The 72,089-nt window shown below is 35.8% G+C and overlaps 6 protein-coding genes across 6 annotated transcripts; all 6 read right to left on the minus strand.

Moving 5' to 3' along the window:
• Positions 1-13,463: 13,463 nt before the first annotated feature.
• Positions 13,464-14,115, minus strand: LOC113291496 (cytochrome P450 71A9-like). Its single transcript, XM_026541022.1, has 2 exons — positions 14,092-14,115; positions 13,464-13,991 (listed from the first exon to the last, which is right to left on the minus strand). Exons 1-2 carry the CDS (start codon positions 14,113-14,115, stop codon positions 13,464-13,466), a joined length of 552 nt encoding a protein of 183 aa, XP_026396807.1.
• Positions 14,116-22,094: 7,979 nt separating this feature from the next.
• On the minus strand, positions 22,095-24,099 carry LOC113289321 (cytochrome P450 71A9-like). Its single transcript, XM_026538553.1, has 2 exons — positions 22,997-24,099; positions 22,095-22,896 (listed from the first exon to the last, which is right to left on the minus strand). The coding sequence occupies exons 1-2, from the start codon at positions 23,915-23,917 to the stop codon at positions 22,291-22,293; spliced, it is 1,527 nt and encodes a 508-aa protein (XP_026394338.1). The 5' UTR covers positions 23,918-24,099; the 3' UTR covers positions 22,095-22,290.
• A 2,630-nt stretch (positions 24,100-26,729) lies between these two features.
• On the minus strand, positions 26,730-27,947 carry LOC113291497 (cytochrome P450 71A9-like). The gene is made up of 2 exons (XM_026541023.1): positions 27,435-27,947; positions 26,730-27,335 (listed from the first exon to the last, which is right to left on the minus strand). Exons 1-2 carry the CDS (start codon positions 27,945-27,947, stop codon positions 26,730-26,732), a joined length of 1,119 nt encoding a protein of 372 aa, XP_026396808.1.
• A 5,112-nt stretch (positions 27,948-33,059) lies between these two features.
• On the minus strand, positions 33,060-33,461 carry LOC113291498 (cytochrome P450 71A9-like). Its single transcript, XM_026541024.1, has one exon. It carries the CDS (start codon positions 33,459-33,461, stop codon positions 33,060-33,062), a length of 402 nt encoding a protein of 133 aa, XP_026396809.1.
• A 302-nt stretch (positions 33,462-33,763) lies between these two features.
• Positions 33,764-35,622, minus strand: LOC113289323 (cold-regulated 413 plasma membrane protein 2-like). The gene is made up of 4 exons (XM_026538556.1): positions 35,130-35,622; positions 34,501-34,608; positions 34,337-34,407; positions 33,764-34,218 (listed from the first exon to the last, which is right to left on the minus strand). Exons 1-4 carry the CDS (start codon positions 35,303-35,305, stop codon positions 33,959-33,961), a joined length of 615 nt encoding a protein of 204 aa, XP_026394341.1. The 5' UTR covers positions 35,306-35,622; the 3' UTR covers positions 33,764-33,958.
• Positions 35,623-36,093: 471 nt separating this feature from the next.
• LOC113289322 (cold-regulated 413 plasma membrane protein 2-like) lies at positions 36,094-37,424 on the minus strand. The gene is made up of 4 exons (XM_026538554.1): positions 37,175-37,424; positions 36,843-36,950; positions 36,686-36,756; positions 36,094-36,582 (listed from the first exon to the last, which is right to left on the minus strand). Exons 1-4 carry the CDS (start codon positions 37,348-37,350, stop codon positions 36,323-36,325), a joined length of 615 nt encoding a protein of 204 aa, XP_026394339.1. The 5' UTR covers positions 37,351-37,424; the 3' UTR covers positions 36,094-36,322.
• Between the last annotated feature and the right edge of the window lie 34,665 nt (positions 37,425-72,089).

The raw sequence follows: 72,089 nt of genomic DNA on the forward strand, positions 1-72,089 counted from the left end.
TATCCTTCCACTCCTGGTAGTCTGACTAAGGCCAATAAAATTTAAAGGGTATTTGACCAGGACTCAGCTAGGATTAGAATTTATATATATTAGGTTACGATAAGAGCCGATAACAAGAAGATTAGATACATTGTAATTTGGAAAGATGGTAAGCCAACTTTCAAATGACGTATCTCTATCATGTCTTTATTCAGTGAGGAGATTACCATCTCTTCTATTGGTCCAAGTGAAAAGGCATTCAATATATCTCATCAGCAAGGTCAACGTCTTAATTTTTTTTTTTTAAAAATAACATCTTTAGTAGACTTAACACGTAACCTACAAAATTTTTTCATGCGGGCCACATTTAGATCTCCCATAATGTGCTAGTGCAAAGTGTTTTTAGAAGCAGTATTTTCAAGCATTTTGCAAGAACTAAGCTTATCTTTAGTAGTATAAGGTCTACTATAGTAACCATTAAACAACCAAGGGTTGCCATTAGTAGGAGTGATAGTTTCACTTTTGTGGTCGTTGGAAAAATTGATAATAAAAACAGATAAATTGGTTTTCCAAGCAAGATTAAGACCCTCAGTAGTACTAATGATACCATTGGGTTCAAAATAATAATAATTGGTAACACCAATACTACCAAGGATGTTGCTAATATTGTGAGACTTTAATTTGTTTGGTTTCGGATGAAAAGAATATGTCTGAAATGACGAGGAGTACCAAGTAGACCATAATATTTTCGGTATCAACCTATGAAAGACAAGAAATGTCAAGGAGATTACTTAAACATGATGTACACAGGTATATAGCATAAGTTCGAACCCGAACTAGTCTATGAGATCAATGCAAGTGTTTGATTAACGTACTAGTGTATATATTTACTTTAATTATAAATGTAGATCAATATAATATAGAAGTAAAGTAAACCACTAGCTGATAAAAAATTTTAGAATGCCCAAACACCATACACATTCACATTGAGAAGGATTCCATTGATATTCTATTGGGAGTTCAAGGGAAATCTTACCCTCTATCACTAGCGGAATAAAATCAGGATATGTGAAATCTAAATCAATTTCAATACAAACTATTGCATATGCTAATCTATCTTGATTCAGAGTACAATCATCTGCATATAAGGTTTTACCTAAATAACTAGCAATCAATCAAAGCCGTCGCTATCCCACATATGTAATAGTACTCCAAAAATCATAACCCATAATGAGACTGATTTGATCATTAAGACAGGGTTCTCCAACATTTGAGTTCAGGGTTTCACTGTAAATAGCTTGTTTGAAATATTGACTGAACCAATATCGAGAATAAGTCGTCTATCTTCATCATCCTTGAAATTAAATATGAAAGCAATATTGTTATAAATTTTAATAGATACCTCTTTCTTGAAATTCCAAAGCTTGCTCACTGCAAGTTTCACAACTTCAAAAGAAGGACGTTTCATGCAAAATATCCCATCACCTTGTTTTCATTTTTTTTTTATCCCTGCTGAGAGGTTATCCGTTTGAGCATCCACATGGAGTTTTACATTTACTTCTATAGGAGGAGTAAACTTCATAGGAGTGATTGAAAAAATAACACCTGGTTTGGGGAATAAACTTCTCCATTTTTGCTTCAAATATTTCTCTGAATAGAAGAAATACGTAGCTTCACCGAAGAATAATCTCCATGTTGGTACAGTTCGGGAGTGGATTTGGTACAACATCTTCCTTCTCTGATCCAACACTAGAGTTTGTTGTCAAACCACCTTTCTTACCATATGATTCTTTTAGAGAAATAAGGTCCAAAATTTGGTGCGAAACGATGATTGTATATGAAGATTAAATGAAGATCCTTTACCGTATAAAGGTTCTTTAACATTTCTGCCATGAGCCTTTTATTTGCTACCAATACTGGGTTGCTGAGTTGTTATTGATGTAGGTCCTTCTTCTATATCAGTTGGAAACCGCTTTCTTTACATGAACTAATACCTTGTTGTATTGTTTTAACTTTTTGTTTTCAGATTTTTTTTGTTTGTTTGTTAAAAGCTTGATCTTTAACCTTCATTCCAGTATCCTATTTCATATCGGTATATCCCTTATAATTTCCAGAAATATATGAGCAAGATGTTTTAACCTGTTAATTCCTCATGATAGCTTTTTATCACCGGGTTTATACCAAACTTTGTGTCTCTCGATGTTCACCCCATTCCCATGCTATATCTTTTCCGTTTTCTGGTAAGGGTACTGTGGTTGATGAGTTGGTTCCATTGGTGAGGAAACAGATCTAGAAAAGTAAGGATAGAGACGAAGAATTGCTTGTGCACAAAGAAGAGAATATGAAGGAAATCTATAATGAAAACCTAGGGTTGGAATGAAGATACTCATATGGTTGGGAAAATAAAAATATTAGACAAGTTTACTTACTGGGCTCAATTAGTGCCAAGTCCCAAACCGATTTTTAATAACTCACCCCAAAAGCATAGCCTAGGCGCTTTTCCGCCTGTGGAAAAAATGCCCAAAAGATTACAGCGGCCATAGACGTCGCGTTTAGCTAGATGCACAGTCAATAATGTACTTAAATTAAGTATTTTTCATAGAAACATATCACATTTTTATTACAAAAGCAAAGGAGTGATGCTTGCCTAAATGCAGGCAACCATATAATTCTACTAAAAATAAGGCGAATCATATAATCCAAAGGACAAATGTGTCATTTAAATTCCATTTCGATGACCGCTAAAGAAGGTTTTAGTTCTCCTCTTAGATTTAAAGTATGGTGTCAAGAATATATAGTACATTCCAGGACAACCAAGTAGAAACACACCAAATTTATATTGGAGTTGGAGATTCCCTTAATAGTAAAACATGGAGTAGAATGCTTAAAAAAATAAACATAATAACTTTCATATTATTCTTAATCTCTTAAATTAAAAGATAACAGTACATCCTAGCTGCATCCAATCACCCACACAGACTTCATAAAACTGATTCATTTTAGAAGGTATATGTACACTGAGTTCTCTTTGTCGACACTGCCTGGCCTTTCAAATCTTACACTAACAATATAAAAACTGCAAAAAATTAACAATATAAAAACTACAAAAAGAACATAGGTCGTAAAAAAACAATAACATGTTTTCGGTAAGAGAAAATTTATGTTCGTCATCTACGGTTACTAGCTATAAGGCAGAGAGGAACCTTCTTATGCATTGTAAGTCCAGAAGCTTCTTTCGTATCAATGTCCTCTGTGTTAGAGCATAGCTCGATTGAACCTACCAAGCGTTGGTATGTTAAGTTTGGTTGTCATATTTTAGTGAATCAAAACTTATGTTAAGAGTCACTTGATTATGTATTAGAGTCAACTTCGTATAGGTTAGCTTGAAAGTATTAGGATATGAGACATTACAAGTATTGCGGAGACTTGAAGATGTGAAGAAGCAAGGAGCTACAACGACAACAATCATCCTTCCACTTGAGGTTAGTGATATTTGACTTGAATTGTTTCATTCCCTAACGTATCTTTCAAGTCGTGCATATTGAAAACAAAAATGCGAAGCATATTTGAACTCTAGATAGACATAGTATTAAGGAATACAATACGAGGTTTATTGTTTAACCATTAAACTTTGTAGATAAGACATCGGAATAATCATTTGAATGATATTGTGATTATGTATGGGTATGAGGTGAGGATTTCATCGTCATAGCAGAAAGGGGAACCGATCCTATGGACATGTTCAACACGTTTTTAGGAAAAGGGGAACCGATCCTATGGAAATGTACAACACATTCAAGTTAGATACCATATATATGTGGGGAACCGATCCTAGTACCTAGTCAAACTAATGTTGGAAAGCTAGTGTGACTATGCACAATACTCACATGGAGGTAGAACCGAAACTTGTTTTGGTAGAACCATTAAACCCATGATTTGTGATTGAATGTTATTTGATAAATCGCATAGTTCTTGAAAGTCAGATGAACCAATTCTAAACTTGTTTGGAAGTATGGCAAATCGGTTTCAAGGTTTCAAGTTAGGATGTCGACATACTTTGAATACGTGCTGTGAATGTTTATTATTAAATTGTTCAACGTTATTCCTTAATAGCTAAGGGAAGAGAATCCCAGGATCGAAACATAAATAATTTAAGAATCTTTTAATTAAGGTTATTAATTTCATTTTGTAGGGAAATAAGAATTAGTAACGTGCATTTACTAATTAGAGATTTTCCGAGAGATTTCGATCATTATTTTTGGACAAGCATTTCCAGGAATTATGGAAACCGAATTTGTGCTTTAATGAATATCTTGAGAATATTTTAGGTTTTGGAAATTCCTTGGTGTCCAAACTTCCTAGTCTATAAATACTGAAGTTTGCATTTCTAGCAAACTAATCCTTCGTAACAGCAAACTACCTCTTGTTGTGCTGCTACTGGTGAAGCCGCCTATTTGGAGAGGAGAGTAACCTAATTCGGCGAAATCTCTTACGACCGCTCAGTTTAAAGTCTTCTTTGGGATTGAGAATCTCTAGTTAGTACCATTGGTGGGAAACTAGATAATTTCGGTTTATCTTTTGTTTCCATTGATTTGATTGACTAATGGTGGTTGAACTTTGATTTCACCTAGTTTGTCTATGCTTGAGAATCTTCTCTTCTGATATAAGATTCACTCAAACTAGTACAGAGTTTCGACAGAGATCTTTAGACTGTTGTTAGTTCTAAAGACGATCTTGTGATAATCCATTGTTAACAGACTCCATTCTGTACGTGATTGATCACAAGAGATTCAAGTGATTGTGTGTAGGTGTTTATTGAAGATCTAATAAGATTTGAAGACGAAGAAGATATTGAAGATTTGTGATTTGTGAGTTCATAATCTTTGGTGTGCACAATACTTGTTTCGGTAAAAAGAGGATCCAATTAATAATCGGTTTTATCCTAGTGATAGAATTGGATTGATTAATTGAGTAGATCGGCATCAACACAATTCTTTTGATTAAGAGTGTTGATTGCAACATCTTAACGATTACTTTGGTAATTGAACATAAGATATATCTAAGGACCTGACGAAGGAGTTTATGTTAAAATAAACAGAAGAACCTTTGACCGACTCATATCACTTGGTTAAAGAGAGTTGATACCAAACAGATTTGTTGTTCCTTTACTGTTTGGAATACGAACCAAAGGAATTGATCCAAGTACGTGACTTATTTATAAGTTGGAGGCATGGGAATACAAACGGAACTAGGTGAACTATAGGTTTAGTTATTTGGTATCAACTATACGAAGTTGGTGTAATTTTGTGTAGTGGCTTAATCCTGAGAGTATTCAATTATGGACTAGGTCCCGAGGTTTTTCTGCATTTGCGTTTTCCTTATTAACAAAATCTTGCTATGTCATTTACTTTTATTTCCGCATTATAATTTTTTTATTGTAATTAAAGTAAATCACACAAACGTTAATTCCTATTTACTTGATAAGTGAATCCTATTGTGTGTTGGTTAAATCCAAACCTTTTTATCAAGTAAACATACTTCGTTGTTGTATTGTATCGATCTCGTATCCATAGACGATTACACGAAGTGTGAACCGATTAGTTGCATTGTCTCGACTCAGTCCATAGACAATCACTTTCGGAGAAAGGACTTATAGGTAGGAAAAGTTTTAGATTGAGTTATATTTGGGAATCCTCGTCTTTTCAATTGGTATCAGAGCAGGCAAACACGTAAAGATCTAACAATCTTTGTTTGGCGCGATCCAAACTATAAGAAATTGAATCCATGATTGATTCGATTAAAGTTTCAAGAGCCTTAAAAGATCTTCAACAAGATTCAGAATATTTCTCAGGCCTTGTCAAGATGTTATATAAAGGGATTGAACAAAACCGGTCAGTTACTGACGAAATCAGTAATATCATAAGTGATAGAAGGCTGGTAAAATTTTTAGATGATTCTAAATCAAAGGATTCTCTAAGTTGTTCAATACCAACATCTAGATATTGTAAACAGACTAAGAAGAGATTGTCCAGGAATTTATTTCAAGAAGGATGGAGTTATTTAAATCAGAAAGTTTGCTTTGCAAAACATCTGATCAATCGTGTTAAGAATCTTTATAAGAACTTAACGATTCATCCTAAACCTGGTAAACAATGTCTGGGAGATTTTGCACTTAAAACAACTTCACCTTTTCAGTGGTTTCTAGATAGTGGATGTAGTAGACATATGACAGGTGATCTCTCTTTGTTCACAAAAATAGAAGACTACAAAGGAGGATCCGTAACATTCGGAGATGGAAGAATTTGTCTTATTAGTAAGAAAGGTACTATCAAAATTCCTGGTATTCCCGAAATTCATGATGTTGTTTATGTTAAAGGAATGAAAGCTAATCTTCTGTCTGTTAGTCAAATTTGTGACAAAGGTAACTAAGTTATCTTCAATATGAAAGGTTGTGATATCGAAGACAAGTCCGGAAAAATAATTTTTCGAGGACGTAGAAGTATGAATAATTGTTATCTTCTTGATATACAATCCAATCCGTACTGTAACTTGACTAAGGTTGAGTCAACCCATTTGTGGCATGAATGGTTTGGTCATATTAACTACCGAATGCTTGGAAAGCTCATTAATCGTGAACTTGTCAAAGGTGTTCCAAAAATCAACACTAAAGTAGAAGGTGTTTCTGGAACATGCCAAAAAGGTAAGCAAGGAAAAATTCCACACAAACTTTCTCGAGATATAGCCACTCGTTCTCCTCTCGATCTTATTCATATGGATCTATTTGGTCCAATCCAACAAGCATCTGTTGGAGGAAATAAGTATGCTTTAGTAATGGTAGATGACTATATACGTTTCACATGGGTTGATTTTCTAAAGAACAAGAATGACACTCTTGAGGAGTTCAAGATTATTGTAAACAGAATACAAAATGAACAAGGTCGCAAGCTTAAGAAGATAAGGAGCGATCGTGGTACAGAACTCAAGGATATGAAAGTATATGAATACTGTAATAGTCTTGGGATAACTCAACAATTCTCTGCTCCTATTACACCTCAATCTAATGGTGTAGCCGAGAGAAAGAATAGAAATATTCAAGAAATGGCAAGAGTAATGCTTCACAATAAAAACCTACCATTAAACTTCTGGGGGGAAGCTGTCTTTACATCATGTTATCTAATAAACAAAGTTTACTTAAGATCCAAAACTCTAAATACTCCATTTGAATTATGGTATGGAAGAAAACCAAATCTGAGTTATTTAAGGGTTTTCGGAAGCAAATGATATATTCTCAAAGATAGAGAACATAGAGGAAAATTTGATTCCAAAAGTGATGAAGGAATCTTTCTTGGCTATGCTTCTGATACTCGTGCCTTCCGGGTATATAACCTCAGAACCAATGTCATGATGGAATCAATTAATGTTGTTATTGATGACATTAGTGACTTTAGTCAAGACAACCACACTGCAGCAGAACTTCCTCCCTCTGAAACTGTTATTAAAGATAAACAAACTGAAGAAGAACCATCTGTGGTTCCTCTAATTAGTGACATAGATGATAAAGATGATAATGAAAGTATTGTTGAACAAACCAATGATACTGAAAGTATTGTCCAAAAACCTGCCAAGTGGGTACATCAAAGACACTCTACTGAAGATATCATTGGAGATACCAATGCCAGAGTTATGACTCGAAGAGAACTTCAGAATGTCTGTCAGTATTCATGTTTTTTATCTTCAATAGAACCAGAAAATATTGAGGAAGCACTCAGTGAACCAGCTTGGGTAAACTCTATGCATGAGGAACTCAACCAGTTTAAAAGGAAAGAAGTGTGGGAGCTTGTTCCAAAACCAGCAGGAGTAAACATTGTTGGAACTAAATGGATCTACAAGAACAATCAGACGAATATAGAAAATTTTTCAGAAACAAAGCCAGGCTTGTTGCTCAAGGATATTCTCAAATTGAAGGTATTGATTTTGATGAAACTTTTGCTCTTGTTGCTCGTTTAGAATCAATTATACTTTTACTCGCTTATGCCTGCTATCTTAAGATAAAACTGTTTCAATTGGATATCAAGCCTGCATTTTTAAATGGGTATCTAAAAGAAGAAGTCTTTGTATCTCAACCAAAAGGATTTGAAGATCCATTGTTCCCAGACTATGTCTTTAAACTTAAAAAGGCCTTGTATGGTCTAAAACAAGCTCCAAGAGCTTGATATGACAAGTTGCCATCCTTTTTACTTCTAAAGGGATTCTCTAGAGGTGGTGCTAATAAAACACTTTTCACCAAGTGGAGTGGTAAAAATGTTCTTATAGCACAAATATATGTAGATGACATCATATATGGATCCACCTCAAAATCTCTAACAGATGAATTCCTAAATCTTATGAGTGGAGAATTCGAAATGAGTAATGTCGGAGAATTGTCATACATTCTTGGTTTGCAAATACAACAACAAAAAGACAATATTATTCTTTCTCAAGAAAAATATGCAAGGAACTTAGTTGAGAAATTCGAATTAAAAGATTCAACACCTATGGCAACTCCAATGCCAACTAATGGGAAACTCCAATCCAATACGGGAGAAAAATATGTCGATCAAAAACTATACATATCCATGATAGGAAGCTTGCTATACTTAACTGCAACAAGACCAAACATTTATTTCAGTGTGGGATGTCGTGCCAGATTTCAAGCAGACCCTAAAGAGTCGCATCTTAAAGTTGTAAAATGAATCATAAGATACGTTAATGGTACCCTAGATTATGGTTTATCATACTCTATGGATACAAACAACAGTCTTGTTGCCTACTCAGATGCTGATTGGGAAGGATGTGTAGAAGATCAGAAAAGAACCTCTGGTGGTTGCTTTTATGTTGGTAAAAATATTGTTGCTTGGCACAGCAAGAAACAGAATTCACAGTCTTTGTCAACCTGTGAAGCAGAATACATTGTTGCTAGTACATGCTGTACCCAACTACTATGGATGAAACAAATGCTCATTGACTATGGAATAAATATTTCAACTATGAACATTCTTTGTGATAACTCAAGTGCTATTCGCTTGACTGAGAATCCTGTTGAACATTCTCGTACTAAACACATAGATATTAGATATCACTTTATTAGAGAATTATATGAGAATGCTATTATCAAATTAGGGTATGTTCCATCCGAACGTCAACTAGCCGATATTCTCACTAACCCCTTAGATAGAGCTACTTTCGAAAATCTAAGGAAATCCATAGGGATTGTCAAGGTACATTAGTACCTTGTGGTTCCAGTTTTCAACTTTTGCTTGCAATTGTTGAAACCAGATTGGTTGTTGTTATTATTTTGTTTTTGCATAAGGATGAACATGATGATATTTCGATATCAATTCTCTCTGGACGAAGATGCAAACTTATTGGAGAATTGGATGCGAAATTTTAGGTAACAATCTTGTTAGTTAATTGTTTTCCTATTTAAGAAAAGTCTGAGTTTATTTCATATATATTTATTGCTTTTGCTTAACAAAATTTCGGTACAATTGATGTTTATTCCATTATGTGTGTATGGATGTATGTGTGATTCAATTGGTTCCGGTTAAGAAAAACTATTGTTATCTTTCTTTATTGTGTGGTATCAATTGTTTAGGCTTACAAAATTTCGGTGCAATTGCGATGCTTTAATGTCTATGTTGTTTCAATTGCTTCCGGTTGAGATGAATAATTATATAAGTTGATTTATTTGGTTTGTATGAATTATTTATGGCTTAACGAAATAAAAGGTTTACGGGATGAGTTGTTTAGTCCAATTCAATTCTAGATAAGAGAAACTAAGTTAATTCTGATCTTAGTTAGACTTATCGAAGTGAGGTTTCGGTTATTCAAGTCTAATCGAATGCCTTAGAAATAAATGCTAGTTAACTAACCTAGTACTTGTCATGTTTAAAAATTGAAAGGTCTAAGTTTATGGATATTTAGAACCTGATGATAAAAATAGAGTTATCTTTATTTTGGTCTAATCGAATAAGCGATTGTTTTTGTACAATCGGTCTAGCAAAGGAACTAAGGTACTTAGTTGATTTTTGGTTTGCTAAACTAAAGTGGAAAAATTGTTTCGGACAATTGTTTCCGTGATAACATATCAAAATAAAACTACTTGTAGTTTCGGTTTTGATATTGTTTATCAGAACATGATGTGTGGAACCCTCGTTCCTAACTCTACAGGTTGCAAGTCTATTTTGAGATTTGTAAGATTCTTTTCGTGTTGTCCTTTGTTTTTTCGTTTCTTTGTCATTTTGTGAAAAATGGGGAGAAGTATATGGAGTAAACAAGTGATACTGGCATTGATTTTATATTGATTGGTATCGCTAAGAAAAAGAACATTGGTGCTTGAACATTTATCTAAACTAAAGAGTGAAAGCACGGACTAAGGGGGAGTAACATGTCATATTAGTGGTATAACAAAGAAGTGCGGATTGAATAACTACCTATCTTCCTTGGGGGAGTATTATCTTTGTTATTATAATGTCAACAACGACATTTTTGAAGATTAAATGTATGCAGTTTATTGTGCTGTTGAATTCGGGAATCGAGCGTATGTGTAATGAATTCTTGTAATTTGTTTATCCATATGATGTAAGAGTTTTGTCACTAAAATTGACAAAGGGGGAGATTGTTAGAGAATAGCTCGGTTGAACCCACCAAGCGTTGGTATGTCAAGTTTGGTTGTCATATTTTAGTGATTCAAAACTCATGTTAAGAGTCGCTTGATTATGTACTAGAGTCAACTTCGTATAGGTTAGCTTGAAAGTATTAGGATATGAGACATTACAAGTATTGCGAAGACTTGAAGATTGAAGAAGCAAGGAGCTACAACGACAACAATCATCCTTCCACTTGAGGTTAGTGATATTTGACTTGAACTGTTTCATTCCCTAACCGTATCTTTCAAGTCGTGCATATTGAAAACAAAACTGCGAAGCATATTTGAACTCTAGATAGACATAGTATTAAGGAATACAATACGAGGTTTATTGCTTAACCATTAAACTTTGTAGGTAAGACATCGCCATAATAATTTGAATGTTATTGTGATTATGTATGGGTATGAGGTGAGGGTTTCATCCTAGGGAACAATGTTTACACGTGTTCTAAGGAAGTAAGTTCATAAACTTGTTTGTGAACCGAAAAGGAAATTGCCAGGTGTTATTGGTTTTGTTATTCATTGATTATCTTATGAACAACCAATACGTGTGATTGAGTATAACCGCTCATAACATGTTTGTTTTCTTGGTAGAACTATCCACAAAGGCCTGACTTACGTATTAGTATGAATTTTATTAGTAAAACCGATCTTAAGTAATCACCTGAGATGGTATGATCGGGTTTGTGATTTTATGTCTGAACAAAACTGGGAAAAGGAGAACCGATCCTAGTAAGAGGTGAAGTACATCACAAAGGGGAACCGATCCTTGTATGAGGTGCAACAAGGTTTATAGCAGAAAGGGGAACCGATCCTATGGACATGTGCAATATGTTTTAGGCAAAGGGGAACCGATCCTATGGACATGTGCAACACATTCAAGTTAGATACCATATATATGTGGGGAACCGGTCCTAGTACCTAGTCAACCGAATTTTGGAAAGATAGTGTGACTATGCACAGTACTCATATGGAGGTAGAACCGAAACTTGTTTTGGTAGAACCATTAAACCCATGATTTGTGATTGAATGTTATTTGATCAATCGCATAGCTCTTGAAAGTCACATGAACCAATTATAAACTTGTTTGAAAGTGTGGCAAATCAATGTCAAGGCTGTAAGTATGAAAGAGAACTTATAAAGTTAGGATGTCGACATACTTTGAACACGTGTTGTGAATGTTTATTATTTAATTGTTCAAAGTTATTCCTTAATAACTAAGGGAAGAGAATCCCAGGATCGAAACATAAATAAGTTAAAAATCTTTTAATTAAGGTTATTAATTTAATTTTGTAGGAAAATAAGAATTAGTAATGTGCATTTACTAATTAGAGATTTTCCGAGAGATTTCGATCATTATTTTTAGACAGAGCATTTCCAGGAATTATGGAAACCTAATTTTTGCTTTAATGAATATCTTGAGAATATTTCCGGTTTTGGAAATTCCTTGGTGTCCAAACTTCCTAGTTTATAAATACTGAAGTTTGCATTTCTAGCAAACTAATCCTTCGTAACAGCAAACTACCTCTTGTTGTGCTGCTACTGGTGAAGCCGCCTATTCAGAGAAGAGAGTAACCTAATTAGGCGAGATCTCTTACGGCCGGTCGGTTTAAAGTCTACTTTGGGATTGAGAAGTTCTAGGGCGAGAAACTAGATAATTACGGTTTATCTTTTGTTTCCATTGATTTGATTGACTAACAGTGGTTGAACTTTGATTGCACCTGGTTTGTTTATGCTGGAGAATATTCTCTTCTGATATAAGATTCACTCAAACTAGTTCAGAGTTTCGACATGGAGCTTTAGACTGTTGTTAGTTCTAAAGACGATCTTGTGATAATCCATTGTTAACAGGCTCCATTCTGTGCATGATTGATCACAAGAGGTTCAAGTGATTGTGTGTAGGTGTTTATTGAAGATCTAATAAGATTTGAAGACGAAGAAGATATTGAAGATTTGTGATTTGTGATTTCATAATCTTTGGTGTGCACAATACTTGTTTCGGTAAAAAGAGGATCCAATTAATAATCGGTTTTATCCTAGTGATAGAATTGGATTGATTAATTGAGTAGATCGGCATCAACACAATTCTTTGGATTAAGAGTGTTGATTGCAAAATCTTAACGATTAATTTGGTAATTGAACATAAGATAGATCTAAGGACCTGACGAAGGAGTTTATGTTAAGATAAACAGAAGAACCTTTGTCAGACTCATATCACTTGGTTGAAGTGAGTTGATACCAAACAGATTTGTTGTTCCTTTACTGTTTGGAATACGAACCAAAGGAATTGATCCAAGTATGTGACTTATTTATAAGTTGGAGGTGTGGGAATACAAACAGAACTAGGTGAACTATAGGTTTAGTTGCTTGGTCTTAACTATACGAAGTTGGTGTAATTTTTTGTAGCGGCTTAATCCTGAGAGTATTCAATTCTGGACTAGGTCCCGGGGTTTTTCTGCATTTGAGGTTTCCTCGTTAACAAAACCTTGCCGTGTCATTTACTTTTATTTTTCGCATTATAATTTTTTTATTGTAATTAAAGTAAATCACACAAACGTTAATTCCTATTTACTTGATAAGTGAATCCTATTGTGTGTTTGTTAAATCCGAACCTTTTTATCAAGTAAACATACTTCCTTGTTGTATTGTCTCGATCTCGTATCCATAGACGATCACACGAAGTGTGAACTGATTAGTTGCATTATCTCGACTCAGTCCATAGACAATCACTTTCGGAGAAAGGACTTATAGGTAGGAAAAGTTTTAGATTGAGGTATATTTGGGTACCCTCGTCTTTTCACTTTGCTTTCATACCATAAGGCAATTTCCAGTCAAAACAAGGAAGTAAATTTGCCAAGACAAGTTCAACGAGAACTTCCGCGAAGTTCATACCGGGGCAGCTTCTTCTTCCACCCTCGAACGGTAGCATCTCGAAGTCATGACCTTTGAAATTATTAATATTCTCTAAAAATCTTTCAGGTCGGAATTCTTCTGGGTTTTCCCAATATTTTGAGTCCATTGAAATAGCATTTCCATTGATGACAACTTTTGTTTTGATTGGAATGTTGTAACCGTTGATCGTAAAGTCCTCGTTGGTTTCCCAAAGTAGTAATGGTGCAGGAGGATGAAGTCTGAATGCTTCCTTGATCACTAACTTCATGTAACTAAGTTTATGAAGATCACTTTCTTCTATTATCTCCTTAGTCCCAATTTTCGTTCGAACCTCTTCTTGTGCTCTTTTCACAACTATTGAGCTCTTAATGACTTCTGTCATAGACCAAACAAGTGTCGCAGCAGCTAGATCAGACCCAACAACAAAGACGTCCTGTAAAAGCAATTGGGATGAACATGTTAAGAATGAAGATAGTTCAAAGGTGAGATTATTGAAAGACCATGATTCAAAACATAAAGGAAACTAAACAAACCATAAGAATTCTTTTAATATGCATGATCTTTAGTGAGGCTGAGGTTGTAGCTAGAATCCGCTTGAGTTTGAAGAAAAACATCAACAAAGATATCTTAGCTTAAACCTAAAGTAACCTACGTTTTGAAGTCTATATAAGAGGAACTCTTGGCAACTGGGATCTTTGATTCCTGAGACTACTTTTTGATATGTCCTAGTTGTATCTAGAGTCGTCCTCTCCAGAAACCTTTTTAGGGTTTAACGACTATCAAAGACTTCACTGGAATTCGTGAACCCATGACTAGTTATATTTTATCTTGATAACTTGAGTATCCTGATCTTGTCCGATTGTTGATTTATCACCTGAATAAGATAGATAGAAATCACAAAGTTTTCTTAGTCTCAAACTTTGTGATTCCACAAGTTTTTATACTTGTGAGGTTAATAATAATCTAGGATGCACTTTGGGTTGCATAAGTCCGGATTTTGAGGATAGCCCGATTTTTTTCAAGTTGCTATCGATTTCCATCACCTGGAACTTACGTTTCATCTGATCATCAGTTTTGATCGTAAATCAAAAAAATCAATTTTATAAGCTTAATCTGTGGGAGGTTGATTTGGTTTAAAGTCTTCAATTGAGTTGAAGCAACTTTTCGTTGGTATGAGATCATCTAAGGGAATCAATTGTGCGGAGTCCTGATGGGATTCAAGAGGCATAAGGAGCGCTAGTATACCTGAATCAGTGGGAGACTGAGTTCGGGCTCAACTACATTATAGATCGAAGTTAATTGGTAGTAGGCTAGTGTCTGTAGCGGCTTAATACAGTTTGGTGTTCAATCTGGAAAAGGTCCCAGGGTTTTTCTGCATTTGCGGTTTCCTCGTTAACAAATTTTTTGGTATCAGTGTTATTTATTTTTCCGCATTATATTGTTTATCATTATAATTGAAATATCACAGGTTGTGCGTTCAATCACAGTAGATAGGTTTGACCTTGTTTGTTGTATATGACTTGATTGATCCTTGGATATTGGTCTTTGGTACCGTACAAGAACTCTCTTTGATATTAGGTTCATGGATTCAATTCTGTAAACGTTCTAATCATAAGAGAGATTGAGATATAACTCTATACACTTTCCTTGATCGAGTTTTAACTCTCGGAGTCGTGTTGAGTTTATCCATACAGATTGCCTACGAAAAAGTTGGTGGTGTACTTTGGTACACCCAGTGTTTTCATCATACACCCGTTTCGGATAATTTATTTCTATTTACGTGTTCATTAAATACTTGTTTATAAAAATTTTCTGCCTACCTAAAGTTCTTCTCTAATGTTGTGTATAGTCCATCAAACATGTGAATCCGAGTCAGGACTAGTAATTAAAGATAACTTTTGTTGCAAGACCAAATCCAAATAAATCCTAGTCCACATAGGCCAAAGGGTCTTTCGCAAGTGATGTACAGGAATGTGAATCACTGGGGCCATTTAGTTCTCAAGTATACATTTTTTAGTTCGGTCCATACAAAATATTGCAACTTTCACCTTTCCTTCGCTCTGGCATTCGGATTCATTCTTGGTTTAGCAACGCAGCATAAACGATATGCCTACGCATTATGGGGATTCTCGAGTAAACAACACGGCAAGATATATGCATTTTCAATTAATGACATTTCTTCAAGTAGAAAAATAAGTGATCGTGGCCATGTAGGAAATACACCTGTTTCGCGAAAACAAGTTACGGATTATGCACCATAATGGTGTAATTTCAGTTCTTGGCCAATGCTCAACTTGCAAATTGTACCATACTGATGCAATTTTGCTTTTGGCTAGCATCCCACCAGCGTACTGCACCATAATGGAACAACTTTTATTCTAGTCCAGCATGCCTTGCACGCGCATCAAAAGCTTGCGATGAAATCATCTTATTCAATGATGCATCTTTGAGCATGCAAGGTTCATGGTGATTTTTAAAATATAGGCTCAAAAGCGTTGCTTAAGCGCTTTTCCGCCTAATGGGAAAAATTCCCAAGAAATTTCGGCGGCCATTGGCACCACGGTTACCTACACAATCCACTTATATACACTAAAAATAAATGCTTTCATTGGAGATATAACTCTCAGATATTTCTTACAAAAAGAAAAGAGTAATGCTTACTTAAATGCTGGCAATCATATTATCATACTAATAAAAACACACCATATTTCCATTGGAGATATCCTTTGTGACTATCATTATTTTGGTAGCACAACCAAATGAATTAAGTAATAAAACAATATGTATATCAAGATAGAGATTAAACCAAGAGCAAAGTTAAGTGCAGTAAAATGAAATAGAAATCAACACAAATATTTAACGTGGTTCGGAAAAGCCAACATCCACTGGAGGGTAAAGGGACAATTTATTATGTATTTGGTTCTTTACATTTGGTAAGAAGAACCCATGAGTTCATCAAGTTCAGAAAGTGAGAAGAGGAAAGAAGTATTGTAAAGTGTCGGTGGGAAGAAGAAAAAAATCCTCCTATGCTAACCTAATAATGTTTTCTTTTTATTGGGAAATATATCTTCTTAATTTGCTAAATTGGCCTTAGCTCCAGATTGACGCATTCTTGTAGTTGATAGGCTGCACTCCGTTGCTTTATGTTATCTTGCTTCAGATATTGATGTTCGCCACATTCCCATACAGATTATGGTATCTACACCCTTAATAGTAAAACACACATTATTATGCTTCAGAAAGCAGGGAAAAAAACATGAAAACTTTCATTTTACTACTAATCTCTTAAAAGGTACATCCTAACCACTTGCAATCACCCAGACGGACAGATCCACGAAAATGCTATATAACCCGCCGAATGACAGCTGAGTAACATCATTTTTTCACGTGGCAACCTATGTGGCGGAAAGTGGTTATTCTAACTTTGACATGTCACTTTAAAATAAAATAGAAATTCTATTTAGCCCGTGGAAATGGACTAAGGTAAAATCGCTTAGACACAACAAAATGTAAATGCGGGACCCCCTGTTATCTCCAGCAGGGCAGGGCCCACTTTCCATGTCTCTAAGAGGTTGTGGCATAGTTTGGTATCTCGGTCTGTAAAGAATCATTCAAAATAAAAATAAAACTGGAAAATACGAAAAGACTTTTCAGTTATTACTCTGTAATTTTTCCCTCTTCGTCTCTTTGTTCTCACTGTTTTATATCCGAGCGGATCTAATTAGATAGCATAGCAGTTTATTGAACAACTGATGGAAATTCTTCTTTCATCTTTTGATAAACCAAGTTTAACATTATGAACAAGCAAGCCTTCTTTCATATTTTGATGAGTTTCTATTCTGTTGCCGGAATCTTCCATCACCATTAATGGCTAACCACATTAACTCATTCATCTTCATTCACATAGCATCATGTGTAAGAATTAACTCAAAATCAGTAAGGAAAAGCTAAGTTCATTAAGCCTGTAATGAAAACAAAATCCCAATCGGAATAACTAATGCTTACAAGATTTGATTTAAGTATTCGTTGCGACTCCATTTGTTTACAAGGGATCGTCAGTTTCTTAATTTCGTTAATAGATTGTGCATTTGTTTTCGACCATGATAATAATTCTATCTCCGAAAAATTAACCTAAGATTTTAAATCAGAAGATGAACAAAGCAGATTACTTCTATTCAAAAAAATATAAGAACAAATTGACGAAAAAAAAAAAGTCTTGCTACGGAGATGAAAAATTAATTTATGTTTTACAGTTTCTAAATCTTGCTACGAAGATAAACGAAAGCAGAAGATTTTTGTTTCAGTCTTTCTGGAGAATTAAACTCTACTTTCCGTTTAAAAAATCAAACCTTAATTATTGTGACGTATTAACATCAACATATTCTCTCTCCTACACACACATTGTCATGTCGATATCGCGGTCAAGCAGTTGTTACACAGATGTTCAAGTAGCACGATTGGACAGATCCAACCGCCTTTTTATTATTTCTTCGTAAGACTGATTCATTTTAGAAGGGAGACTAAGTTTTCTTTGTCCATAAATTCTCAACAGTGTCTGGCCTTCCAAATTTTACATAGATTATAAACAAATTTAGGCCTGTTTTTCAACCCGATAGACAACCATAGGCCTGTTTTTTTCAAAATTGAAAATCTAGGCCTCCATCCATGTTTCCATCCAAATCCGTTACTTTTGTCAATTACTCGGTCAACAAGGTCAATTTCTCATTAGATGAGATGAGTTAATGACGATGAATTACCCATTTTCCTTCTATACACGTGTAAGCTATTAGGTGTAAAGTAGCCACGTGTAACGTAGCCATTTTCCCTTTAAACACGTGTGAGATATTAGGCACGTGGACTCGAAGACACGTGGTGGTCATCCGAGATGGAGGGAAAAATGGATGGCTAAGATTATTTCACTTCGTAATTAACGACATCTTCATGAGATCCGAGTCGTTTATCTTAATTTCATTGGATCTCGATGTATTCGGTCGGCTGAGATGAAATCGAATAGCGGCAAAAGGATAGAGTAGAGAGAAAAGATCTTTCAGTTTCTCCATTTTCCCTTCGTCTCTCCATTTTTCCCCTCTGCAACTTTATTTTCTTTCTCTGCAATTTTCTTTCTTCTTTGCAATTTTCACTTTAGTCGCCTGATCTATCACTGGTTTATGTTACTGTGTATGATGGGTATACCTAATATATCAAAGAAACTACTACGTAAGATAGATTCAGAGACTAAAGAGAAGATGGATAAAAGAAAGAAAACAAAGAAACGGCGAAGTAGAACACGAACATAAAGGTAACAAAGAGACCCTTATTGTATTTTATTCAATTTATTGTTAGAATAGATTTCAATTTCTAGGGTTTATGGAAATTTTCGATTTCTAGGGTTTATGGTTTATGGGTGTTTCGATTTCTTTGGGTTATGGGTATTTTCGATTTCTAGGGTTTATGGGTATTTTCGATTTCTAGGGTTTATGGGTATTTCGATTTCTATGGGTTGTGGGTATTTATGATTCTAGGGTTTATGTGTTTGATTTTTAGATGATTCTCTATGAATTGACCCTTGATTTTTCTAGGGTTTGTGTTAGATTTCTAGGGTTTGTTTGTGTTAGATTTCTAAGGTTTATTTCACTCTGTTTTTCACCTTGTTTATCACTCTGTTTTTAGTTATGCTGAGGATAGTTTCATGTTAGTTAATATGTTTATGTCATATGATTTATGTTCATATGTTGATATGTTGATAGTTGCTGAGATTAGCTAATATGATTTATGTTGTAGGAATGAATCTGCAAGTGTGGAATGATGTTGACAATTGTTGTTGAATTGTTGTTGTTGAATGATGCTAATAATTTGAATTATGTTTCTTGTAGGAATGATGTTGCTGTTAACAGGATTCCTTTCAGAAGCTTTAAGGTAAATGTGATAGGAACTTGCCAGAGTTTGGAGTTCAGGGACTGTGCTAGAGAGGATATGGGACTTGATAGGTTGAAGCACATGATCAGGCCAAAGCTGAGACTGAAGGGTGATGAGAAGATAGACATATTGTGGTCAGATTATCTTTGTACTCCCATGTCACTGGATAAAGAAGAAGAGTTCAAGTCTTTGTGGGATACTGCTGAGATTGATGAGAATGGTTGGAGTCAGGTTTATATGCAAGTGTTGGATGGTGAGGTTGGTACAATTCCTCCACATAATAACTTGACACCAGTAAAGAAGACACCCCAAAGAAGCATGTATCCAAAAGAAATAGCACACCAAAGAAAGCAGCAGTATCTGAAGAAACTCAAGAAGAAACTCAAGCACACGCTCAAGAAGAAACTAAAGCAGTATCCAATGATTCCAGTACACCAACAAGTTCAAGAAGAGGCCCAAGGCTAGCAGCATTGTTTAAGAATAAAATAGGAGGAAAAACTAAGAAGAAGTTGTTTGTTGAAATATCAGATGATGATGAAGTATGTGAAGCAACAAAGTCAAATGTGGTTAATGACATCCCAGAAGTTTATGTTCCTGAATTCTGTGAAGAACCAACACAGGCAAGTGTAGCTGACATTCCAGATGAATGTGGTCCTCAAAGCACAACACAAGCAACTATGGCAGAAGAAGAAGAAGAGTTTAATCATGATTTCTGGGTTGAAGCTACAACACAAGCAAGTGTTCTTGAAGATATTTATAGATTAAGTGAAGAGTATAGGAAAAGTAATGAGTTTGTAGTTCAACTTTCAAATATTGAAGAAGATGAGTGCTATCCTGATGAGGATATCAACAATGTCCCTGGATATGAACAAGAGCTTAAAGATGATATGAAGTACAAGAAGTTTTTGAAGAAGGTTGAGAATGGTTATTTATCTGACAAGGGAAGTGACAGTGAGAATGAAGGTAAAGGTGATTCTGATAGTGTTGATGGGGATCCAGACTTTGGTGAAGTTGAGGTGGAAAATGACAAAGAAGGTAATGATGTTTCTTTACATTTGTTGTTTGTCATTTTTGTTGATTGTTATATTTGCTGTTTATTGCAAATGGGTACTAATGTGTTTGTTTTCTTACTTTAATTGCAAAAGACCATTATGGGGACTTACTGGATTCTGAGTCTGAAAAGGAACAAGAAGGTAATGTTGTTTGTTTACACATAGGATTAACTCAATTGCTTAGAAATATGGTGGAAAATTAGGTATTTATGTGATTTGTTTTCCTTTATCAGATCAAGATGATGTTGTTGGGGTGGAGAAGGCTTCAGTTGAGTCTAGTGGTGTTACACATGACAATTCAGAGTTTGAGAAGGAATATGCAGATCACCTTAAGGAAGAAGATGATCAGGATATGTTCCCAGCTGAAGATGAAGAGTCATTGGATCCAAATGACCTCATAGTTGGAAGTAAGTTTATGAGTAAAGAATCTTTCTACAACCATGTGAATAACTACTGTATCATGAACAAACATCAGACTTATGCTACTAAGAGTTCTATAATTAAGATGAGGGTCAAGTGCATTCATTGGAGGACTCAATATTGTCCAATGTTCATTTATGGCATGGTCAAGAAAGGTGAAGGTAAAACTTTTAACTTAGAGGCTTTAATGGCACTCACACCTGCAATGATGACAAAGATGACTTGAACAAGCTTGCAACCCCAAAGTGTGTAGCTGACTGGTACTATGAGAAGATGAAGACTGAGCTTGGAATTAATGAAGGCTTCAATTACAACTTCTGATTTCATTACATTTTCAGATTTTTCTTAAATTCATTACATATTTCTAGTACTTTCCTTTTCAATGTTTCTTTTGTTTCAATTACAAGTGCATCTGATGCCCATCTGAAAGCATTACAGTCTTTCTTCTTGCATACCAGTTAAGCTATATTGAGATTGTGTTGATTCTTGCAAACCTTTAGTTCTAACTTTGAATTGCAGTTTTGTTTGAAGCAAGGTTGATTGTGCAATAGACAGTTGTTGAAAAAATGGTTTTCTTCTCCACAGGCAATGCAACAATTTGGACTTGGAAGCTTGATTTGAAGTGCTGTAGTTGGAGAAGAAGCAAGATCAAACCACTCAAAGTAATTGCAGGTGGGATTCTAACATTTGAAGAAGGTCCTTCCATTTGTTTGATCTGTTTTAGATCTCAACAATGCTCTAACTCCATTACAAGGTATATGTTTGCACCTTGAATATACCCATGGACAACTCTTGGTTTCATGGTCTTCTTTGTCACACATATCACACTTCACCTTGATGCTGCTACTGCTACAATTTGATGAAAGATGAACACCATCGACCATTTTTAGATCTGATTTAAAAAAAGAGAGAAGAAGATATGCTTTTATTGATGATAATCCTGTTGTTGGGTACTGTGGGGGCCACAATTTTATCTGACACGTGGCAGAAATGATGCAACGTACACGTCAGTTGTCAGTCAGCACCGAGTTACTAAGCAGCCTCAGTGAGTTAATTGGGAACTCGGCGAGTTGAAGGAATTAAAAGGCATATAAGTCTTTCTATACTATCCTAACAGTGCCAAAAAGGTGGATAACCACCGTTAACCGTTTTTTCAATAAAACGATCAAAATCGGCTTAGATTTGTAATTTTCATAAAAACGGGCCTATGGTTGTAACCCTGAAAAAAACAGATCTATATCTGTTTATCACCCATTCTACATTAACAACATGAAAACTGCGAGGAAAAAAAAAACAAAAAAAAGAAAGAACAATAGTAGGTTTTCGGTAAGAGCATTGTGTTCGTCATTTACGGATACTAGCTAGAAGGCAGAGAGGAACCTTCTTATGCATTGTAAGTCCAGAAGCTTCTTTCATATGAATGTCCTCTGCTTTCATCCCACAAGGCAGTTTCCAGTCAAAACAATGCAGGAAATTCGCCAGGACAAGTTCAACGAGGACCGCTGCAAAATTCATACCGGGGCAGCCTCTTCTTCCACCCCCGAACGGTAGCATTTCGAAGTCTTGACCTTTAAAGTCAGAAATATTATTTAAGAATCTTTCAGGTTGGAATTCTTCTGGGTTTTCCCAATATTTTGGGTCCGTTGAAACTGCATTTCCGTTGATGATAACCTTTGTCTTGACTGGAATTTCGTAACCATTGATAGTACAGGCCTCGTTAGTTTCCCGAAGTAGTAATGGTGCAGGAGGATGAAGTCTCAATGCCTCCTTGATCACTAACTTGGTGTAACTTAGTTTATGAAGATCACTTTCTTCTACCATCTTTTTAGTCCCAATTTTAGTTCGAACCTCTTCCCGTGCTATTTTCATAACTGTTGAGTTCTTAATGAGTTCTGTCATAGACCAAACAAGTGTCGCAGCAGCCGGATCAGACCCAGCAACAAAGATGTCCTGTAAAAGCAATTAGGGTGAACATGTTAAGAATGAAGAAAGTTCAAGGGTGAGATCATTGAAAGACCACGAGTCAAAATATAAAGGAAACTAAACAAACCATAAGAATCCCTTTAATATGATCTTTAGTGAGGCTGATGTTGTAGCTAGGATCTGTTTGAGTTCGAAGCAGGACATCAACAAAGTCCTCTACGCCAGTTTTGGATGATTTATTTCTATTTACGTGTTCATTAAACACTTGTTCATAAAATTTGTCAGCCTGCCTAAAGTTCTTCTCTAATCTTGTCTCTAATCCATCAAACTTGTGAATCCAACTCATCCATGGGAACAAGTCTCCAGTATTGAATCCAGCAAGCAAGTTCTGTGTTTCTAAGAGCATCATGTATAAATTACTAAGTCCAGCCTCATAACCTTTCTCAGCTTCGAACTTCATACCAAAAGCAACTTGGCAAACTACGTTGCTTATAAGACAAAGAAAAATCTCACTGAGATTAATAGGAACCGAAGATGAAGCAGATGTACGCACGAAATCGATTACCAATGAAGTTTCCTTTTCCCTCACAGCTCGGTACGACAGAACCCGCTTGGCACTTAAAAGTTCCAAAACTGCTATCTTTTTTACTTCTCTCCAGTGTTCACCATAGCGAGCAAAAGCAATATCAGAACCACCATAAGAGATCTTCGTGGGAGCATAAAACATGGGTCTGTTTGTAAGCACAAGATCATGTGTTTTGAGGATCTCTTTCGCCATATCCCGTGATGAGACAACCAAAGTTGGAATGGAGCCGAGTTTAAGAAACATCAGAGGTCCGTATTCATCTGAAAGCCTCTTAAGTGATACATGTGGTGAGCCACCACCAAGCTGGTGCAAGTTTCCAATTAAAGGGATCCTTCTCGGACCTGGTGGTAATCTCCCATTTCTGTTTTTCCTTGTCAGCTGTTTCCACAACAGCACCAACAGAGTTATAGAAAAAACAAGTAGAAGAACTACGAAATTGTGGTAATAGTAATGAGCTCTCATTGTAGTTTAACACGTTTTGAAACAGTTATGAGTAAATCTCTTTAAAATATTTTACGTTAACAAGTTTTCATTTCCTTCAGCTCGGTACTCGTCTATTTATAATGAAAATACATCATTTCTAACTTGGCTGTTCTAATTCATTCTCAACTATTTCATTTTTAAAAAGAAACTCATGCTCAAAGTTGCATATACACCGTTGGAGTCTATTGCTACCGATCAAAAATAAAGTGAAAATAGGTACGAGGTCTATATATTGGGGGACAGCTGTACAGAAGGTTCCAGCAAGAGCACTACCGTCGTAACGTCTATTGCTACAGATCAAAAAAAAAGGACACCCACTGAGGTCTACTGGGGGACAACAGTGCAAAAGGTTCAAACAATTTCATTAAAACCAGCCATATATGCCAAAATTTTATACAAACGAAAAGCAATGAAGTATACTCTTAAAACCATACATGTTACTCCAGGAAAAAGATGAGTGCAACAAGCAAAGGAAAAGACAGCACATTTTGTGTAATAGAAAGACTACCTAACTGCTGTTTGAATAAGAACCCCATGAGAATTCTAAGCCTAACAATTGATCCGTCTTTTTCTTCTTTTTGGAAAAAAGACAGCCACGTTTGTTTGGATAAATCCGGTTGGAAATCGGTATCCTGGGGTGAAGATCATATTACAGTCAACAATTCTAGACTAACTCCACCAATTCATGACTAAAAATCCTATCATTTTAACCTTAATTTATAACAATAATATAACAGGGCTAAGAGCAACTGCAGCGTTGAGTTACTATATTCTCAAATTCTCAAGCCATATATGGTTTTTTTGGCTTAGCAATTTGGTATGCGACGTAGTGGGATACCGATCAACGTACTTAATATCACCATTTCAGGAGAAACGAAATTAAAGAATCCGTCCAATTCAAACGCATTTTATAATAGCGTGTCGTTTCAACGCTATTTATAATTTCGTCTTCTACACCACGGGGTTTAAAAAACCGTTTGTTCACTAAACATTTTCTGTAATTACTTTTAACCAAACGACATCTTAAACCGCGTCTTAGTCTAAATGGTTTTTATAAACACGTTCAGTTATAAACGTGGTTTATAACTACGTTTTTATTAGATGGTTATCAAATAAGTTTCAGTAAACGTTATTAAATAGCAACTTCAGTGCAGGAGGAGTTATAAAATGAGTCTAGTAGTTGAGAAGGAGTTATAAAATGAGTATAGTATAAGCGCTTTTAATATAAACGTGCAGTTGAACGTCTATTGAAATTACATTCAAGTTAGCTGCAATTATAAAATGCGTTGGAGACTACCCGCTAATAGTATGTACGTTTATTTCTTAAATGACGTTTGATCCACACGCTATTTTAGAGAACGTTTTACTAATAAACGTAAACTTCAACACTTTTTTGAAGTTCCACGCAATTTAAATTAACGATTATGTCCAACGTATTTTATAACTGCGGAAATCTATATATAAGATTTGTCAAAGAAAGTTCTCATACATAGACACTCCGTTTGAGAATATAAAAATATGGGATTTATAGCATCCAGAAGTATGCCTGCTTTTGTTGTCATATATGGCTTTACCAACAACACTAAAGTTGCTCTAAGAAACCAAAACCAAAACCAAACAAATTTGCACTCTGCCAAATGCAGCAAGCCAGAGATGATGTGCTAGCCAAGTTTTGGGCTATGGCCACAGAGATGACTTAACAGTCTCCATGGGACCAAAGAAGTCTTCCCAATAATGTCGGAGATATGCTCTAAAACATAATAAATATTGAAGCCTATTATTGGAACGTCACATTCCAATAGAGGGGCTTTACATGGATTACTAGTAATTAAAAAATTGATTATGGGGTGTTTTGATGCGATATCAAATGTCTAGGTTACCTTTCAATGTGACTTCTTTTTACGGTTGACTAGACAACCTAATCTAGCCCCGAATCTTCATTTACGGTTAGAAATTCCTAACGGCAATAAATCTTAAAACATGTTACAGTTGGAAGCTGCTTATTCCTAGCCGTAGATAGTAAGAATATATATATCTACAACCTAACCTAGCCGTAAAATTTCATTTACGGTTGGCTAGACAACCTAACTTAGCGGTAAAACTTCATTTACGGTTAGAAATTCCTAACCGTAATAAATCTTAAAACCTATTACGGTTGGAAGCTGCTTATTCCTAGCAGTAGATAGAAAATATATATCTACAACCTAACCTAGCCGTGAAATTTCATTTACGGTTGACTAGACAACCTAACTTAGCCGTAAAACTTCATTTACGGTTAGAAATTCCTAACTGTAATAAATCTTAAAACCTGTTACGGTTGGAAGCTGCTTATTCCTAGACGTAGATAATAAGAAAATAAATATCTACGGCTAGAAAATTGATACGCCCTAGCCGTAATCCAAAAATAATGTTTCGAAAAATTAAAGGTTATTTAGCCATTGTAAAAATATTTCATATAAGGGGTTTTTAGATTTATTTATGGGTGACCCTTTTTATTTTATTAGGTGACGCCTCTTTATTAGAATGTGACGTCCCAAAAATAGCCTTCTAAATTTTATATGAAAAATACATCTCACCCTTTTACAATCCCTCAGAAGACACATCCCAACTGTCTTTTACCATTTTTAGTGATATAAATTACTCTTTAAGGGTCTCACACTCTCACTGTCGGCGCATTATATCAAACATTATTTGGCCTTTCATATTTTACATCAACAACGTAAAAAGTGCAAAAGAAAAGAAGTAAAATAATAATAGTACGTTTTCGTTTAAAGCAAATACTATGTGTTCATCATTTACGGTTATCAGCAACAAGGAATAGAGGAACCTTCTTGTGCATTGTAAGACCAGAAGCTTCTGTCATATCAGTGTCCTCTGCTTTCATCCCCAAAGGCAATTTCCAATCAAAACAGTGCAGTAAATTCTCCAGGACAAGTTCAACGAGCACCATCGAAAAATTCATTCCGGGGCAGCATCTTCTTCCACCCCCGAATGGTATCATCTCGAATTCCTGACCCTTACGATCAATACTATTGTCTAAGAATCTTTCAGGTCGAAATTCTTCTGGGTTTTTCCAATATTTTGGGTCCTTTGAAATTGCATTTCCATTGATGATAACCTTTGTCTTGAGTGGAATGTCGTAACCGTTGATTTTACAGGCCTCGTTAGTTTCCCGAAGTAGTAAAGGTGCAGGAGGATGAAGTATCAATGCCTCCTTGATCACTAATTTGGTGTAACTTAGTTTATGAAGATCATTTTCTTCTACCATCTCTTTAGTTCCGGTTTTCGTTCGAATCTCTTCCTGCGCTCTCTTCATAACTGTTGAGTTCTTAATTAATTCTGTCATAGACCAAACAAGTGTCGCAGCAGTAGGATCAGTTCCAGCAACAAAGGTGTCCTGTGAAATCAATTGGGAGAACATGTTCAGAATGATGAAAGTTCAAGGGGGAGTTTATTGAAAGACCACGAGTCAAAGGTACAAAAAAATATAACAAACCATAAGAATCGCTTTAATATGATCATTAGTCAGGGTGATGCTGTAACTAGGATCTTTCTGAGTTCGAAGCAGAACATCCACAAAGTCCTTTACGCCAGTTTTGGATGAGTTACTGTTATTTATGTGTTCATGAATTACTTTTTCATAAAACTTATCCGCCTGTGCGAAGTTCTTATCTAATCTTGTGTCTAATCCATCAAACTTGTGAATCCAACTCATCCAAGGGAACAAGTCTGCAGTATTGAATCCAGCAAGCAAATTTTGTGTTTCTAGAAGCATTACGTATAAATGATTATGTCCAGCCTCATAACCTTTTTCAGCTTGATACTTCATACCAAAAGCAACTTGGCAAACTACGTTGTTTATAAGACAAAGAAAAATCTCACTGATATTAATAGGAACCGAAGACGACGTAGATGTACACAGAAAATCGATTACCAAGGAAGTTTCTTTTTCCCTCACAGCTCGATACGACAGAACCCGCTTGGCACTTAAAAGTTCCAAAACTGCCATATTTTTTACTTCTCTCCAGTAATGGCAATTGCAAGATGAAACTTAGCTTATATAAAGACAACTCTCTTTATTGATGTTTAGAAAATCTCTCAAAACTAAACAAAAGCTCTAATCTTGCTCATATGATCAACCACAACTTTGGTGATCATATATATCTTCATCAATGGATTGTCCAAGTGACACAGCTTTTGAGGCTATCTCTGATAGCTTTCCTGCAAAGCTATCAATAGTATCAGTGTCTTTCATCTTCATTCTTTCAAATTCAGACATTAAGGTTTGCAGACGGGCTTCTTTAACTCGATCAGCTCCGAGATTACGTGCCTTTATTGCATCCCAAATTTTCTTTGAAGTTTCCTGTTCACCAACTTGTAGAACAAGACAGTCTGGTATTGCTTGAAAGAGTAATCCAATGGCAACATTGTTTTTGTCTGGGTCCAATGTACCAGGATCAATTGTTTCCCAAACTTTGTAGATTTTCATCAGTACCTTCATTCTCATGGCCCATACTGTGTAGTTTGTGGCGTTGAGGATTGGAACTTGTATTGATGGTGGCGTGAACTGTTTTGCACCCACAATGGTGGTTTCGTTCTCCATGGCTCAGAAACAAGCTCTGATACCAATTAATGGCAACTGCAAGATGAAACTTAGCTTATATAAAGACAACTCTCTTTATTGATGTTTAGAAAATCTCTCAAAACTAAACACAAGCTCTAATCTTGCTCATATGATCAACCACAACTTTGGTGATCATATATATATTTAACTATGAATTCCTTTTCCTAGTCCTATTACCTTATTACATGTCTTTCCTTTTCTTAGAACTAGATGACTTCTAATTCCCTTAGGATTACATCAATTTCCTAATCTTGTCCTAACCAGCTTGTTAGTGACTTCTATGTTGAAGTTAATCCAACATTCTCCCCCTTAAGCTTCAACTATGCTTGTGAGAAATCTTGTACTCCTATTAATTTCCTCATTTCTTCAAACTTGATCCGAGCTAATGCCTTTTTCAATATATCTGCCTTCTGCTCAGTTCCAGGTATGTGTTCTACGTTAATGACCTCCTTCTCGATGCATTCTCGTATGAAATGATACCTTTTGTGAATGTGTTTCGTCTTCCCATGAAACACTGGATTTTTAGTGAGTGCAATTGCAGACTTATTATCAATCTTGATGAGAACTTTTCCAGGTTCTCTTCCTTTGATTTCACCCAATAATTCTTGAAGACATATTGATTGTTTAGCTGCTTCTGTTGCAGCCATAAACTCAGCTTCACAGGATGAGAGGGCTACAGTGTCTTTCTTCTGTGAACACCATGTAATAGGTGCTTCACCTAGATAAAATATATGACCAGTTGTACCTTTTCCATCATCTTGGTCAACATTATGACTGCTGTCACTATACCCAACAATTCCTTTTAATCCTCCTCGACCATACTTCAATCCACATCTTATTGTTCCTCTTAGATATCTCAATATATGCTTTATTACATCACCATGAGACTTGCGTGGACTCTGCATATAACGACTTGCTACTCCCACAGAGAAAGCCAAGTCTGGTCTTGTATGTAACAAGTATCTAAGGCATCCAGCATTTCTTCTATAACTCGTTGGATCAATCTCAGCTTCTTCTTGTGCCTTTGAAACTTTAAGTCCAAACTCCATTGGTATCTTAGTTGGATTACAAGTTTCAAGTCCTGCTTCTTTCAGAATTCTCCTTGCACAAGCTTCTTGTTTAATCTGAATCCCATCTACTCCTTGATGGACTTCTATGCCAAGGTAATAAGTGAGTTTTCCGAGGTCTGACATCTCAAACTTTGATGACATTTCTCTCTTGAACTCATTGATCACCTTAAGGGAGTTGCCAGTCAAAAATAGATCATCTACATAGACTGCAATCACAAGAAGCGTTCCCTTTTCTTCTCTTCTGTATACAGAAGTTTCTTTAGAACACTTTATGAATCTCATTCCCTTTAAGATTTGATCTAACTTTGTATTCCAGGCTCGAGGAGCTTGTCTTAGACCATATAGAGCTTTTGATAACTTATAAACCTTATGCTCTTGTCCTTTTACTTCAAAACCTTCTGGTTGTTCAACATACACATCTTCTCGCAATTCACCATGTAAAAATGTTGTCTTAACGTCTAAGTGGTGAATTTCCCATGAGGTTGATGCTGCCTCTGCAATTAATAAGCGTATTGTTTCAATTCTAGCAACTGGTGCAAAAACTTCATCAAAATCTATGCCTGATTCTTGTACATATCCTTTAGCTACAAGCCTTGCTTTGTATTTATTGACAGTACCATCAGCATTCCGTTTTATTTTGAAGATCCACTTAAGACCAATCACTTTTACCCCACCTGGCTTATCAACCAGAAACCAAGTCTTGTTTCTGTTGATTGAAATAATTTCTTCTCTACATGCTTGTGTCCATTTAGTCGAGACCTTTGCTTCCTGAAAATTCCTTGGTTCATCATTAACATAAAGTAGCATAATCTCACATTCTTCTGCAGCTTGAAGAACATAATCCTCCAGATACTGTGGCTTTTGTATCTGTCTTGTTGATTTTCGCAGTGGAATGGGTTGAGTTATTTCATCGATCTCTTCTTCTTCTTCGTTATTCTCAGTGGTTTCATTATTCTCTTCTTCTTCTTGATTAACATCATTGTTTCCATTGGTATTGATAATTATGGGTCCTTCGCCTTCATCAATTACTTGACCCCATCTCATGTGAAACATTCCTGGATCCCTACTTGATCCATCATTAGTTTCTTTCCAGTTCCAGTTTACTTTTTCATCGAATACCACATCTCGACTCACTATCATTCTTTTCGTTGTTGGATTGAATAATCTGTAAGCTTTGGATCCAGGCTCAATTCCTAGATTCACAAGAGTCTGAGATCGATCATCCAGTTTCTTAAGAGTTGCAGAATCAACTTTTGCGTATGCTTTGCAACCAAACACTCTTAAATGATCTATGTTAGGTTTTCTCTTTCGCAAACTTTCATATGGAGTCATGTCTTTCAGAGCTTTCGTAGGTATCCTGTTTATTAGGTATGTGGAGTGTCATACAGCTTCTCCCCATAGATAATTAGGTACCTGCATAGACTTTAAAGAACTTCTTGTCATCTCCATTAGAGTCTTGTGTCTCCTCTCCACCACTCCGTTTTGTTGTGGTGTATATGTATATGTTATAATAGGACCACAAAAATCAGCATGAAGAAGCTCTAATTGCTTTGAGGCTCTGAATGTTGTTGCTTTTGGGAAACCTTGACGAGTTTGTTTCCCAACTAAACATGATTCACAGATTTTTGCTTCATCATTTATCTGTGGTAGTCCTCGAACCATCTTGTTCTGAGACATTGCCTTTAAGGTTCTGAAACTTATGTGTCCTAACCTTGCGTGCCACTTCCATGTCTGATCTTCCAGTCTCATTTTCAGACACAATGGCCTTCCAATCATGAGACTTATCTTGTCGAGTCTATTCTGTGAGCGTGAGACTCTAACTAAAAGTCTTCCACTTGGGTCATGAACTGTTAGATAATCTTGTCGCATTCTAACATCACATCCAACTTTTGTAGCTTGTCCTAAACTTAGAATGTTGCTTTGTAAGTTTGGGATGAAATAGATGTTTGTGACAAGTTTCTGTTCTCCGGTCTTGCTCTGAAATAGAATTGATCCTTTCCCTTCAATTTCTACAGAAGATCCATCCCCAAACTTCACTTGTCCTTTGATTTTCTCATTGAGTTCAGAAAAGTAGTGTCTCTTACCAGTCATGTGATTGCTGGCTCCATTATCTAAATACCAGATTCCTTCTTCTCCATCCTTTGATTCGTAGTTCTTTGGTATTAGTTTCCCTTCGTTTAAGAATACAACTTCGTGCATGAAAAGAGCTGTATATGATTCCCTTGTTTCATTCTTGTTTGTTTATTCCATCTTTTGTATTCTTTCAGGGCATACAGAGGAGAAGTGTCCTGGTTTATCACATCTGTAACAAATAATGTTTGATCTATCCTTCTTTTCTTTCCCTTGGTTTTGATCATTCTGACTTGTTGTTCTATCTTGTGAGTTAAACCTTCCTCCCCTTCCTCGGCCTCTGTTTCCTCTACCACCTCTTCCATGACCTCTTCCTCTTGTCGCAGAGTTTTGTTGGTAAGAGTTTGTGTACAAGAGTTTTCCTTGAATTTCTCCATTGTTTTCTTCATCAAGGATTCTCTCTTCATATGCTTTCAATCTTCCAATTATATCTTCATAGCTAGTCTTCTTTAAATCTAAGACTTGTTCGAGAGAAGCTATGATATGAATATACTTGGATCTTGGTAAACTATTGAGAAACTTCTTTACCAGTTTATCTTCATCAATGGATTGTCCAAGTGACACAGCTTTTGAGGCTATCTCTGATAGCTTTCCTGCAAAGCTATCAATAGTATCAGTGTCTTTCATCTTCATTCTTTCAAATTCAGACATTAAGGTTTGCAGACGGGCTTCTTTAACTCGATCAGCTCCGAGATTACGTGCCTTTATTGCATCCCAAATTTTCTTTGAAGTTTCCTGTTCACCAACTTGTAGAACAAGACAGTCTGGTATTGCTTGAAAGAGTAATCCAATAGCAACATTGTTTTTGTCTGGGTCCAATGTACCAGGATCAATTGTTTCCCAAACTTTGTAGATTTTCATCAGTACCTTCATTCTCATGGCCCATACTGTGTAGTTTGTGGCGTTGAGGATTGGAACTTGTATTGATGGTGGCGTGAACTGTTTTGCACCCACAATGGTGGTTTCGTTCTCCATGGCTCAGAAACAAGCTCTGATACCAATTAATGGCAACTGCAAGATGAAACTTAGCTTATATAAAGACAACTCTCTTTATTGATGTTTAGAAAATCTCTCAAAACTAAACACAAGCTCTAATCTTGCTCATATGATCAACCACAACTTTGGTGATCATATATATATATATATATATATATAACTATGAATTCCTTTTCCTAGTCCTATTACCTTATTACATGTCTTTCCTTTTCTTAGAACTAGATGACTTCTAATTCCCTTAGGATTACATCAATTTCCTAATCTTGTCCTAACCAGCTTGTTAGTGACTTCTGTGTTGAAGTTAATCCAACATCCAGTATTCACCATAACGAGCAAAAGCAATATCCGAACCACCATAAGAGATTTTCGTGGGAGCATAAAACATGGATCTGTTTGGAATCACAATATCATGTGTTTGGAGGATCTCTTTCGCCATATCCTGTGATGAGACGACCAAAGTTGGAACTGAGCCGAGTTTAAGAAACACCAGAGGTCCGTATTCATCTGAAAGCTTCTTAAGTGATGCATGTAGTGAGCCACCACCAAGCTGGTGCAAGTTTCCAATTAAAGGAATCCTTCTCGGACCTGGTGGTAATCTCCCATTTCTGTTTTTCCTTGTCAGCTGTTTCCACCATAGCACCGACAAAGTTATAGCAAAAACAAGCAGAAGATATATAAAATTGTAGCAGCAATGTGATCTCATTGTAGTTTACAAGCTGTTGGTTATTTGAGTGAATGTAAGCATACATGCGGACTTGGTTTGGTAGGTGCAATGTGGAAAGCTTATAGCCTCTTCTCAATGCTCTACTTCTTTCTTGTTGCAACTTGATTTATAGCAAAGGTTAGCCAAAACAACTGCTGGTCTTTGTTGCAATGAGCTGAACAGAGCCAACGAAAATAGGTTGGGTCTAGGGTCTCTAGACTTTTCTGTGGAGTACTCTCCTCCACACACTAAAAGATACTCTTTATGAGTCATTTAGAGAATTGACCAGAGCAAAGAAATGCAGCAATGGGAATGGAAAATTGTTTCTATTAAGCAGAATATAAATGATACAGTACAAGTTTGAGACAAATCAAATTTATCACTCATTTGCAGGTTTGGGCCGTTTGGCTAGTACACAATACACACTCAAAACACAACATAAGATAAAATCATAGATTCATTGCTGCTGAATATGAAAAAAGGCGGGGCGGCCAACTCTAGAGGATATGAAGTACTAGTGCCCAGACTGGATAAACCATCAAAAGAAGGATGCCAACTGTGTTCGAAACACCCTTGGGCTGAGTGAAGGAATCTCTGAAACCGCCTGCCTTTCGGATGTGTTCTTGTAGCAAGTAACATGCAATGGCAAGACAAATTGCAACTCCAATCCAACTCCAATGGTTCCTTAGGCTGTGTGCAAACAGATGAGGAGTCACCACCAACAGAAGAATCAACGCTGCAGGCATTTCCAACCAGTCTGCACACATAGTAGTTGACACAGTTATCATCAGTTGACAGCAAAAAACAAGTTTCGATGAGTCATCTTGGTTCACATTATTGCATATATAGTACAAGTGTAGAACAATGATAAGTACCTGGGAAATGCTTTGGGAAAAAGAGTCTCAGTACGACTGCAACAAAAGCAATCCATTTTCCTACATCTCCTCTGTGGGCATACAGATACATTAGTTTGGGACTGTTACCAAATCAAATCAAAGGAAAGGAAAAGTGTAGCAAATAAAAGGATCAGAATTCTTACCTTAGGAAGTTGAAAACTACGTCAGGAAGACTGAAGAAAATGTATGGTATCAATAGCTGTGTCAACATTTCTGTCTTCCAGCCTGTTCGCTGCAAGATCAAGAGATAGCTGCAGAAAATAGTCCATAAGTTACCAAGCCCCGGTAAAGATATACACAAATTGCAGAATAAGTTACCAAACCAGCAATCAGCCAAGTTGTCTGGATCATTACACATCAAGGTGTACTAGGCGCAAAATGTCCAGTTGAGACTAGACCATTTTTTAACATGCATGGACCTACCTGAATAACTTAAAAGGGCATGGGTTTTCAATGTTAAGCTCAAAGGCGTGGACCTAAGACCGATATACTACTAATCACTGCTTGATTCGGTCCAATTATGAGGTTTACAGCCAGTAGGGTTCAATAACCAAGATGAGTTAAATTCTTATATATCTCTTCCAAAATTCCAATTTTCATCTCAATTTTGCATTCATAGATTTCTCAAGTTACATTAATAAAAGAAGAGTCGCAGATCAGCAAAATTCCTATCAAGTGCTGACAAAATCAACAAAAAAGCATGATTTTTGAACAATTATGTAAAATCAAGTGAAACAAAAATCATTACAACCAAAATTGGAGGAGGACTTACATGGCAGATAAGCAAGCTAGCCATTGAAAAAAGGAAGTTCCGATTCCAAGGCCACCAAGCTTGATGGCATGATCAGCATATTTCCTAGCAGCTAATTTGAGATCTTGGAAATCAGAACCGAGTATCTCCGCGATCTTATCATCAGTTTTCATCTGAATGTACTCTGTTCTCACCATATTTGGAACTTTTCTCTTTCAGATCTGAAGAATGATTCAGAATTCAACTTCTAGAGAGATAGCAGTGTGAAGAAAAAAGATAACAGACACGAAAACTGTATAAAGAGATTAGAGTAGATAATCAAATGATTAGACTAAAATAAAAGCGTTGATTTTAAAATGTTAAAATTAAAGATCTGTCACTCTAATTGGATAAGTGCCACGATCGGGATTTGGCGATAGACTCAGCTTAATGCTGATGAGCTTGCAACGCTGCCTGCTCTCCACCTATCCCTTCTTTTCTCTGTAAAAAGTCCAAGATCCGCTACTGTTCAAAGATTTTACAAAACAGCTTATATCAATTAAAAATCATAAATAGCAATAAATTTCTCAAGTTTTGTTGGGTTCATTTGGAAATGCAAGAAGACCCGGCCGATAATTTAGTGAATTAGTCAATATTGTCATTGTCATTGGATCATTTTCTTACAAAATCAGTCATCTATGAATATTTTTAACTCGAACGCGTTGCAGGTGTGGAGTTATATTTTATATTTTGCGTATGAAATCGTCCAATTTATTCCAAGGGAAAATCAGGACAAAGGCATATGCTCGTAGGATTACTATTCCCAGCTTTCGAAAACAACCATGAACTATCAAAAAAAACCTTCTTGATTGTTAAAATCGCCTAGAATCTAGATAAACATCGTTATAGTGCATCAGTGGTACAACTAGTCCGGATTATATGTAGTGGGTTAGCTAGCTCCGGCACTAAATGTAAGCGTTGAAATTAAGATTAATAGACTGTGAGGTTGCTAAGGAACGAAGAATATTTTTCAACCATGGAATACATGATACAAATTACAATTACACGGCTATCCAAGGAAACGACACAACGAATATATGGTGCATTGAAGTAAATCAAATTCATCACTCATTTGCAGGTTTAACAAGTACAAATACACACAAAGGCACGCAATTGAACGAAAGGAAAGATAAATATGCGCTGCTTTTGAAGGTTCAAAACAAGGTCGATCTACTCTAGAGGATCCATAGTAGAAGTGACCAGACTGGGTAAACCATCAAAAGAAGGATTCCAACTGTATTTGAAACACCCTTGCTTTGAGTGAAGGAATTTCTGAAACCTCCTGATTTACGGATGTGTTCTTGTAGCAAGTAACATGCGATACCTAAACAAATTGCAACACCAATCCAACCCCAATGAACCCTTAGGCTGTGAGCAAACAGATGAGGAGTCACCACCAACAGAAGAATCAATGCTGTAGGCATTTCCAACCATTCTGCACCCACAACAATTGACAAATTTATTGTTAGTTGACCGCAACAGAAAAACAAGATTCAGTAAGTCATTAGAATCACATATGGTAGCTTAACAAATTGTACCTGGGAAGTGCTTTGGGAAAAAGAGTCGCACCACGACTGCAACGAACGCAATCCATTTTCCTACATCTCCTCTGTACCACATACATACAGATGAATTCAGTGAGAAAATTAATCAAGGGAAAGTGGAGCAATTAAGCTAAATGAAACCAATTCTCACCTTAATGTGTTGAAAATGATGTCAGGAAGACTGAAGTAGATATAAGGTATCAAAAGTTGAGTCAACATATCTGTCTTCCAGTTTGTTCGTTCCAAGACCAACAAATAGCTGCAATAAGTAAATTTTTGTGTAAGTAATCAAACCCAGTAACAATACATATGAAATACTAGTAGATGTATGACTTAATGCTAAATCTGATTGGAATCCTATCAAGAACTTGAAAAAAATCAACAGAATCTAGTGTAACTTTGCAGACATGATCCATAACAGGTATAGGATAAACTAAAAATATCAAACATAAAAATTGAGAGAGAAATTGAAAGAGTACTTACATAGCAGCGACACAAGCTACCCATTGGAAGAAGGTAGCTCCGATCCCGATCCCACCAAGCTTGATCACATCATTAGCAAATTTCTTAGCAGCTAATTTGAGATCCTGGAGATCAGAAGTGATCAATCCAGTGGGTTGTTCATCAGTTTTCATGGCTATAAATCCTGTTCTCGCCATATTTTCAGGTCCAAATCTGAATGAAAATAAGACAGTAAGATATTTAGAGAGAAGATGATACGACACTATTATTACTACTTTGAGTATATATAGAGAGACGTACTGGATTTGGGATAATGAAGAGTTAACGTTGATTTTAAAATGTTAAGAAAATAGATTTGATTGGATAAGAGTGAGTGCCACGTCCAAATTGGTGACGGACTCGAAGTCACAGCTCACTGTTGCGAGCTTGCAGACGCCCCAGTTTCTACACGTCTCTATTAAATAGTCGGACCACAACGTATGATCTGTCCCTCTAAAATAGTCGACTACTGTATGTATGATCTGTTTCATTTTAATTGATCTTAACTTCAATGACTAATAATCGGTTGATTTCGAATCGCTCATTTTAAAAGTAGTAGATAGCGGTGATATATATCAGAATACACTCATTTTAGCTAGGAACCTAAGAGTAACACTATGGTGCTTGGTATCCTTTCCCTATCCTCGTATGTAGGGAAGAGATAACACAAGGAAGGCAACCCATTATGGTGTCCTCTTATCCCTTTTCTACACTGAGTAGCCGTTTTTTTTTCTCAGTGTTTTTTCCTATGGAAAAAATATTTGTTTACGTAAAAAATATATTTTAGAGTAAAAAAGAAATATATATAATAGGTAAAAAGGAGATATAATAGGTAAAAAAGAGTTTTAATAAAAAAAAGGAGTGAAAAAAAAAGTTTTAAGGTAAAACTTTAAAAATCAGAAAAAATGTTACGACAACTCAGTAACCGTATCAACTTCCATACGGCTATTCAGTATCCGTAAAGCGTAAATTTATACGGCTACTCAGTAGTCGTGTGATTTTCCTTCCCTACTAGTGGGATCAGATGTGATCCTCCTTGTAGAGAAAGGGAGGGATATCCCTACACATGTAGGGATATGGAAGACCATAGTACTTGGTTTTTTGATCTTTTGAGGGATAGTGATGGATAGGAAAGGGATGAAGGGAACCATTATGCTAGCTCTAAAGATTTGTAAGAAAGTAGTAGATAGCGTTGATATATATCTCAGAATACACTCATTTTGGCTAGGAACCTAAAGATTTAAAAGAAGGACATATCCCAAAAAAAATAGTTTCAAACGCATTATGGTTTAGTTTTTATTCACAAAAATAACGTCCAAAATGTGAAAACAAAAGCGTGAAAGCGTCCTCCCTCTAGTTATTTATATTATCTTTCACTTTGTCTCAGGCTCTGCTTAAAATCCATTTTCTGATAAAATCAATCCTTTTAAAACATGCAACAGTTTTTTTTTTTTTTTTTTTGCTAAGTCCAATAATTTATTAAAACAAAAAAAACGTAATTACAAGAATTACAAGATCTCAAGGCCCTCCACCCCCATAAACCAAAAGGGTTTAAAGAAAAGATGTAAAGATAACTCAAAAAGCTCCAAAAAAAAAAAAAAATCTACCACAAAATAAATAACATCAAGAGAAATCTCAAGGAAATTAATAACGTCTATATCCTACTCCTCTCGAGCGTCCCTTATTTCCAATTCTAAAGTTTCTCCTCTTAAACTGTAAACCCGAAAGAATTTCTGCCAAAAGCTCCAAGTCTCCATAATCTTCATACTCTTCATAAATATCATCGTACTCATCTTCATCCGAAGTGTAATTACCAGGAATAAGTTTAATAGGAGATTGAAATTTTTTCTTAGTTGAAACTCTATCCATTAGCTTCTATTTTTCTTTAAAATAATATTTTCTATAGGTTGGATTTTTAATGAAATTAGCACGAACCTCATCATTCTTAATATTATTTGCTTCATCTAGCTCCTCCTTGGTGAGAAGATTTTCATTCTTGTCCGAATCAAGGCCTCCGTTTTTGCACGAAAATCTATTTTCTTCCCTTTATCTACTGTCCAACTAATCTAACAAATTTAGCTCTTTATCATTAACCGTTGCACTAACGAAAATCTCATCAGAAAGTGTACCCTATTCCTTAGAGTTTTTGACCTCAGCTGCCATAATAGATGCATCAGCACCATCATCCTCTAAATTTTACATTTTCGGTTTCCAGAATTTCCACCTCCTCATCTCTAAAACCAAGTTCTGCACCTAGAACTTCATATTTATTTTTGCACACATATTCCGAAGAACCGAGGAATTCATCCACCAGAGGCCTTTAAATCCTCGCGTTTTTAGGGGTCACCCGAAAGGATTTAGGGGCCATCAATTTATACCCAGCCAAAGACTCTAGTTAAGGGGTACCCTATATGATATTGAAGTTACATAAATGCCCTTTTGGTAAAACTGTATAAAAACCAAATCAAAAAAAATTCTACTCATTTCAACTCTTCTTCTTCCAGTTTCATATTATCTTCCGATTGTGGAAGAAAAAAAAACTTTCCCTTGTTCTTGTGTTCAACCGAAACATCGCCGCGAATCGTAAAATCAAAACATCGTCGATTTGTTTATAAAACAATGGATAAGGGAAATGAAACCCACAGACCTAGAACCAAAAACGTTGCTCGGGGTATCGATCCAAAGATTGGGATTTTAGCAAGAAATAAAGAAATTGTTGCTGCAAATGAAGAAGAACGCGAAGAACGCGAAGAAGAAGTACCTGTCGATGTAGTCGGTGGTGGCGATTCCGATAGTCAAACACTTCGTCAACTTCAAATGGCCCCAATTAGGTAAGAATCTATCATTTTTGGGGTTTATCTCGCTTTAATTCGACGAATCGAGAAAAAAATTTCTAGGGTTTTCGGTTATTTATCCAGATTCGGGCGATATTCATGCTTATTTACTTCCGAATGTAGTTGTGTTCTTCATTTCTCAAGAACATCGACGGTATTCGGGAGAAATATTTTATGGTTATCGGCCGAATATTGTTGGCCATATCTTCCTGGATACAAACTGGTAATAATCGGTAGTTTAATGATTTTTTTGGCTCCCGAATATATTTAAGTAGACACACAGTATTCGGAAGTACACTCACTACCGAATATATATATATATATATATATATATTGAAAAAATCTCAAAATTTCTGATATAGGAAAAATCCTATTTTGGGGCCAGTATTTATTCGGATGACAATATAATGTTTTATACCTCCGATTGTGTAGGATAAAATTTTAGAGTTTCTGAACTCCAGTTGATGAATATTCGGTTGTAAACATGTTTAAATATATTCCGATTGTTTTTCATTCGGGAAAAATATGTGTCTTCTTACTCCCGAATTTGTTCATTCGGGTTATAGTTGTGTACTTTGTCTTCCGATTGTGTAGGATGAAAAATTTAGAGCTTTTGAACTTCAATTGATGCATATTCGGTTGTAAATATGTTTAGTTAGCTTTCGATTGTTTTGTATTCGGGAACAGTATGTGTCTTCTTACGTCTGAATGTGTACATTCGGGTTATATTTCCATACTTTGTCTTCCGATTGTATAGTTTGTAAATATTGTTCCTTTCTTTGTTGTTTAGACAAAGTCGAGAAAGGAGGAAGAAAGTGACAGCTACTGCTAGGAGGGAAAGGAGTTCCAAAGATAATTCAAGTGCTGAACAAAGCTTACAAGAACAAAGCAGTCAACAAGGAGTGCAACCAAGTGCTGAACAAAGTGTAGAACAACAAGGCAGTGAACAAGGGGTGCAACCAAGTGTTGAACAAGCCGCTCAACAAAGTGCAGAACCAACTGCTCCATAGGTTACACCCCACCATGAAATTGAACCAGTTGATCCAGTGCCAAGAGTAGAAGAAGAAGGACAACCAAGTGGTACCCAAAAAGCCAAAAAAGGAAAAGATGGTGTAAAGAAGGATATTGCTAAGAAAGCATCACATCTTGTCCCTCGGCACTTTAAGAAGAAGGGTATTCCAGCAGGCACAATCCTTGGGCTACCGGCGGATGGAGGAAAATTGCTATTTGGATACAAAGACTCATGGGCCAGAGAAATATACGAAACCGAGGTAATAAAATTACTATTTTTTATTAATGTATTGTCTATGTGTTATATCGTAATATTTGTATTAAGGATTTTTTGTATGTACTTTAATAGGATCATCAAGATGCGGTCCATCTACTCAAACCTACCGCCGCACCAACAAAAATGCTTGCGTGGCCTTTATCCGGTGAATGTGAAAGGTTCAAGTCAATTGTTGCCAACTCGGGGTTAGCTAATGCCGCCGAGAATTCATTGTTGGAACATGATCGCGTGGCCATATCGTCGTTCGTGGAGAGAATGTATCCTGAGACCGATACTTTCCATATGTCGTTTGGGGAGATGACGATTACCCCGGATGATGTTGTGCAGATTCTTAACCTTCCCGATCAAGGCACAGCTGTGAAGTTTAACTACACAAAGCAGTTAAGTTGGGCACAACTTTATGCTCTCACTAAAAAGTGCTTAGGTTGGGATGAAGAGACAACAACAGCAGAGTTTAGGAGGCATGCAAGTTACAGAACAAGACAGATCAACATTACAGCTTTGATGAATATGTTCCGAGGCACCTTGGAGAAGGAAAAGAATGGAACGTTAACTGATGAGCAAGTGAACCACGCTGCCACCGCATATCTCCTTTGTGTATTGGGATGTGTCATATTCCCCAATACTTCTCGCAACCGTATCGACACCAACCTTATATAACTTTTGGATCCTCTCCATGAATTCGGTGACTATTCTTGGGGCACGACATGCCTAGCATTCTTGATGGAAGAGTTGAGAAAGGCTTCGAGGCTAGGAACCTGCCAAGTTTCCTGGAATGTGGCTCTATTGCAGGTTTTTTCTTTAACTCTATAACTCACTCTATAGTTATTCGGTAGACAATACATATGATGCATATTCATAACTCCAAACTATGCATATTCGGTAGGATATCTACATTGTTAACTTCCGAATGTAGGTTATTCGAAAACATGTTACTTAGTTTTACTTCCGATTGTTTAGAATCGGAGTTTAGTCTTGGGGAGTTACTGCCGAATATATAGGCCAAAGTATTATAGGTTACTGAACTCCAAATGACGCATATTCGGTAGGAAATGATCCATCTATTTTTCCGAATGTAGGTTATTCGGTGGCTGGGTACTTATTTTGTTTTCCGATTATATATAGTCGGAAATATTCTTTTGATATTAGAACCGAATATACAGGCCAGAAAAACTATAGGTTACTGAACTCCAAATGACGCATATTCGTTAGGAAATGATCCATATTTATTTCCGAATGTTGGTTATTCGGTGGATAGGTACTTAGTTTTATTTCCGATTATATATAATCGGAAATAATGTTTGGAAATTACTACCGAATATACACAATTTATTTACTAAAACTTGGTTTCTTATGTATATAGGCATGGATCTATGACCACTTCCCTATCCTGAAGTTGGCCGGAGAGAACCCGGGGTGGTGCAAAGGTACTCCTAGAGGAACAAAGTATATATTTGAAGACAACCGTTCTAGGACAAAAGAGCAGAAGTTTATTCGCATGAGGGAGATTTTGGACCAATTGAAGGCCTCGGACGTATGCTTTGATCCATACAAAGAAGATCGAGCCAGTGGGCATATAAATGTTCAGTCGGACTTGTCCCTTTATTTTGGACCATTGTGGCACCCCACAGGATATGTGATGTATAACCCCTCTAGGGTGATACGACAACACGGGTATATACAACATCAACCTGTGGAGGAAATGGAGGATTACTACAAATTGGGGTTGGAGTTGTGCTCTTCTAGTGGTAACAATCTCACGATTGTTCACACAGGCCCACCTACTGTTCTTGATAACTGGGATAAGAGGAATGACTTCATTATCAACACTGGTAGACGAACCACCCGAGGTGATGAAAATTCTCCAGGCTATATGAGTTGGTATAACAACGTATCACATCCTTTGGTTATCGGTGAAATCAAATCCAACACTACTGCGGCGGGTTCAAGTTATAATTGTATCATCAAAGACAAACCAGCTGGTTATGATAGACTGGTGCGTGTTCTTATATTTTTGTTCATTTTATATTGTTCCTATAAATCTTAGGTAATACCGTTTGATGTTATGTCATTACGTATAAAAAACAGGTGAACAGTTTCATGCGTGTTTCCAAAATGTTAACTGCATGCCTGAAGAGCAGAGATCCCATGCCAGCTGAGAAGATCAAAGAGGCTAGAGACCTAGTTGATAATATGGATAACGAAGATTATGCTGCCCAGTATGGGGAGAAAGTCATGAAGAGGCATCCGCCCAAGGTGGCAGTATCAAAGACGGGTAAAATAACTCTAGCTTCATCGAGCGCTGAAGGTGCTCCAACTGAAGCTGCTCCAACTGAAGGTGCTCAAACCCGTGGTCGTGCAAGATTGGGAGGTAGTCACGGTCGTAAAGTAAAGAAGAGAAGATAAATGACAATGATTTGTGTTGTCCGTGTCGTATTCATCCTCAAATTTCTTCAAGTTACATTCGTAAATTTCCTCGGTCATCGACCAAACGATTTTGTCCCATGCTTTCATGAACATTTTCCAAATAATTCCATCCTCCTTACAATTTTCTTCAAATAACCTATCCTCTTCCTTACGTTCTTCCACGGTTAATTTACTAATGCGCTCATCCTCTTCCTTTGACCTCTTGGTACCCTTCCTTGGTCTTTTAGATTGGAAATGATGATGGCAATTGGTTTTGAGATTGCATTGAATGTGCCACGTACATTGCAAGTTTTGGGCTTCGGGAAACACTACCGCTATTGCATGCATTAAGGCTTGATCGTTATCCGTTACAATAACCCTTGGAAAATTATCACCGTTATAAATGGACCTCAACGTCTCCAACATCCAAATGAAACTCACATTGTTCTCATGATCCATTAAACCCCATGCAATCGTAAACGTGTTTTTGTCCTAAGTATGGCAAGCAGTGTTCAACAATGGCATGTTATATTTGTTTGTCTTATAAGTAGCATCTATCAACAAAATTTGATGAAAGCATTGAGCCAATTGGATCATTTCAGGATGTGCCAAGAAAATACGAACCACTATACCATCCTTTTCTTCCCTTCTCAAGGTGTATCCGTGTAACTCCGCTAACCACTCCGATTGTTGCATGACTGTTCTACCATCCCATTCAGTCCTTTTGATCGTAGCTAGGGCCGACTTAATTGTAGACAAAGAAGACAAGTTGTCGGGGTCGTCCGCCTTTATTTTACTTAAGATCGCACTCGCTTTTTGGATCCGCGTAGACCTCACCGTCTGCATTTGATGTGGTTTTAACTTGGCAACCATTACATGTCCAATTAAATCCAACGGATCATCATGGTTGTGACAACCGTTATCAACTTTATACATTTTATACTCTTTACCTTTAATACCATCGGGCTTATAGAAGACAATCTTAAATGGGCATCATATCTTCTTGGTATTGCTTCGGTATTTCCTATTCGTCTTCCATACGTACTTACTATTCTTTCCCTCGTGACTCTTTCGCGTCCCACCTCGCTCACAAATCATTTCAAATCGAGTGTCACTAACATGATTATTTTGAACTACCACGCACATGTTATCTTTTGCCTTGTTCATAAGCCATTCCTTTGCCTCCTTCTTACTTCCAAATGTCTAACCGTGCATAAAACAAAAAAAATCTAATAAGCATAACCATTTAACATATAAATTTTGAAAAAAAAAAGTAGTAATGAGTATACCAAATCGTTTGCATAATATAGGGAAGTGTCGGGCCTCAAATAAAAATCATCAACAAACTCTTCAACGGCCTGCATATGAAAGCAACAAATTATTATACAATAATCAGAGGTTATTAAATAAGTCAAACTGCCGAATATACTATATTCGGAATCCGATCGGTTACCCAAAACACCCGATTTATGCAAATGAATGTACAGAGTTTACTGAGTGCAAAAAATGATATAATCGGAAGCTAAAATATATAGTAAAACAGCCGAATATAAATAACCAGGAGATAACTTTAATCGATAAACATCCGATTTTCAAGTTTTCAAAAAATTTATTTTGAGGCCACTGTTATATTCGGCAGTCAAATAATGTTAAACTATTACCGATTGTAAAGGATAAGAATACTGAGTTTTGAAATTTTTTGAGGAATTCGTTTTTGGGGCCATTCGGGGGTAAATAACTCTACATAACTACCGAATGTAGATTTTTTTGGAAAACCAGTTTGGGGTTTTTCCTCATATTCGGCAGTAAACTACTATCTTGGAACTACCGAATATACATATTTGGTACTCTGTGTGTTATATTCGTAAGTTTATTCGAGAAATTATCTACCGAATCTGGGTAGTTCATGGCATTCAATGCATGCAATAATCGGTTTTTCTTGTTTACAAAAGCACACAAACGCATGCAAATCGAGTATTTGAGTTTCTTAACACAATACCTGTGTTTTACATGCATCGTTAGCTTCAATATCAGGCGATTCTCCATTTTCTTCCATGAAAGGGTCGTCTAGGTTTTCCTGTCCACAAAAGTTTGGGACATTCAACATATACCCCAAATCGTCTTCGCCATGGTTCTCACCTTCTTCTTCATATCCATCCATTTTTGTAGTGATAAAATGGGTTTTCCCTTTTTTCCTTCACCTTCTTCTCTATAACTCTAACAACTCAAAAATGAAAAAGAAATGGAAAAAATGAAACAGAAATCATTATAATACTGCACCGACTACAATCGGAAGTCTGGGTAATATTTTGGCTTCCGATTGAAATCGGAGGATAAAAATGTTATCATATCCTCCGATTATATAAGGGTAATTTTGCCATTACGAATTATGCGAGATAAGGGCTGGCTACATTTTCCGTTTGGGTGACCTCTTTTGTTTTATTATTGGCTCCTAAATCTTTTTGAGTGGCCCCTAAAAACGCGAGGCTTTAAATAGGCTTAAAAGTAAATTTAGTGGGTGAATTTTTACCCTTTACAACAGTTTTTAGTTTATTAGACAACATTGTGGTTAAACATTTTAGGATTGTGGTGGCTTTCTTTGAGGATGAAGTTGTTACAGTAATAAACTAAAATATACTGCAGTGTTAAAAGTATGTTCCATATTTGTAAGATGCGGAGTGTTAAAAGTATTCTGGTCATAAACGTGAATCATGCACCCCACAATTCAACCACCACTGATTTGGTTTCCCCACGAAATGGCGGACCAAATAATTGTTGGGGAACCGATAACAACCACCAGGACCACAGCCACCTCATTTTTCCAGTTTTCATTGATTTTTTGGACTATGTTTCCATTTGATCTATTGTCAGTTTGTCACCCGTCCTCTGAGCTGGCTGATGCATTGACATTAGAGACGGAGTCCTGTGGAGGACCCTATTTATTCTTTGGTGGTGCTCCATCTTACATTCAATGCCACATGTCGACCTTGGTACGGTTCCATCTGTCAATAGAAAAATATAAGGCATGTCGGTCAAACAACAAAATATCAGGGCATGAGAATTTTAGGTGACGCATTTTATTCTCTCCGAATGGGCTTGATCCTCCAGGCTAACTATTGTTGTTCTGAAAACAACCACCAAACCCATTTTCTCAACTTCCATCACCGTCAAATCCATGGATGAAAAAGTTCAGGCGCGCATCCATTTTCTGGTTTGAAATTTTCCTCAAATTCATATTTTCTAAAATTATTTTTTCCTCTCTTCTTCCTTTATTTTTTTTCCTCCCGTGACTTCCTTTATCCTTCATCTCCTTCTTATCGAGTGCAGCAGACTCTAACTTATTAGATCCTTGTTTAACATTTCGATTCTATATACTGATTATATAGCTAAGTTATTCAAACAAAGACATTAGGGTTTTAATTGTTATCTCTCTCTCAGCCTCGATCTAATTATAGAAATTGCGATGGAGAACATCTCCGGTATAAGGTATGATTTCATAAACTACGCTGTATTATTCATAGATATGATCTGATGACACCGATGTTTTTACACTTCATAAAATAATAGTTAGGGTTTTGTTTTGTTTTTCTTGACGTACAGTTTGAGATTTTTTTTTTAAATGGATCAGAAACCCTGTGATGGCATCTCCGTGCTGCAGGAAATCAAGTGTAGTGATGAACGTATTCCTTTCAAACAGGATTTCCCAGTCATTGTCATATCCTAGTCATGTAATTTAGTCTCGATCCGATCATTCCCAGTAGTGATAAGAAAGTTACCCTAAAAATTAATGGTCGCGACTTCACTCACAGTCGATGTGGTTGTAGCTTTTGAAATCTCAATATATCAATATGAACACACAGTTGATTTTAAACTATGGCAAGGTAGATGATCTGGTAATTTCTACGGAAGGAAAGGTCAATAGCCACATAAATGACTGGTGAAGTCAGGTTGAGATAATGATGTTGTTATGACTGTATAGCATGTTATGCAGTCGAGAAAATGTCTGCGTAACATGTTATACAGTCGAGAAAATGTCTGCGTAACATGTTATACAGTCGAGAAAATGTCCGCGTAACATGTTATGCAGTCGTGAAAATGGATGCATAACCTATTATGCATCTACAAAATTTGTTGCATAACTTGTTATGCAGTCCAGAAAACGGTTGCATAACACGTTATGCAACAATATTTTTGTCACTATTAAAACCAACAAAAACAAAGACTGCATAACTTGTCATACACCTACAATAATATCTGCATAACATGTTATGCAGTCGCGGAAATGGATGCATAACCTGTTATGCATCCGAAAATATGGCTGCATAATGCATTATGCATCAATTTTTTATGTACGCACTAATACAATGGCTACATAACTTGTTATAAATGCATAACTTTGTTATGCAGATGTTAATTTATTGTGCAGTGGAGAAAATGGTTGCATAATTCGTAATGCTTCTACAAAATGTGTTATGCATCTTTTTTTGGTGGGTGCATAATGGTTATGTATCAAGTTTTCGGAAATTTTGCTTAAAATGATGATCACTTCCGATTTTTTCGTGAAAAACAAAAATTTGATATTCTTGTTTGTACTCGTTGCGTAGCTCTCTTTAAAAGATTTCCAACGATATAAAATTTGTAAAGTTCTAAGGCGCGTTTTTTTAGATATGTTATATCCAAGTTTACTTTACAATTATACCCCTGAAAAAATAGTATGCATAACGAGTTATGTAGCGATTCTTAAGAATTTCGGATAATTTTGGGTGTGACGGAAACTAAAATTAATCGTGAGCCTGACAACAAGAATATTATTTTTTTGGGGCCTTAGCCTAATTTTCCCATTGCTGTTTCTTGGAACAGGCCTTAGATGTCATTATATTTGGAGCCCAACTACCCAACGAGTAAGATAAGTGGTTTGCAACTTTGCCCCACATGGACCGGATTTAGCCCCATCTGCATCCAATCCATTCATGCATCTAACAGATCTGCATCCATTGGATGCAAAAATTGGCGGTAATGTAGAACATTTCGGATGTTAAGACATAGTTCTTTTTCTAATTTTTTTCTTTTTTTTTTCGACTGGTTTTGTCTTGGTTTAGAAGTCCTATTATTTTCTTTTTTTGTAATCTTTCTCTCTTTAGAGTTTAAATATTATAAATATCTTAGTTCTAGTTTTAGTATTTTTTTTCCGGTTTATATTTAGGATTATAGTTTTAAACATTGAATTACTAATCATTCAAATCTTGTTCTCTCCAATCTTTCTTTCATGGTCTATTTTAATTCTTCTTATTTATATCCTTTTCTCTGCTTGTATCTCCTGCAATCTCCTTATTGACTTTTTCCAATATAATTCTATATTAGTTAGTATCTAGAGACTACAAATCTTTGATTCTCGTCTAGGATTCGACTCTTGATAATTCACTTCCACAATCCTAATTTTTTTTCGTTTTCAGAAAGCAGATTTCGTTAATTTGGAGACCAAGTTAGTCGGAAAGATCTCACTAAGTTAGCAGTACAATTTGATAAGAAACATAAACAATATAATAAAAAAACATGAGTAGTTAGCTAAGAAGATAAACAATCTTATCAAGGTTATGATGAAATATCTTAAAATCGACTTAGAGATTACTTCTTACAACGAAGGGGATTCCTCAAATACAAACACAAAATCCAAACCAAAGAGTAAGTTTATCTTTTTCATGATATTGTTGTTCCAGAAGAAATTCTACAATAGCTACAAAAAAAAAACAAGAAGAAACTTTCTCAACAATCATAAAAAAGAAGATATCATTTTTTCACCTTGATCGCGATGATAGTGATACTATTGAAGATGAGCAAGAAAAGAGATGGGCGGAGGATAAATGTCTCAAATCAGGAGTCATTATGGATCCCTTCCAGAATATAAGTTGAAAGCTGACTTTCCAAATTTCAATTGAGTTTTAAAATTGAAGATCTGTTAGCTGGTTCCATGAAGTTGAGGCTTTCTTTGAGTTTATGGAAGTACCTGATCATTATAAAGTAAAGCTTGTTGCTTATAAACTCAAGCGAGGTATTATTGCTTGGTGGGAGAAGTTATTTGAAGATTGTTAGAGCACTACTAGGTTGAACTCGAAAGTTTTTTTTATCTCAAGCTTGTTGTCAATGTTAGTTGCACAAACTATATCTTGATTTCTAGTCTATTAAAGTCAAGTCTCTAACTAGGATTAGAGTATGGTAGTTGAAACATCACTGAATAACCCTCAAAGATTCAAGACTGAAAATCAAACGAAGACATTTGAAGAACTCCATCGACAAAGAGTATATGAAGACTGAACCATTCTATTTACTCAAGACATTTACAATTATATCTTATGAGATTATGTTATATGATTTTAGTGGATATAATATTACAAAAAAGAAATATCCAGTCAAGCTTGTCTTGATAAATCTCTCGAAATATGATTCAAGCAGTAGATATGTTCATAAATCCTTAACAATCTTGGTTAAGAAAAATTTACTATTCACGAACTATTTTTGTTTCAAGTTAATTAATTAGAAATTTCCCAAGCAATTATATTTATTATCTATGGTGATTGGGAATTTTACAAATTGTTTAAAGAGAGTTTTCAGAACTTACTGAAAACGGAGGGGTATAACAACCACACCCAATATTTCGCTCGGCAATCTGTATGGACTAAATTCCAATATAATTCTGAGAGCACCAACTTAAAAGTGGGACTCAATCAAGAAATATATAAAAGAGCTTTATCTCTTTGTTAATACAATCAGTAGTCAACTAGATAGAAATCCGTGAGACTGATTGATATGAGAATAACTCGGATGGTGCCAAAGACCAGGCCGAGTGTAAATCAAGTTTTATCCAACAATCAAGGTCGGATTTATCAACTGATTGAACTACGCACAACCTGTGGTATTTCGATTATATAAACAAATATAATACTAAAAAGAAATAACACAGATACCAGAAATTTTGTTAACGAGGAAACCGCAAATGCTAGAAAAACCCCGAGACCTAGTCCATATTTGAACACCACACTGTATTAAGCCACTACAGACTCTAACCTGCTAGAATTTAACTTCGGACTGGAATGTAGTTGACCCCTAACCAAGTCTCACATCAATTAAGGTACATTCGCGTTCCTTACGCCTCTTGAATCCCAGCCGGAATATGCGCACATGATTCCCTTAGTTGATCTCACCCACAACTAAGAGTTGCTACGACCCATAGTCGAAAACTTATAAACAAACTTGTCTCTCACATATATGTTTATTCTGGTTTTGTTTCCGTCTTAAGATAAATCAAGGTGAACAGGAAACTCAACTAATAGTCCGTACTTATACTCCTGAATAGCAGTCTGGAAATATTAGTCACCTCACAATAACCTAACTGATTAATAAAAGAATTTATTGCGAAATCACAAGAGTCTGAGACAAAGAACTGTTGTGATTACTTTTTACATCTTACATATCGGAGATGATTCTCGAGTAAATCTTAGAGAAGACAAAACTCCATACAATAAAACAAGTAAGATCAGAATACGCAACTACAGAGAAAATAGTTGGATCTGGAATCACGAATCACAAATGAAGTCTTCAAGTCGTTAACATAATAATGGTTTTGGAAAAACCTAGGTTAAAGGAGAATCGACTCTAGTTTACAACTAGGACACACGAGCGTGTCGAGATTAGGTTTCCCAGCTGCTAGAGTTCTCCCTTATATAGTTTTTCAAATCAGGGTCGCTTACAATCAAAGCTAAGAAAGCTTAGTAACAAAGAAATTGATATTCACCGTTAGATGAACTCCTAATTTAAGAATTAAGCTAAGTATGCTTAGAAACTAAGCAATCAATCTGCACCGTTAGATGGTATTATCTTGATACACACAAATGAAATATACCTATATTTAGATATGGATGAACCGTACCCAAACGTGTATACCTTGTTGGATCAATAATAGTTAACCGAAGTTAGCCATATTACACTTATAACTTAGCCATATTCATCCAACATTTCTAGATCAAATATGATGATCAATCAATCATGATAGATAATCAATATGAATCTAAATGTGTTTCGAGAGAGTTGTTCAAATGTTAATCATCTCATAGAAATATAGATATGAACCGTTTGAAAAAAAATCAGGTTGGTTTGTAATTGTACAAAGTACTTATACAAGAACCAATTCATGAACATAATGCCACGGTTTGTAAAACTAGTTCACATACCTTATTCCATTAAAGTTCCAGGGACTTTAGTTCGCAAACGAACCCGAGCTCATGAGTATGAAAATCTATACTTATCGATTTTAGAACTTGACCACTGTTCGCAAACTGAGTATGCGAACAACAGTTCCAGACTTTCGATTTATCCAACTATTCTCAAACAGGGTACGCGAACAACAGTTCCGGACCTGGATTTTCTAGCCGTTCGCAAACAGGGTACGCGAACAACAACTCCGGACCTTTTCACAGGTAAACCCATTCGCAAACAAGAGTTTCGGGCCTGAACTAAACTTCTACAGTGCACATACAAAGTATACATACTGTCATATATCCAGGCATTTGTAGTCGTTATAAACTCTCATTTAATCATTGAAACATCCTTAGAAGACGACAACGGTAATCTTACACATACCACTAGCTTCAAGTAATTTTCAAGTGATTAATCGATCAATACAAAACTTCCAAAGTTAACATCAAATGACTGTCTCATACAAATCATGTAAGACGTTCAAGGTAACTTTCACATGATCATCTTTGACTTAATATTTAGTTTCCAACAAATAAATTGTCTCCAAATAAACTCGTCAAGTATACGATGAACTTAGCTAAATATAAATGCTTCCAACACGTATTTCGAGAAATAGATAAATGAGATAAACTCGGCTCGAAATATCAAATGTGTATAATGTAAAAGTCTATATAGCTATACGACTTAGTCTTTTAAGAATATAAAATAGAATAGACTTCTGAGTGATAAATAAGTTTTAGTCTCCACATACCTTTTGTTGATAAAGTTCATCCAAGCTCTTCAGTAAATCTTCTTCTTCAATTGGTGAACGTCGTGAAGTCTAAAGCTCAAATAGACACTTCTATCCTAATCCGAGACATATCTATAAGTAGACTAGAAATCAAGTATATAGTTTTGATCAACTAAACTTGACAAACAAGCTTGAGATAGCAACGCTTGCGAGTTCGACCGAGTAATGCTCTAACAATCTCCCCCTTTGTTAATTTTAGTGACAAAACTATCAATACATATGGATTACAAAATAAATAAACTTTGTGCTTCTGATCCGTCATGCTTGATTTCCTTGGCTCTTCAACTTCCTTGAATTATTCGTTACTTCAAGTTCTCCATCAATTATCAATGTGTTCAACTCAGCATCATTGTTGTTAAATATCCATAGCAATAACAATACGAAAACAAAAGTTCTCAATCATTGTTATTGAGTGTCATAGTATTATTAAATAGAATCAAAGTCCAATTGCATTACAACTTTGAAATAATACTATGGTGATATGTATCGCTCCCCCTTAGTCAATACTTCCATCTTATAATGAAAACCACTCCCCTTTACATAATGATCCGTAAACCATAAAATACAATAAAAGAACTAACTTTGGGAGTTAGTAACCCTTACATCATAGTGAGTAGAGCCATCTAGTACTGTGCATGTAGACAATACCCTGGCATTATATTTATCTACTTCTAGAGCATATTGAATACAAGAAGGAGGGTTGGCACCCCAGTTAATAGCAGTTTTGAAGATCCTATCCTCCTTAGATAGTGTGTCAGCTACATTGTTTGTTGTTCTAGGAATGAAATGGAAACCTTTAAAATTGTTATAAAAAGAAATTTCATGCTTCACTTCGTCCATGATGGATTGGTTCTACCAGGTGATTTGAGATGGCTCTCCTTTCAGATAATCAAAAAGGTTCTTACAGTCTCCTTCCACACTAAAATCATAAAGTTTCATATCTCTTGCCCATTTAGCTGCCTGAAGAAATCCTAGAGATTCCGCTTCTTCTGGGGTAGTTGCTGAGATTGGTCCTGCTCTTCCTTGAGTGAATTGAACTGCATCATTTCTGAAGATTATAGCAAAGCCTGCTGGGATACTGCTTGAGCTCCAAGCAGCATCCAAGTTTACTTTATTATGTAGGGAGTCTGGAAATTTCCATATTTTGTTTCCTTTGTTTCCTGATACCAAATCTTTACTTTTAACTAAGTATTTTTCCTTGTGCCGGAAAGTTAGGTGTCTTTGTATCTCTAAAGCTACTTGCTGATGAGTTTGTTGTTGATTATCAAAAACTTTGTTGCATCTTTCCTTCCATATGAACCAGATTTTGGTCATTATGATTTCTATGGGAATCAGAGGATTTTCTTTCTCTAGCCATTCTTTAAAGACATCTAAATTTTTTATATTTCTGCCAAATTATATATCTACAGGACAGGGGTCAGTATCCCAAACAGATTTTGCATACTTACAATGTAAAAACAGATGTTCTATTGTTTCAGCCTCATTGAAGCCAAAAGAACAAGAAGAGGAGACGTCACTTTTAAACTTAGACAGTTTAAAGTTGGTTGAAACTGCATTCTGAAGATATTTCCAAGCAAATTTTTTTATCCTTTGAGAGGTTTGTGTGGCCCATAGTTTCTTCCAAGAGATATCAGGTTGACCTAAGTTATAATTATTTAGGGTTTTTTCATTTAGCTTATTGTACATAGACTTAACTGTAAACTTCCCCGATTTATTGAGTAGACATCTCAGAGTATCTTCTTTTGCCAGGGAACAAGAATGGATTAAGGATTCGTTCCATTTTTTGTATTGGTGTCTATTAAATCCTTGACCAGAACTAAAGAGGAGTTATGGACAGTTTTGTATTTTTTAAGTTTTTCAGGCAATTCAGGTATCCAGTTATCCTCCCATATATTTACTTTCATTCCATCTCCTATTTCCCAAATGTTATTTTGTTCTACTAAAATTATTCCTTTATATATGCACTTCCATATCCAAGAACTAGAAGATGGGATATTTGTTCTAAAAGCCGAAGTTCTCCTGAAGTATCTTGGTTTCAATTGGGATACCCAGAGAGCTTTTGGTTCTTTCATAATTCTCCTCGCAAGTTTGGTTATAAGGGCTAAATTGAATTTATGAGCATTTCTAAATCCAAGGCCTCCTTTGTTAATAGGTTTACACAGACAAGAATACGATTTTGGGTAGTAGCCTTTGTAGTTTGTTTCTTTACCCCACCAGAAGTCCCTTTGAAGGGCATCTATTTTGTTGGTTATCTTTTTGGACAGTACAAAACAACTCATTTGATAACTAGCTAAGTTAGCTAAAGTAGCCTTATTCAGTATCATCTTACTCGATTGAGCTAGAATTTTTCCTATCCAACCTTGGATTCTTTGTTCCAGATTTTCTATTATTCCTTCAAAAATATTTATTTTGGTTTTATCTATAAATAGAGGTGTTCCTAAGTACGAGTCTTTTAGGTCAATGTGTTTGATTTTAAGAATTTTGCTAATCATCCTTTGGTGTTTGGGTTGAACTTTCTTACTAAAAAAGATACCAAATTTGTCTAAATTGATGAGTTCCCATAGGCTCTACTAAAGTTTTCTATTATGTTTAAGATCCGATGGCATTCTTGCAGATCAGCCCTAATAAACAACAAGCAATCATCAGCACACAAAAAAGGTGGGAGATGGGGCTATTCTTAGGAGTTATCTTTATTCCATGAATTTCTCTATTTTCTTCTGCTAAAATTAGACTCCTAGAAAAGATCTCCAGGGTGAAAGAGGGTCTCCCTGTCTGAGGCCTCTAGTGGGTTTGAAATATTCACCTGGACATCCATTTAACAGAACTGCTATTGAGGTTGTAGATATACAAGTCTTAATTAGATTACAAAAATATTAGTCAAAACCAAAGGCCTTTAGGGATATTAAGAGAAATTCCCAATTGACTCTGTCAAATGCCTTTGACATATCAATCTTGATCCACATACCAGTGTGCTTAATTTTCTTTTTCTTGAAAGAATGAATAATTTCTTGTGAAATTATAATGTTATCTGAAATCTGTCTATTTGTCAAGAAAGCAGCTTGGAATTGAGAGATTATGGAATCCAAGTGAGTTTTAATTCTATTAGCTAGAATTTTTGCTATAATCTTATAAATAGTGTTGCATAATTCTATAGGCCGAAATTGACTGGGGTCCTTAGGGTGTCTTTTTTTTCGGAATAAGGAAAAAGAAAGTCTTATTGAATTCAGGGTTTAACTCTCCTGTTCTAAAGAAATTTGAATTGTATAGGTTACTTGCTCCCCTACAATGTCCCAGTTCATTTTATAGAAACTTGCCGGAAATCCATCTGGTCCAGGGGATTTGTTTGGTTTTAATTTTCTTTTAGAACAGCTAAAATTTCTTCAGAAGAAGGAATGGCATTTAGGCTTGTGTTTTCCTCTTTAGATATGGTAGATTTAATGTTAGCAAATAAATCTAAATCATGTATTGAAGAGTTTTGATCTTCTGAGAATAGCTTTCGGTAGAAGTCTCTTATAGTGTTCTTGATTTCTTCTCTTTTAAACGTTGTTTCTCTGTTAATCAGTTTAATACATTCTATGTTATTCCATTTTCTTCTCTTAAGTGTTTTAGTATGGAAGAATTTTGTATTCCTCTCTCCTAATTGAATCAGATTATCTCTTGATTGTTGTTTGGCAATCGCCTCCTGAGTGTCGTAAAGTTTTTCTAATAAGAAAAGTTTGTCTTTAGTTTTCTCTTCTTTCCTATAGACATGACTCGAATTGTTAAGGATGTCTATCTGGTGTAAGAATTTCCTAATTTCTTTGATGGGTTTACCGAAGATGATTTTCTTCCAATGTTCTAGGTTATGCTGCAACTCTTGAAGATTATAAAGAAGAGTAATAGAGGGATTATCCTGAGTCAGACTAAATTTCCATGTTTCTCTAATAGTTTGTATACAGGACTGCTCTTTTTGCCAGGTATCATAATATTTAAAGGTATGCTTATGTTTGGTGGCTATTGAGTCAAGTTTAAGTGAAATAGGACTATGATTTGAACCCACGGCTACTAAGTGTGACAGTTCAGCATTTTGAAACTGTGAGTTCCATTCATTTTTTGCTACTGCTCTATCTAGTCTTTCTTGTATATTAGTTATGTCATCTCTATGGTTGTTCCAAGTGAATTCATATCCAGTAAAGCCTATCTCTGATAACCAGCATTATTGAGGATATTCTGATAGTACTCACTATCAGTTCTTTTGAAAGGAAGGCCTCCAACTTTTTCTTCTTGACTGAAAATCATGTTCATATCTCCTAGTAGGATCCAAGGAGTAGAATTTTTATCAACTTGCTCAGAGATTTCTGAAATAAAGTCCCATGCTATATGTCTATTGTTTGGGTATGGACTACCATAAAAACAAGTTAAAAGCGACTGCTTAGATTCATGGTTAGTTTGGACTAAAATATTTATCATATTTTTATTCCACTGTACAATTTCAAAAGCAAAACCATCTACCCAAGCCAGAGCTAGACCTCCTGCCTTTCCTATAGGGTCTACTATCTGTATATTAGGGTAGTCTTTCAAGAGAGTTCTAACTAATGGTTTTTGTGATTTTGTTTCCGACAGAAATAAGATTTCAGGTCTATCTACATCAATGATTTGTTTAAGATGATTTTTTGTGAAGGGGTTTCCATAACCCTACACATTCCAAGCTATTATTTTCATTGTTTTATCTAGAGCTAATAGATTTATGGATTTCTAGTACTTAAATTCAATAATTGAAGCACAATATGTAATAAGCAAGAATTAAACTAGCCATGCTGAACACGATTCCAAATTAACAGAAATTAGTAGCAAATATGGAAGCCAAAGAAATTTGATTGTAAAAAGAGATAGAGATTGAGAAAGAAATACCCGTGTCTCCTCATATTACTTTTGGGGAACTAACTCCGAGAAGGGAATTAGTTGATAAATACTCGATCATGACCAATGATTAGCCATGTTGGATCCATACTGATGAATTTCTAAGACCTTTCCTTCATGTGAGGGGATTGAGCATAATTGCTCAGAAGATGAAGAAGAAATGTAATCAGAGACAAAAACTTTAAATGCAGACATTGGATGAGTCGATGGAGTATGAAATGAGGATGATATGCATGATAAATGATGAATGCAACCCAGGGAGTTCAGAGCAGAACTCACTGGCATGGATGGTGAAATTAGGGATTCAAGAGATTCCCCAAAAACAGGCGATGAAAAGGATAATCTTCTATCAATTGAATTGTCTTCAATAGACCTATTAAGGGAACCATTATTTGAAACCGGAATAGAAAAATCAGGTTCAGAACCGGCTTCTAGAATAGCGATTGCACCAGGTTCCGATTCAGCCAGGACTCAGAAAGTTTCCGAGTTCACGGATCGGAACGATTCGTCCGAAGAAGGAATGGGTATAAAATTCTCAGGTAGGTTGTACGGTAAAGTTCTCTTTCCCAACACAGAAGAAGATGCTAAAGGAATATCTTCATCAGAAGCAGAGGACGAGGATTCAGTGATGACAAAAGGGCCTAAAATATCATAGGAATTAGAAGGATGAGAAGAAGTAGAGTGAGGTGGTTGAACTCTATGAAGATTCTCATGATCATCATCACACAGAGCCGGCTCTTCATCCACATAAGTTCGATAGATGTCATGGAAAGTTCCTCTCACACCTGGATGATTTAGATATTCTTGTACTGGTACCGGCACTCATGTATGATCAAAATTATCCTTGGGATTCCAGACTTGGACCAAAATATTATTTATCCAATTCATATCATCACTAGGGTATGGTGAGTTAACAGTTATATCATAGATATATTCTAGTGGTTTCCCTAGCAAAACAACACATTCACCAACTTTGTGTCCCAACCTCAGACAATGGGAACATCACTTTGAAGGAAGGTTGATGTAGTTGAAGTAAATGGACGTAACTTGGTATCTACCTACCTTAACAAGCAAGTGATGAATAAGTGGTTTTTCAATATTAACCCATAGAAGGACCCTTGGTACAAAGTCTGGTGAATCACTACCAGTACAAACTCTGGCAACTTGACCTACTTTACCAGCAATTAAGCTCTGCACGGTGTTCGAATTTAGTATTTAAGATAGAAGCCCAGATGGGAATCTCTTTTACCAGATCAGTTGAGATTTTCATTCCCTGATAAGCAGTCGTCGCAGCCAGTACATTACCAAAAGGGTACCACGGTCCATTTGATGATATCCAATGAAAATCCCCTTTTTTCCTGAAAGTGATGATGAATAAATTTGGGTCTACTTCCCTGATTTGAAACGTTATTTGACTACCCAAAAAATTGTTAAGTTCTCCCCTTACTTCCCATTGTTGAAGAATAACAGTAGAAAAAACTCTAGAAAGAATACTGTATTGTTTGATTCCAAAATCCCTGATAAAAGAAGGAGGGGTTGGTAGAAGACCAATATTACTATGGTTATCCATACGTTGAGCAAGAGAAAGACCACTAAGGTGTTTAACAGGTTAAAATTTTCACTCATCTTAAGGAGAAGAAGAAAAGGAGAGGTAAGGAAAAATAAGAAATAGGGGGAACACTGAACTAATAAATAGATGATAACTACAAGATTCAAACTGAGGCCTTGACAAAACAACATACACCCGTGATCAATCCAGGAACCAATAAAAAGATACTTTTTTTTAAAACACAAACAGAGATCATGATATAGATAGTGCCCGTAGATACCTAAGTCATCTATCCACAGACCTAACATCAAGTTAAAACACATAAATTAGGTGAAAATATGGTAAGAAAGGGCTGTCAATAGTATATTCCTACTCTGCATTGTGTAGGTTAATTAAGGATGATTTAACTAAAGAAGTTGAAAGGCAAAGTCAAGAAGTTTGCAGAGCCATAAAGAAGAAAGCGTACGATCTTAGAAGAGCTACTAAATGTCGATATACTCGAGATTTATAGAGAAATTCAAGAATTCAAGGAGAAGTAGAGGAGAAGGTTTAACACGCCAATATATCTTAGTAGTGCTATAAAAGGATGAGCATTCCTTATTTCAAAAGCACTAAATCACTACAGTTTCTTAAGATCACAAACAAATTTATAGAGTTCTCAAAATGGCTTGTAACCATGATAACATTCCTGAAGGGGCTCCCATATCAATGACAAGAGTTATGCGCTGTAGAGATGATCATCTCCACAGGGTACAATATTATTTTTGTTATTTGTGTGGTACTGAGTTATTTCTTCATGCAGAGCAGGTTAAAAACTTGGCATATTGTAATTTTTGTCCCGCTATCAAAGAAGGCTTAGGAGAGGAGATAAGGGATGATGTTGAAAGGCAAATTGCACAAGGGTTACCTATAGATGCAATTATATTGTTTAGTGAAATGCTTTCAGGCTTTGAGTATGGGTATGTCCTAAAGATGGAGGCCAGATACAACTGGAACAAAGGAAAGGGAAACTTTGAAGTCGCCGAAGCAGCAGAGGCAAGAGGTGAAATAGCTGTTTAAAGACAAGCAAAGCTCCTATGAAAAATGTTCTATTGTTGCTTATAGTTTCCTATGTTTCTCTGACAGTATGCTAAAATTTCCTAGATTTCCTCTTAGTTTGATAACCTACTTATATTCCGTAACGTAATGAAATTTCTAAAGAATCCTTAAAGTTGGACTCTGTTGAACTTTAAAAATCAGTTTCAACCTTCTAGTTAAGATCGGTCTTTCAGTATCGCACTTAGATAGAAATTCTTGATAAGAAAGAGAATATGGTGAAGTCAAAAATCTAGGTGAGAAAACTCTTAATAATGCTTAACAAACAATACAGAGAATCTAATTATCACGCTAGCAGAAAAAGAAGCGACTCCAATCCAAAAATTAAGTGAAGAAAGTGAGTTAAAGAGGTTCAAGATAGTTTAAATACCCCAACAATAGCAGAATCAAATACAATCAAGAGAGAAAAACCAGATTTTATTTCCCAATCTTCCCTAACGGCATGCAATCATGATAAAATTTCAATTGGTTCACTAGTTTCTTCTACCAGAATTATGTGATGCAGAGATAATCATCTCCATCGTATTCACTATTATCGGTGTGCCCATTGTTCCCGAGAGATGTTCCTTCATCCTTATCAGGCTCAATACTTGGAATATTGCAACTCATGTTATCAAAATAATTCAGTTTAAGATAGAAAAGGGTAAGTCTTTGGATGCTAAAATCTACTTAAAGGAGATGCTATTAGGAACAGATTACTATTACGTTTACAAGCGAGGCGAGCGCTACAAGAAGAAAAGAGGAAAGAATCATTATGAGGAGATGGAGAAAGCAGAAGCAGAGAATGGACCCTCCGATGAATAGTAGAGATGATCTTCGTTCTTTCTTATCTAAGTTATGAATAAGTCTTCTGTTAATTTCATGTAGTTCTATCCTCAGTTATATCTAATCAATGGAAATAGACTTGTTTCACGTAGCTAATTTATGTTGAAATAATTGAAAAAGGATGAAATTATATGCTTATGATGATGCAGTTTAAAGTAGAAGTTATATGCTTCAAAGATGCAGATAATATGGCGATGCAATTACAAATTGTTATCATCAAGGTCTAAGAAATACCAACCTCCAAAACGTTCTAATAAATTTCACCACCTCCGGTATCAAAGCCTCCGGCAGTTAAATGGTCAAATGAAGTTACTAATTTTTTTTTTTTTGATGTTATCTAAAAAACGGTGAATGCAAAAGAGGGTTACACTCTAATATGATGCATGTTCATGATATGATTTCCTTTTCCATGAAAGACAGCCCTAAATTAATCAGAAAAAATCGGAAAAGAGCAAAAAAAAAAAAAAAAAGCCACATTCAGTTCAAGGTCGCCTATAATCATCGGTTCAAGACTGGGACATCTATCATTTCCTTCCCATCGTATGTTCCCCTCTAGGGAAGAGGAGAACACAAGTAGGATTACTACTCACAGGCATTAGAGTTAAGATCAGAGTCAAAATTTTTTTGAAGAAGATGAAGAAAAATAGCCGTTAAGGCAAGAGAGAGGGCATAGAGGAGGAGAGAGCAAAAACAACAGCTGGTTCAAACCATTTCTCAACTCTCCCCGATTTGATGTCATTCCCAGGAGAATAACATGAGTGACCTTATTTTTACGAGAAAAGAAGGATTTATTTGGACACTAACACATCACATGGATTTGTATCCAGTAAACTCGAATAAATTAACCACAAGAAGATTTTAATGATTAGTGTAGCCGGAAATACATAAGAAAACTTACGGAGTCAATGCAGTACTTTCACATAAAAGTGGATCAGGAAAGATCAATACTGTATAATTTTCTCAAAAAGTTAATTATACCTTTTTTTAATATTTACATAGAGACATAATAGAATTAACTTTTTAGCATATATGAGATAAGCACAGTTCACGAACGTAAACACATACATATATCTCATAAGACATTTGCAATATATAAAACCAATAAGATTAAATACTTCAAGATCATCTTCCAAATAACTTAGAATTTAAATAAATAAATCTAAAAACATTGCGAGATGAAAAAATGTTGGAAATAGCTATGTGTAATCAGAATAATTGCTATACCAAATCCTGGTTATCCTTCATAAACATAAGAATAAATTCTCATAAGAAGTTTCCTAGACATTAAGATTCTTGAAAAATTCTTTATCGTCCCCGAATTCCTTATCGTCAACAGACATTGGAACATAAGGTTCATGAAGAAATGAGTGAATTCCAACAAACCTTCTTGACTATTGCCGAACCAGGGCCTTCTGAATTTCAAGAGATCTTAGAAGAATATGCTTTATTTGTTGCATAGCCATCCTTGTTTCTTTTAACTCTTCAAGAACAAGAGAAAACTTTTGAAGATTTGAGGTGTTAGCCCTTGGTTTCTTCATATTCTTCCTTTTTCTCTTCAAAGTTGTAGAGGAATCAGACTTCTCTTTTTCCTTCATGACTGATGGCTTAACAATCATATTAACATCTTTTCCATCAGATGAGATGATGCTTGGAGTCTCCATAAATTTGGAATATGGGTTTGTGAAAAGAATTACAAGTAAAACAACTCCACAAGCAATCTTTTGATGAAAAGAGTTTTAGAGAAGAAAAAAAAGTTGTAAGGTAACGGAACCTATATAAAGAGTATGTAAGGTTCGTGTACAATCAACACGAACAACCCTAGGAGAGTAGAAATGTCGATTTTAACCTTTTTATTCAAATAGGGTGAAATCTTTTCAATACAATTATTTGAAAGAAGAAATTCAAGTAACAATATTCAAGATACAAACTAGAGTAGTTTCTGACCCCGAAGCCCGATTGTGCACAATTCTTGTCTCTTTTCTAAATGCGGCACATGATACAAGAAGCACTTTCAAAACAGTTGGACTGCGTTGGGGTGAACAATAATTTGTTCACCACAGGATTCTTGCATGGAATTATCAACATCCCTTTTCGTAGTCATTTAGACCTAATTCTTTTCTGTAATTTTCTAACCTTTTCCTTAGAAATCAACTTCTTAGGAGATGAGTTAAATTTACATAGCTCGGATGGATTTGATTTTAGAACAAGTTTGAGCTTGTTTTCTAATCGAATGGCTCTCAGTTTCAGTTTGTTGATATACCTTACTTTATATTTATACTTGAAACAATTTGAGAGCTCGTGACCCTTAATGGTACACTAAGGACATGTCAATGTAGAGGATGGTTCAGGCACCATAGCCAAACATGCTGCTAAACAAAGAGAAGTACCTGAATTATAAGAGGTAGAGTTTTCGTTAGACGACGAAAAATCCATTTCATCCTCCAATGCGATCGATGATGTTTCTCGAGGAAAAATATCAAGGTTGATATGAGTATTGTTACAATTATCAAAATTAATGTTTTCACCAAGGAGTGCTACACTTGATTTTTCATCTTCAGTTGAATCATAGTGATCAAATGTTTCAACAAGAGTTGCAGCAAGAGTCTGTAAGACCTTTGTTCCCGGTGTATTTTCTACGATTTGGGCACTCATTAGCAAAATGACCAAAAACTTTACACTTGAAGCACTGTGGCATATCCTCATCATCAGTGTCGACAGTATCCATGTTTTTAGAAGGAACACGATCATGAGGCTTAACTGATGATCTACGTTTATCTCTGGTGAACCGTTTACTTCTCTTTAAAATAAGATCTCTAAACTTTCTTGTGATCAGGGAAACTGAGTTTTCAAGATCTGCATCTGATGATTCCGTTTGAATAGGATCATCCACAGAGTTGCCAACACTTTTACTTTTATCAAGTAGTTTAGTGTTCTTTTGTGCTTTGGACGCAATATCCTCTCAGTTTTGGATAGATGCTCAATATCAAAGATCTTTAACTTTCCAACAAGAGTATTCCTGGAAAATGTTTCAAGGTTATTTCCCTCAACTATGGCATGTTTCTTTGAATCGTATCTAGCTAGTAGAGACCTGAGAATTTTCATCATAATGAACTTTTCAGGAATAGTCTTACCCAATGCAAATGATGCATTCACAACTTCAGAAACTTTGTGATTAAACTCATCAAATGAATCTTCATCATCCATACAAAGGTTTCCCCAATCAGAAATTAGGTTTTGAAGCCTAGCTTCTTTCTCAGAGGTATTCCCTTGAAATACGGTTTCTAAGATATCTCAAGCATCTTTAGACCTAGTGCACGTAGTCACATGGTGTTGAAGATCTGAGGTAATGGCATGGATGATAGCATTCAACCCACCAATATCCTTTGCAACAGTTATGTTAGAGTATTGCTCGGTCGAACTCGCATGCGTTGCTATCTCAAGCATGTTTGTCAAGTTTAGTTGTCAAAACTACATGTCTTGATTTCTAGACTACTTATAGCTAAGTCTCGGTTTAGGACAGTTTAGTTTAGTTGAGCTCCAGACTCCATGGAAATCATATTACGAAGACGGAGAACTACTCAAGGAACCAGTGGAACTTCATCCGACTAAAAGGTATGTGGAGACTTGAACTTATCTATCACTCAAAAGTCTATATACTCTATCTCCCACTCTTGAGACAAAGTCGTATAAGTATGATAGTTTTCATACATACACATTTGCTATTACGAGCCGAGTTTACTCGCCTATCTTTTTCTCGAAATATGTGTTGGTAAGCTTTCGCTTTAACCACTTTTCATCTTAACTCGTGACGAAAGTTATGATGACGTTTTCAATCTTGAAAATAGCTTTGATGATGATAGTTGTGAATAACGACTATTATAACATTATAGAAGAATATTTCAATGATTGAAATGTAGAGTTGAGATTAGTAAACGACTATGATATAAGCATATATAATATGTTCGTACATTAGTGTATAATTCCATGTGCTGGAAACCAAGCTTGTGCATATGTGTGCATACGCTATTGGTGAAGGAGACAGGTTAGGTACGCGTACCAGCGGAAGTTTTCGAACCAAATTTTTTTGTTGAGTTTGTAAGTTTGCAAACTATTAAACCAGCCACCTTAGGTACGCATACCTGTACGCGTACCCACGGAAGTTTTCGACCGAAAATTTCTGTTGAGTTTCTAAACTCAAATCCGGTAGCTATGGTACACGTACCCTTAAGCGTACCCAAGCTGGTTATATTTCTCAAATCGGAAGTTCATGAACTTAAACAATAAATCAATAAGGAATGCAATCTTTACAAACCATGGCTATATTGTTCATGGTTTGATTCAATAGAATCAAACCTATTTTGTTTCAGTTGTGTCTATTCATAAAGACCTAAGCAACAACTCTTCAACTAGTTCTTATGAGTCATTTGAACTAGTTATGTGAAGAATATGAATATGGTTAATGTAAGGACCCTCAAGCTCGTCAACGCTTTTAGACTAGTCAGGAGACAGTCTTAACCGATAATAACTCGATTAGTTTACCACGAACGTTAATTAATAGAAATTAATCTAACAATGGCCTAGATACAAAATTAGTACCGTTGGATAGATCTCGAAAAGTTACGTGCAATGGACTACTCGAACGTGTCATTCGGGTGTCGGATGAAGAAGATTTATCAATTTGTTTTTGAAGGGTAAAATAGTAATTTTGGATTTTTATCCTTGTGGCTGCACGTGTCCAAGCGAGTTGGTGTCTCATCAAATTGGGTTAGCCTTATCTCTAGCCATCGAGAGGATAACTCTCATTCTCTTTCTTCTTCTTCTTCTTCATTCTTTATTCTTTCTTCTTCTCTTTTCTTTTTAACCTGTTCTCCTTCTGCGAGTTTTGAGAGAGATCAAATGGAAGTTCTCAGTTCAAAAGAAGGTGGAGAAGATCATACTATGGTCGGTAGTGATGGTGATGGTATCTATTGTGATTCAGATTCGAAGGAGGAATGAGAAATCGAAGTTAGGGTTTCTGATTTAGGATTGGGTGTGACTGAGGATGATGTTGGGTCGATCAAGATGAAAGATTGAGAGGGTTGATATTTAATTGAAGTTGTGGAGTTGTATTGAGGGTTGAATTAAAGAATTAGGGTTTCTGCAATTCACTGAAAATATGATTGGAGGTGATTAAGAAGAAATTATAAGATGGGTGTTGACGAACGTGATGTAAGGAAGATTGTTATGGTTTTAATTTGGATATTTGGTTACAGGGAAGAAGATTGATTAAAAAACTTTGAATTAGGGTTTGTCATGTTCTTCCCTAAATCGTGAAATTAGGGTTCTTATTCTGAGTTCAAAATAAAGAAGAATAGAGAAGAATCAGAGATGAATTTAAGAGTTTTGAAGGATGATTAGAAGTGGGTTTGACTCTAATTAGAAAGTTGAAGATTGAGAATTTGTTCTAGAGTTTTGAGAATCAAAGATGATGATGAGGATCGAGGGGTGTTGTGGTTGATCTTGAGCTGAGTTGATGAACTGAGATAAGTGAAGAAGGAATTGAATTCAAATTTCAGAGTAACACATATTTGAGGTAGTTGTTACTTTCAGTAAAGATTATTTCAATTCCAATATTGTGTTTATTGCTTCTCAGTGAACTGTGAATGGAGTTTATTATAGTCTGAAGCTTTAATGTTGGTTAGTATGGAATGGATAGAATTAGAGAAGTTTATAAAGAAGTTGTGGGTGAAATTTAGATTATAATCGAGATACAGGGAGTAATTGGTGGTGGTAAATCTGGGAAGATGAGTTAAATATAAGAGGTGTTGTTGTTGTATGGTTATGTTGGTTGGTTGATGCAGTGAAGAACTAGTGGTGATTTAATGTGTTACAGAACTTTGGGAGATGGTTGTAGAATTGAATAGGTAGTGCTATGGATTGTAGTTGTATGTGTGAAGTGGCTGCAATTTTTGATGTTCCTGAGTTTAAGTCACAATGGTTGTGACTGAGATAAATTGAACAAAATGGAGATGGTGGTATGCAGTTACAGTGGTATTGCAGGGAGATGTGGTGTTGTTTGCAGATTGTGCAGGCAAGAATGAAATGATTTAGAATGGATGAATGATTAGAGTTATTATAGAATTGGACAGTGAGGTTGTTAAGGTTAGGGGTGTGTACATTTACCCACAGTCTATCTAGGTGGTAATGGACATCAATATTACGGTGTGTAAATGTCACCACAGAAAGTTATCAGGTATGTAAATGTCACCGCAAAAACTAAAGAAGGAGTTTAGGTCCATATACATGATTGTTTATTTCAGTGGTTTGGTTGTCTTTTAAAGTTTGGGAAAACATGTATTATTTTCCAAATCATGCCAATGATTACTTAGAAGTTAAATGTTATTCCTATGGAGCACCCCTTTTAGGGATGATGTGTTCACCCATTCCCACTTTCAGTTTCAGAGACAGATCAGAGTTGCGCAGCGGAAGCTTCGAGGAGTTGACTGTGTTAATTAGTTAACTTCTGCTATATTTATTGTGTTTGAAAACCAAATGACTATTGTATATGTATCATTTGAGAGGAGTTTTTGTATATATTTCAGAGAGGGGCTGGTTTTTGGGTTAAGTTCTGTAGTAGATTTCTTAATTGAATGTTTAAGTAAATGATTTAGATTCCTAGTGCCTCTTTATTTAGTTAATCTCTTGGATTAGTCGGATGCTAGCTTTGGGGGCCCTACAGTTAATATGGAAGTACTCATATGGCTAACCATTGGTTAACTATTTGTGAACCAACTAAGTTTACATGTTTAGGTACGGTTACTCAAACCTAAATGAAATACATTTCATTTGTGTGTGAAAAGCTAAGTTTCGATCTAACGGTTGAAAGATATTAGCCTGGTTAAATCAGGTTTTTCATCTAACGGTGAATATTGAATGCTTTTTTACCAAGGTAACTTGGATTGCAAACCCTGGTTTGAAAACTATATAAAGGAGACATCTAGCAACTGGAAAAACTAATCCCCACACCTCCTGTGTGATACTAGTTGGTTTTGCTAGATTCAGAACCTTAGGTTTCTTCTCGAGACCCTGTAGGTTAACGACTGGAAGACTTCATTGGGATTGTGAGCCAGACGAAACTACTTTTCTTGTAATTGAGCGATATGATCTTGCCATTTTCTATCGTACGAGTTCAATTGAATAATTGACTTGAGATTAAGTCTTCGATAGGGCAAGATAAAAAGAAATTACAAACATCTTCGTCTCATCGTTTGTGATCCCGCAATATCTAGTTTTGCTACCATATGATTTAGATTATTGTGAGGTGATTGATAATTCTAGGCTGTTCTTCGGGAATATAAGTCTGGGTTATCAATTGGTTCATGTTAACCTTGATTTATCATAAGACAGAACAAAACTCTTAGGTTTATCTGTGGAAGACATATTTATCTATCAACGTAGAATTTTTTGTGTGATACAGATTTGTTTATTAAAGTCTTCGACTTTGGGTCGTAGCAACTCTTGGTTGTGGGTGAGATCAGCTAAGGGAATCAAGTGTGTAGTATCCTGCTGGGATCAGAGACGTAAGGAGCGCAACTGTACCTTGAATCAGTGTGATATTGATTAGGGTTCAACTACAGTCTAGACCGAAGTTAGTTTGTAGTAGGCTAGTGTCTGTAACGGCTTAATACAGTGTGGTGTTCAATCTGGACTAGGTCCCGGGGGTTTTCTGCATTTGTGGTTTCCTCGTTAACAAAATTTTTGGTGATGAGAAATACTAAATGTGAATGAGTCGATGTTGGTCTTTGTCCCGTATCTTGTTTTTGAGTGTTTTGCTCCGTTTCGTCGCACTTGTTCTACTGGACTTGGGCACTTGGATTCTTGGAGTAATTCTCTTCTAATCTCATGTGTAGCTTTTACAAGAATGATGTTGGTGAATCACAAAGAAGGAAATTCAAGAATGGGCAGTAGTACGCATTGCTATGGGATTCTTGAATGTTCACAATCATCTTATGCGAACTATGATGCATGGTCTTTAATGACTTTGTATGTTCTTCTTTGTTAAGAAAATATTTTTATACGCTTTTGGTAAACACTATTGGTGTAAATCCGTGCTAAAAAGATTGACTCTACCTTCTAAGGACAAAGATTGATTTTTGCAGTATTAATCTTTATGGTTTTATATATTGCAATATGTTATGGGATATGTATGTTTGCATCCGTGAACTATGATTGTCCCGTATCCTGTCAAAAGTTATCTCTTTCATATGTCGATATGCATGTATTGATGCAAGATCGATGAACTTTTGACAAACAAAAGTTAAGCCTATTATGTCAATTCTTTGATGGAAAATAGGTTAAAATCTTTTGTTTACAAAGATTATGTCTATTATATGTCATTATGCAAATAGTGATGAAGATAGACTGAATCTTTGTATATTCCACAGTATTGATCTTCCTTGATCCATATTTTATGCATATATTGTGCGGCTCCATAAGTCTTCTTATGTGAGCATTACCGACTAGACTAATCATAGATTCGTTTGTGATTAATTTGGTTGTGCATTCCGATTAAATTAATCATGGGTTCTCTTGTAATTAGTTTAATTGAGAATTTTGGATACAAAATCATTTCTTTTGTGGTTTTTGGTGTCCAAAGAATCCTTCTTTTCTTGTAAAAGTAAGGTCGCTCTTGTTGTTCTTTCGGGAATGACATCGAATGGAGGAGAGTTCTTTTGAACTTGCGCTTAATTTCCATATCTTTGTGGGGAGTGCGGCCGTGGAATATTTTAGGGGTTATCTTGTATCTTTATAAACTCCTTGATGAATTCATTTAGCTTCGGATTTATGATTGCATCTAAACAAGTTGATATGTACTTTTCTTTGGTCTTGAAACATCTCCGTGGAAATTTCATTAGGATCCCGTTTTCGTACCTTTGCCAATTTTATTGATAAAAAGGGGGAGAATTAATATGTAGTTCACACTACAAATACATATGGTTTGCGTGTTTTACGGATCATTATGTAAGGAGGAGTAGTTTTCATGTTGAGATGAAATTATTGACTAAGGGGGAGTGATACATATTACCATAGTATTGTTGTCGATGTTGTGATATAAGAACTTTGATACTGTATAATAATACTATGACACTGTATAACAATGATCGAGAGCTTTTGTTTTCTCATTGTTATGGCTACGTATCTTCAAAAAATATGATGCTGAATTGAACATCTATGGAATCATGGGAGTACTTGGAAAAGACGAAGTTTTCGAGTAATGTTGAAGCACCAAGGAGATCAAACATGTGGACGAGAAGCTACAAAGTTTTATTTATTTTGTGATCCATATGTATTGATAGGTTTGCCACTAAAATTGACAAAAGGGGGAGATTGTTGGAGCATTGCTCGGTCGAACTCGCATGCGTTTCTATCTCAAGCATGTTTGTCAAGTTTAGTTGTCAAAACTATATGTCTTGATTTCTAGACTACTTATAGCTAAGTCTCGGTTTAGGACAATTTAGTGTAGTTGAGCTCCAGACTCCATGGCGATCATCCTACGACGAAGAACTACTCAAGGAACCAGTGGAACTTCATCCGACTAAAAGGTATGTGGAGACTTGAACTTATCTATCACTCAAAAGTCTATCTACTCTATCTCCTACTCTTGAGACAAAGTCGTATAAGTATGATAGTTTTCATACATACACATTTGCTATTTCGAGCCGAGTTTACTCGCCTATATTTTTCTCGAAATATGTGTTGGTAAGCTTTCGCTTTAACCACTTTTTATTTTAACCCGTGACGAAAGTCATGATGACATTTCAATCTTGAAAATATCTTTGATGACGATAGTTGTGAATAACGACTATTATAACATTATAAAAGAATGTTTCAATGATTGAAATGTATAGTTAAGATTACGTAACCAACTATGGATATAAGCATATATAGTATGTTCTCACATTAGTGTATAAATCCATGTGCCGGAAACCAAGTGCGTGCATATGTGTACATACGGTATTGATGAAGGAGACAGGTTGGGTACGCGTACCAGCGGAAGTTTTCGAACCGAAAATTTCTGCTGAGTTTGTAAGTTTGAAAACTGTTAAACCAGTCACCTTAGGTAGGCATACCCGTATGCATACCCACGAAAGTTTTCGACCGAAAATTTCTGCTGAGTTTCTAAACTCAAATCCGGTAGCTATGGTACACGTACCCGTATGCGTACCCAAGCTGGTTATATTTCTCAAATCGGAAGTTCATGAACTTAAACAATAAATCAATAAGGAATGCAATCTTTGCAAACCATGGCTATATTGTTCATGATTTGATTCAAGAGAATCAAACCGATTTTGTTTTGATTGTGTCTATTCATAAAGACCTAAGCAATTGAACAACTCTTCAACTAGTTCTTATGAGTCATTTGAACTAGTTATGTGAAGAAGATGAATATGGTTAATATGAAAGTACTCATATGGCTAACCATTGGTTAACTATTTGTGAACCAACTAAGTGTACACGTTTAGGTACGGTTACTCAAACCTAAATGAAATACATTTTATTTGTGTGTGACAAGCTAAGTTTCGATCTAACGGTTGAAATTTATTAGCTTGGTTAAATCATGTTTTTCATCTAACGGTGAATATTGAATGCTTTGTTACCAAGGTAACTTGGATTGCGAACCCTGATTTGAAAACTATATAAATGAGACATCTAGCAACTGGAAAAACTAATCCCCACACCTCCTCTGTGATACTAGTTGGTTTTGATAGATTCGGTTCTCCTTTAACCTTAGATTTCTTCTCGAGACCCTGTAGGTTAATGACTGAAAGACTCCATTGGGATTGTGAAGCCAGACGAAACTACTTCTCTTGTAGTTGAGCGATCTGATCTTGCCAGTTTCTATCGTACGAGTTCAATTGAATAATTGACTTGAGATTATATCTCTGATAGGGCAAGATAAAAAGAAATCACAAACATCTTCG

Source organism: Papaver somniferum, chromosome 6, assembly GCF_003573695.1.
Source record: "Papaver somniferum cultivar HN1 chromosome 6, ASM357369v1, whole genome shotgun sequence".
In the NCBI taxonomy this organism is placed as follows: domain Eukaryota; kingdom Viridiplantae; phylum Streptophyta; class Magnoliopsida; order Ranunculales; family Papaveraceae; genus Papaver; species Papaver somniferum.

Excerpts from the sequence above, each read along its gene's own strand:
- LOC113291496 (XM_026541022.1), bottom strand. The coding sequence starts at position 14,115 with ATGCATATTAAAAGAATTCTTATG. Across the intron at positions 13,992-14,091 it reads ATATTAAAAGAATTCTTATG|GACGTCTTTGTTGTTGGGTC; the intron begins GTTTGTTTAGTT and ends TTGCTTTTACAG.
- LOC113289321 (XM_026538553.1), bottom strand. The coding sequence starts at position 23,917 with ATGAGAGCTCATTACTATTACCACAATTTCGTAGTTCTTCTACTTGTT. Across the intron at positions 22,897-22,996 it reads ATATTAAAGGGATTCTTATG|GACATCTTTGTTGCTGGGTC; the intron begins GTTTGTTTAGTT and ends TTGCTTTTACAG.
- LOC113291497 (XM_026541023.1), bottom strand. The coding sequence starts at position 27,947 with ATGGCAGTTTTGGAACTTTTAAGTGCCAAGCGGGTTCTGTCGTATCGA. Across the intron at positions 27,336-27,434 it reads ATATTAAAGCGATTCTTATG|GACACCTTTGTTGCTGGAAC; the intron begins GTTTGTTATATT and ends TTGATTTCACAG.
- LOC113291498 (XM_026541024.1), bottom strand. The coding sequence starts at position 33,461 with ATGAGATCACATTGCTGCTACAATTTTATATATCTTCTGCTTGTTTTT.
- LOC113289323 (XM_026538556.1), bottom strand. The coding sequence starts at position 35,305 with ATGGTGAGAACAGAGTACATTCAGATGAAAACTGATGATAAGATCGCG. Across the intron at positions 34,609-35,129 it reads CTAGCTTGCTTATCTGCCAT|CTATCTCTTGATCTTGCAGC; the intron begins GTAAGTCCTCCT and ends TATTTTCTGCAG. Across the intron at positions 34,219-34,336 it reads TTTCCCAAAGCATTTCCCAG|ACTGGTTGGAAATGCCTGCA; the intron begins GTACTTATCATT and ends CTATGTGTGCAG.
- LOC113289322 (XM_026538554.1), bottom strand. The coding sequence starts at position 37,350 with ATGGCGAGAACAGGATTTATAGCCATGAAAACTGATGAACAACCCACT. Across the intron at positions 36,951-37,174 it reads GTAGCTTGTGTCGCTGCTAT|CTATTTGTTGGTCTTGGAAC; the intron begins GTAAGTACTCTT and ends TACTTATTGCAG. Across the intron at positions 36,583-36,685 it reads TTTCCCAAAGCACTTCCCAG|AATGGTTGGAAATGCCTACA; the intron begins GTACAATTTGTT and ends TTGTGGGTGCAG.